Source organism: Gadus morhua, chromosome 2 (genome assembly GCF_902167405.1).
Source record: "Gadus morhua chromosome 2, gadMor3.0, whole genome shotgun sequence".
Taxonomy (NCBI): domain Eukaryota; kingdom Metazoa; phylum Chordata; class Actinopteri; order Gadiformes; family Gadidae; genus Gadus; species Gadus morhua.
Genome location: NC_044049.1, coordinates 17,249,359 through 17,321,447, shown reverse-complemented (window position 1 = coordinate 17,321,447; position 72,089 = coordinate 17,249,359). Strand labels below are relative to the sequence as shown.

At 45.5% G+C, this 72,089-nt stretch overlaps 2 protein-coding genes, 1 long non-coding RNA gene and 1 pseudogene across 3 annotated transcripts in view; 3 read left to right on the top strand and 1 right to left on the bottom strand.

Moving 5' to 3' along the window:
- Positions 1-3,401: 3,401 nt before the first annotated feature.
- LOC115533351 (NACHT, LRR and PYD domains-containing protein 3-like) lies at positions 3,402-13,782 on the bottom strand (annotated as a pseudogene).
- Positions 13,783-19,358: 5,576 nt separating this feature from the next.
- Positions 19,359-37,609, top strand: LOC115528841 (uncharacterized). Its single transcript, XR_003973385.1, has 3 exons — positions 19,359-19,534; positions 21,670-21,773; positions 37,568-37,609. It is a non-coding gene; the product is annotated as an uncharacterized LOC115528841 (long non-coding RNA).
- Positions 37,610-43,459: 5,850 nt separating this feature from the next.
- On the top strand, positions 43,460-48,354 carry LOC115538928 (uncharacterized). The gene is made up of 8 exons (XM_030350145.1): positions 43,460-43,564; positions 44,657-44,806; positions 44,933-45,235; positions 46,337-46,501; positions 46,680-46,821; positions 46,919-47,151; positions 47,266-47,564; positions 47,686-48,354. Exons 6-8 carry the CDS (start codon positions 46,965-46,967, stop codon positions 48,040-48,042), a joined length of 843 nt encoding a protein of 280 aa, XP_030206005.1. The 5' UTR covers positions 43,460-43,564; positions 44,657-44,806; positions 44,933-45,235; positions 46,337-46,501; positions 46,680-46,821; positions 46,919-46,964; the 3' UTR covers positions 48,043-48,354.
- Positions 48,355-71,638: 23,284 nt separating this feature from the next.
- The window catches only part of LOC115533343 (chromobox protein homolog 1), a gene marked incomplete at its 5' end in the record, with an annotated part of 27,008 nt that continues 26,557 nt past the window's right edge, over positions 71,639-72,089 (top strand). The window contains one exon of the mRNA XM_030343831.1: positions 71,639-71,729. Coding sequence (XP_030199691.1) covers positions 71,639-71,729 — 91 coding nt within the window. The remainder of the gene's footprint in view (positions 71,730-72,089) is intronic.

Below are 72,089 nucleotides of genomic sequence, written 5' to 3'. Positions count from 1 at the left end.
TGTGTGTGTGTGTGTGTGTGTGTGTGTGTGTGTGTGTGTGTGTGTGTGTATATTTCTGTATGTTTGTGTGTTTGTGTTTCTATATGTGTGTGTGTGTCTGTGTCTGTGTATGTGTGTGTGTCAGTCTGTTTGTGTTTGTGTGCATGTGTGTGTACAGACGGATTGCCTGGTCTAAAGATATGGCCATTAGAGCAGTCAGTTGTTATTGTGTGAGGACACATATCTACCCCATTGATTACTTGCTTTCATATCCGAGATTGACTTCATGGTATATTGCAGACGCTATAGTACTCAAAGTATCTGTGATGACTTTATTACACCCTGTATACTTTTTTTTTTCAGTTCGCTAAGCTTAGAAATACATTAAAGAAATGGTCACACAAGCCCTGAAAATCTTACCCAGGAGGAAAAAAAGTCCCACGACTCTTCATAAAAGAATTAAGTTAATTCTTGGCTGTACACCTAAACAAAGAAGCGCCATAAGAGACTTCAAATTTGAAGTGAGGAAAATAACTCATTTTCATTTGAATTGTGATTACCTTTGCAGCAAATGAAATTGGGTGCATGTGGCACCATGAGTTCAAACAGAGGGGAAACAAAGTTCCTGTGTGAATTGGTTTTGACAATCAAAAGGGAAACTTATATCGTCCCTTCTCTGTCCTAAAACTATTGTTCTTTCCTCATTCTTTCTTTTGGTAAAACATTGTTACAGCTTATTAAATGATGTATTACCCAAGGTTTTCCCTTACTCAATATGGAGCAAGTCTCATTCAAGCTTTTCACATTTGTCAGAGATGTGAATATCTCAATATCACAATTTAATAGGGGAAATAGCTGAACCAAAACTATGAAAATTAAAGCGATCTGATTCATTAGCTAGTTCATAATAAAGAAAGTATCAAAATATTGAAGAATTAATATATGTTTTTTAAAGAAATAACTTGAACTCATTGTTTATTTGTTGATACTTTATTTGTTGTTGTAAGACCCCAAAAATATGGTTTGAGTATAAATAAGATAATGTTTTGTCTGCATATTTTTTTATTGTGCATGACTAGTTCATTTAAAAATATATATTGTTTGAACAGTTGAACAGAATCAGTTATACAAATTTAAAATGTATATTTAATATTTGCTAGGGTTAACCCTATATATAATCAAGATATTATAGTGAATGACGGAGAGAATAATTAAAATTGTGTATATATTATTTCAGTGTATAATCAAACATCAATAAAAATGGTTAATGAAAACATGCTCCATTCACACATATACATTTTCTTTCCTTATTTCTTAATTTTATAAAATTCCTTTTAAATTATGTACTTTTACACATCGTTTAACTGAACCTTGAAATTAAATACATTAGGTAATAAATTATGAATAAATGTATGGCCATAGCATTTCAGCGGTTCTCTTCATTGTAAATAAATATAATTCCATGATTGAAACAAAACTGTGTGACGTTTAAACAATTACTGTTAAATTATCTAAGAAAATGTATATCACATATTTTGTGCAATGGATTGTATAACAATCCTCTATCATGGATTGTTATATTCCGACAGATTATTCAGTGGCAAACACCTAATGCTCTGGCCAGAGCTTACACTCATAGGAAAGGTAAATTCAGAATTGTAGAATTGAATAACAATTTAAACTCTGTTTAGTGCTTCTCACCTTAAAGACAGCGAGAGGCACTACACTATGGAATCATACGCTGGACTTCTGCATGTTAAAACAAAAATGGTCGGCGGAATGAAAATGCTCAAAGAAAAATGGAGATGGAGGAATAAAATGAGTGCATGAATGATTCATAAGACGTAAACTGTATGAGGGCCTTAATGTAGTACTGATGCTAGGGGAGGGAGGAAGGCAGGGAGGCAGGGAGGAAGGGAGGCAGGCAGGCAGGGAGGGAGGGAGGGAGGGAGAGGGAAAGGGAGGGTGAGGGAGGGAGAGGGGAGATCTAAGGGGTTCAACAGCAGGGCAACGACTCTCTTCTTACTCTCCATCACACAAACACACACACACAGACACTTACACACACACACACATATACGCAAACAACAACACACACAGACACACAGATACATACAGACACACACACACACTCACAAAATCGCATGCACAGACACACACACAGATGTATATGTGATAGCAGCATGCTGTGCAGTGTGCCCCCAGGGTCTGTGTGTGTTTGTGTGTGTGTGTGTGTGTGTGTGCGTGTGTGTGTGTGTGTGTGTGTGTGTGTTCGTGTGTGTGTGTGTGTGTGTGTGTGTGTGTGTGGGGGGGGGGGGGGGGGGGGGGGGACTGTGTGGCAACTGAACAGAAAAAAAATTCACATCATAGAAAAAAATATAACATGACAAATAGGAAATAGAGGAGAGGAGAACTATACACAAAATAGGCAGAGCAGAAGAAACAAATACGAGAGGAAAACGTTCCAGCAATAACGATGGAGAGATGGAGAGGTAGAGAGGGAAGAAGAGAAACGAGAGAGAGAGGAGAAGAGAGGGGTGACCCTTACGGAGAGGAGAGGGAGATTAGTCAAAGTGACAGAGTGGGAGATAAGTGGGATTACCTTGACATCAGCTACAATAAGCGTGCACATGCACACACAGACAGGCGTCCACGTACACACATACACACACAAAGTCAAACCCAAAAATGATTTCCAACATTCATGTGCACACGCATGTGGCTCAGCTCGGAAAGTGCCGTGGTTCAGTCCTGAAAGCGAGGTTTCCCGGCTCCAGTCCTTGGCCAGGGGTTTCAAGGTGGCCTTCAGTAAGACCTGCGAGGTGCTGCCTTGCCCATTGGCCACTGTCCGGTATAGATGTGTGAGTCTGTGTGTGCACCGCGTGATTTGTATTACCCAAAATGCGGTTTGAGCAGCTATTTAACATTTGCATGCACACACATATTTTAATCACATGCACTACACACACACACACACACACACACACACAAACACGCACGCACACGAACACATACACAAACGTGTGCACACCCACACACTCACACACATTAACCCTGTAGTAGCCTAATGCACAGCTGTGTAGTGTTCAATTATCCCAAGGACTCCACATGCATAATGTCGTGAGTGTTGTCATGGTAACCTGCAGGTCCTACCCCCCCCCTCCCTCCCCACCTCCTCTCTCACTCTAATTGAACTCAGCGTGGTTTATTATGGTGAATGTTACATGAACAGCAAAGCCAACATGCCGTTCTAAAGTACATATTCACAAAGATCGCCTTCTACCTGACTGTTGGTCAATCTTCTTAATCTTTTGTGTATTATCCATTATAGTTGTTACAGACAGCCTGTCCTTTTGGCCTGATGAAGTCCAGTGTGTGTGCTTGTGTGTGTGTGTGTGTGTGTGTGTGTGTGTGTGTGTGTGTGTGTGTGTGTGTGTGTGTGTGTGTTTGCGTGTTTGTGTGTGTGCGTGTGTGTGTGTTAATGGGAAACGGCCAAAATAGTATTTATTCTTTAATTTCATCATCTCATTTGCTCTCCTCCACAAAGTGATGGTATTGAGGAAGCAAAATTAATTCTTTAATTTAGTGTAGAATCTTCTCTCTCTCTCTCTCTCTCTCTCTCTCTCTCTCTCTCTCTCTCTCTCTCTCTCTCTCTCTCTCTCTCTCTCTCTCTCTCTCTCTCTCTCTCTCTCTCTCTCTCTCTCTCTCTCAACCAAAAATTAGCAATTGGTCTCTGTTGTGACGTGGTCATGATGATGGTTTTGATGGCAGAGCCATCATATTGATCACAATGTGGGATGCCGGTTTAATTAAATGTAGTGATAAGCAGTGGTGCGAGCCCACGCATGTGATCTCCTTTAAATAATAAATTGTCCTTTATCTCTGTACCTCTTTATCTTCGATCATTTAAATGAGGTTACCCCCCGTATAATGTTAAAGAGAAGATATTTACCGTGTTTTCAATTGAAATGTATTTTGGTTCATTAAAGCCGTTTATTGATTATGTGCTCCACTGCCCCCTCTGTTGTCAGAATCAGTAATTTCACCAACCAAAACATCTAACAAAGGGATGGAAATCTTGAATCTTCAAATTACAGAATTATTGCTTCAAGCCATGTCCCCAAAACGATATACAATGTAATATATCCGATAAAATGTTGCTTAGAAACACTTTCTGAAGTTAAGAAATGTTTAAAGCCAAATTACATCATAGGGTGGCTCCACTCAAGGTATATCGAATATCGACACCCTGGCACAGCCTCTTGGTTGGTAGCGGTACTGCCGCCAACTGAATCACTGCGCACCTAAAACTCCACAAATATCCACTTCGTTTTTCAAACTAAATTTCTAACTCCCTAATTGGTCATTATATTGTCTCTTTCTGTCTCTGTGAATTAATTATCCTTTAATATTTAGAATAGTCTATTGCACGTTGTTTGTTGTTTGTTTTTTATGCCACTGATACCTTCGATGCCTTTGACTACTCTATGTAATAGAGCTGTTGTATAAGCTACTTATAGAACTACAGATTTGGACTTATTCCAATGCTTTTCATTTGAATTGTCTCGAACCACTCCATTAAACTAACTGCACCTATTCTTTTCTACCACAAGATGGCAGCACTGTACTGTTCTTTTTATGTAGGTCGTAAGCAGGTCATAGCTCATTGTCGTTGCATTGGCTTCACTGAGATGTCTCATTCAACTATTCCAGGTTTCACGATATATGTATTATTCCTTGCTTCTTGCAACATGTTAAGCCTAGGATTGAAAGCAACGTATATAATTGAGAACATTTAGAAAAACAGAAGGTGCTAAGGGCAAGGCATCTTGGCTCATCAATCTCCCCCGAACCTGTAGGGGTGATGGTGGACTATGATATCACAAGCATTGTGCTAATCTTCACACTGGCATGATAAGATCAATCTTTGGATGTAAAAAATAAATAAACATTTCAACAGTCCTTTTCTCAAAATAGTCCAAATGATGTTTTATGCCTTGATGATTGATTTCCTCCGATAGTGAACTTGATATACAGGTGAAACCTTGCAGAACAATGCAGAGGAATTATGGCCCCCCCCAACCAAAACGCTGGGTAGAGGGGCTCTGTAAATGTGACGTGGAACGTGAAAATGTGACCCATTTTGAGCCTGCCGGGGTGGATGTTGTAGAAGGATAGAATTCCAGCCGGCCAGTCCTGGTGCACCCCCAATCTCTCGTACAGTTGGGGACAGCCAGCAACGCAAAGCCCTTGCCATTGTGCCAGGCCGTCGGTTTGCTGCAATTCAGGATCCAGGACTTGTTGTTCCACCCAAGGCGTGAGTGATCGTTCTGCTCTTCCCTCCTTATCTCTTTGTATGTCACACCAACATGAACCACTCTGCTCCATTGGACCTCCCAGTAGCATCGAACAGTCAAACCCTCGGTGCCCAACACCTGTCGCCACTGCTCAAATCTCTCGGGGTGAGGTCGGTACGGCTGTTCAGCCGGCACCAGGGTTGCTTTGCGGTTACACTCCGACAGGAGGATTCTTCTTTCGGCTGTATTCACGTCCATCTTCAGCTCACATGCATCTTCCAAGCGGAAAGGGGAAAATTGGCCGTGAAGTGTAGCATATTAGTGAGTATTAATTCAAAACGGCATTGATCCCTTATACATTTTATCGCAACTTCATGGTTTAGGCTACTATTTGTTTGTTATTTTTCCTTTTCATGTGATGATATTTGGCACTTAACAATAAATTACAGCCACACTAACAAACTCAATCAAATGGGATTTCAACCAACGAAAACTTACTTGAGTTAATAGCAGGAGGGTAATTGTATATAGGAAGCCATGTAGCAACCAATAACGTAAAAACAGCCAATGCATATAACTGCCAATAACCTAATAATTGAAATGTAATAAAGCAAATAACGTATCCAATAATGTAATAACTTTTTGCAAATAATGTAATAACTTATTACGTTATTGGCTGGTTAACACGTTATTGGCCTTGTCTTAAAAAAAACCTTTGAAAATGGAATAACTAGGACAATAATGTAATCTGAGGTATCACTTAATTTTATTTTCAATTTCTGGAGAGAAACTGTCACACTTAGCCTTAATATTGCACCTTGCAACGCATGCTTAAATATCTGACCTTACAGATGTGTGCCCACCTAGATGTGTGCTTGATGGATCAGTCTACCAGCCGACCCCGTGGACTGTAGCAAACGTTGCTACAGTTATTCGTCACACATCTAGGTGGACATGCCCACTTCTGATGTCATAAAAGCCAGATTTTCAGAACGGCTTGTAACGGCTAATCACACTCACACCTGGTGGCATGTCATGGGACCTTTTAAGGAGCAAAGAGTCCATTTAGATTTTTATGTAACTCTTAGGGTTCCATTAGCAATAATAATAATAATAAAAGTAATTTATATAGAGCTTAATATGGTACTCTAAGACTCCTTGTATCCAACTCCGGAGGGGGTAGGAGGGTGGAGGGGTATCTGTAAGTTCAGATATTTAAGTATATGTTGCAAGATGCAATATTAAGGTTAAGTGTGATAGATTCTTTCCAGAAATTAAAAATAAAATAAAATTCCTCAGTTAACATTATTTGCTCGGTTATTACATTTTCAAAGGATTTCTTTAATACCAGGCCAATAATGTAATAACCAGCCAATAATTGAATGGCAAAAAGATATTCCGTTATTGGCTCATCAACTTATTACTTTATTGGCAATTATTGGCTTTATTACATTAACATTATTATATTATGGGCAGTTATTACGTTATTGGCCGTTATAACGTTATTGGTTGCTACACGCCTGAACGAGACCATGATAGTATAGAGAAGGTAAATGGTGGTATGTGACTTGATGAGGCGATCAGGTCTACTTACATTTCGCAGGCCCAGGTTGGATCCTGGAATGGCCACAATAGTCCACGCTTGGGTAAAAAGCATGGATTATTATTGACAAAAAATAAGATTGATGTGTGTAATCAACAGAACCACTATTCCTGACTATCAGTCAAATGCTTTCTATTTGTTGGGTTGTAGAAAGAACCACAGGCTTACATATGAACAGTGTTGGGAACGTTACTTTAAAAAAGTAATTAGTTATAGTTACTCAATACTTGTTCCAAAAAGTAACTGAGTTAGTAACTGAATTACTCTATAATAAAAGTAACTAGTTACCAGGCAAAGTAACTATTTGCGTTACTTTAAAAAAAGAAAAAAGTTGCTATAGGTGAAAGATTTGGATTTTTCTGAGCAGTTTTCACTTGGCCTTAATGTGTTACATGGTTGAACTGCCCATTCAAGGCTCTGATATGTTTCCAACTGAGGCCCCGTCCACATACCCGGGTATATCTACAAATGCATGCATCAATATTCATCCATTTAGTCCTTCCGTCCAAACTAAAACGGAGAATTCCGACACTGAAAACGATGCTTTTCGAAAACGATCGCTGAGGTGGATAAATGTGAAAACGCTGGGTTCGCGTTGTAGTGCGGACACAGACGGAGGCTTTCAGAAACGATGATGTTCGATTGCCATGACACTGCCATGACACTGCCACAAGCTTGCGCTAGAGACCGAGAAGCTCATCAAAAGAATGGCAGGTGAAATGCAAATGAGGATCTCTCTGTTAGTGCCCTGTAGGACCCCTGCTGGGGTATAGGCCGTCGACAAGGGACCTCCAGAGTTCATGGTCACTGGCGTTCTTTTCTCTCTGCGACCAGGTGCCTCCCAGTCTCTTGGTGTCTGCCTGGAGGTCCCGGCGCCAGGTGTTTTTAAGACGTCCTCTGCTTCTCTTCCCTTGAGGGTTCCAGGTCAGAGCCTGTCTGGTGGTGTTTGACACTGGTTTGCGTAATGTGTGCCCGATCCATCTCCATCTTCTTCGTCCAATTTCGTCTGCTGCTGTCAAGGCCGGATTAACCATTAGGGCAACTGGGCACTTGCCCAGGGCCCGTGACATCAAAGGGGCCCTTGACAACGTTTTTTTTTTTTTTTTTTTTTCAAAGTGCAAACATACATCTTCAGACACCACATAACACGACAAAACCCAGATACGTGTGACAGACATGTAACATATACCAAAACATAAAGAATTATACGGGGACAAGGACAGATTACGAGAGGGTTTGGGGAGGTGTTTGTGATAGGGAGAGAGTGTGTGTGTGTGTGTGTGTGTGTGTGTGTGTGTGTGTGTGTGTGTGTGTGTGTGTGTGTGTGTGTGTGTGTGTGTGTGTGTGTGTGTGTGTGTGTGTGTGTGTGTGTGTGTGTGTGTGTGTGTGTGTGTGTGGCCAGATGCTTTCCTCCGGCATCTCCGACCCCCAACGCGATAGAGGTCACACCCGAAGCACCTTATCCCCCCTGATGAACCCCCCCCTCCCCAGGGCAGCCGGCCCTAACAGCCATTAACAGTGGTAATGGAGGTGAGGCCTATTAAGTTAAGTTAAGGCCTACCTAGCTGTTTGCTGTCAAGACAATTGAAACATTCAATAAGTACTCATCAAGCCACCAAGTTCTGATGATAGCGACTTTACGATTGTTTGGCGGCGGCGAGGGGGGGGGGGAGCCTTGTTGCCCAGGGCACAGAAAATTGTTAATCCGGCCCTGGCTGCTGTGGGTTGTTTTGTTCTTGTCCACAGATCGTTGTTGCTGATCTTGTTCGGCCAGTAGATTTTCACGATTCTTCTGAGACATTTGTTTATGAAGGTTTGCACTTTATTTATTGTGATCTTATTGATCTCTCTGTACATCGTACTAATTTATCTCCAGAAACAACTCGACATATTGAGTCAAACATATTCGTTGCTCCAACGCCGGAGGCGAGCGCTGTACTTAATGTTCTTAAGTGATAGTAAAGAAAACCGAAAGACGACAGTTCAAACCGTCGCCTACTTCGAGCGGCGTTTCTGGACAAGACCGGGTCGAAAATGATTAACCAGCTGATCAACTGTAAATATCATCTGATCGCGCGCCTGTAATCTAAACAGAGAGGCGTGGCGGAGTAACGTAACCATGACAACTGTTTATCAAAAGAATTTCAGTGTGGAACGTGGATGCAAAACATTCTGAAAACAATATGAAAACGATAGTGCGGACGGAGATCATTTTCATTGCGCATGTGCGTTTTTACATTTACCCGGGTTAGTGTGGATGGGGCCTGGATTTCAATTTGCTTGGTTGCAAAGGCTGTGGAACATCTGCCAGATACTACAGAAAATGCCAACTTTTCATCGGATTGCTCCAGACTCGCCATTTCTGCTGCTTCATCGAATCGGTTTGGTGTGTGCGTTTGCGTGTGTGTGGCGCGCGTGTCCTGGCTTGTGTGTAAAAACACTGGCTCCGATTGGCTAACATGAAACATGACTCTGCCTTAGCCAATCATAATCGCTTATCTCGTTGTTAATCCACCCGCTCTCCTTACTAGCAGTTTGTGTTAGGAGCCTGGGGTGCGTTGGGATTACGCAGTTTATTCAATCAATTCATAGTAACGCACTGCATTTTTCGTACAGTAACGGTAACGGCGTTGTAACGTCGGAAATAGTAATTAGTTAGATTACATCTGTTACTGAAAAAATAACGGCGTTACGTAACGCCGTTCTTTTAAACAGCGTTATTACACTGCATATGAAACAAGTACTCAGCTCAAAAGCACTTGATGCTTCTCCAAACACCAAATGAAAGAGAGTTCTGCCTAATTGGTATTATGATAAGGATCAGTTTGCTGAGGAGGAACATGCTGAGGTGGAGGATGCTGTGGAGAACTATGTTGAAGACAATTATGCTGCGTATGCCGCCTTATTCCTGCATTATGCAGGAAGACATTTCCAAAACTATTTCCTGCATACCTGCATACTCGTTCACTATACCCCGGTGGTCGATCAACTAGAAAATCTGAAGATTTGGGAAGCGAGAGTGAGTAGAACCACATAGAAACAAGTATTGAAATGCAGCCACATACCAGAGAGTTTCCAGCTTCCAGAGGGGGTCCTCCAGTCCAGCAGAGAGCGTTGCGATCCCTTCTTCTCCTGGGTGGTTGTAGCTCAGGTCCAGCTCTCTCAGATAGGAGGGGTTGGAGCTCAGAGCCGAGCACAGGGCAGCCCAGCCTTCCTCTAGGATCACACAGCCGGACAACCTGCATAACATCCCATATGACTATTACATATACTTTTCTATTCATATAATAACTCGGACTTACTGTACATGCACAGACTGACGATAAGACCAGGCCAGGCTATAATTAGGGTATTCAGATTGAGTGTCTGTGATGTTTGAATGGAATACTGTAGATAACTTCTCATTTTGTGAATAATAATATAATATAAAATAACAACACACTAAAAAAACTTGAAACGTTGAAAGGTTTTCACCAAACTTGGTGTATTGGGATTCATAAGCTATTAAACATATACTGACATGAGTGCCTCCAGCATGCAGTTTGGACTCGCTATTCCAGCAGAGAGCAACTTCACTCCTCGATCATGCAGGTCATTTCCACTGAGATCCAGTTCCGTCAGCCTACAGATGCCGGAGTTAAGCACTGAGACCACATTGCGAAATCCTCCGGTCAGCCCGCAGTTCTTCAGTCTGCAGGAGTTTTCATAATGATTCATTTTAAGAATACGGCGACAGTATTTTCATGTGATAATCATTTGAGCAGTATAGCACAAGGTTATTGTGGCAAAAGGATTTCTGGTGACCATTCTAATGTTCACCACGTAGGCCTACATGCAAATTTTAAGTTACACATATTAATGTGTAACTTAATGTGATCATTAAGGGGCTCATGTCATGCCACCAGGTGTGGGTGTGATAAGCTGGCACAAGCCGTTTGAAAATCATTCCTTCCCTGTGCCATAGTGACATCACAAGTGGATGTGTCCACCCAGATATATGAAGGATAGATGAGCAACGTTTGCTAAAGTCCACTGGGTAGGCTGGTAGACTGATCTATCCAGCGCACATCTAGGTGGACACGCCCGCTTGTGATGGCACAAAAACACAGGAAAAGGCAGATTTTCAAGCGGCTTGTACAAGCTAATCACACCCACACCTGGGGGCATAACATGAGCCCTTTAAGTATATCTAGTAGTAGATGTCCTTGGGTGACCTCAGTATCTTGAGATTTCTCAGTTGAGATAGTAGGTTCTCAAATCCTTCATCTTGTAGGTTGTTGTAGCTCAGGTCCAGTTCTCTCAGATGGGAGTGGTTGGAGTTGAGAGCTGATCCCAGAGAAACACAAGCCTCTTCTGTGAGTTGACAGCCTGACAGCCTGGGCATAGCATATTGGCAGAGGTTAGTATTTGTATTTATTGGTACCACAATAACTGGTACGCGTGGTGTTCGCACACTTTAGCAAATACAACCTACGGCGAATCCAGGCTTAAAGAATTGTATTTAACCTGTCCCTTATGAGGTACATATGGTGAGGGACAAGGTATTAGCTGGGCCACTAATGTAGTGATAGAAAAAGGTAAAAACGACATATAATGTAAAAATACTTATTTGCACTAGTAAACGAAAACACTGTAATCAAACAATCATAAAACATGTAATGTTTGTAAGCTTTCACATAAATTATTAAAGGTGGTCATAGGTTGAGTGAGCAACATTGACCTGAGGGTCTTCAGTCTGGGTTTCCTAGTCCGGTAGACAGCAGTTCTACCCCTGAATTCTGAAGGTTGTTGGCTCCCAGGTCGAGCTCTTTCAGAGTGTCAGAGCAGGTGACTGTGACGGCCAGAGCCTTACAACATTGGCCGGAGAGTTCACACCGACTAAGTCTGCATTAGAAATCAAACACATGCACATCAATATATCAATATATGCTAATTGCATTCGGGTTAGTTTGCTGTCTATCGTCTGTATAGCTGTATGTAAATTACAATTGCTCCAAAGTGTCTATCTAAATCCGAGGTGTACTTACATTGCTGTTGTGGATGCTTGGACCAATGACAGCATTTTCAAAAGGCCAACTTCTGACCCATTATATTTACTCAGGTCAAACACATCCAGCTTCTCCTCTGACATCAGCAACACAAAGGCCAGAGCGGACCACTCGGATGCAGTGAGTTTAATCTTTGAAAGAGTTCCTGTGCTGAGATACCGTTGAATCTCCTCAATCAGAGAATGGTCATTGAGCTCGATGAGACAATGGAATAGATTCATATTTCTCTCTGGACATAGAGTCTCCCTGATCTTCTTTTTGATGTAGTTGACTATGTCTTGCTTGCTCTGTAAGCTGCTGTCTGTCTGCCTCAGTAGACCCTGGAGAAGAATCTGATTGCTCTCGAGTGATAGTCACAAGAGGAAACGGAGGAACAAGTCCAAGTGTCCATTGGAGCTCTGCACAGCCTTGTCTACTGCGATGATGTGGATGTCTGTTGATGTTATCTTTTTAAAATGCATTCGCAGACGTTGGAAAGTTGTTTGGGGTTTCAATGCGTTCTTATTGTTGTTGATTTGTGTCAAGACCCCATGGACAGCAGCAAGATACTCCTGAATGGTCAAGTGGACAAAGCTGAACATGTTCTTCTCATGCAACCCACTCTCCTCTTTAAAGATCTGTGTGAACATCCCAGAAAAAAAGGAGGCTTTGTTGAAGCTAATGCTGCTGTTTTTTAGATCCTCTTCATAAAAGATCAGAGCACCCTTTTCCAACTGGTCAAAAGCCAGTTTTGCGAGCGCCTCAACGCTCTGGAGAGTGCTCTCTTCACCGTACCTCAGAGATGTCTGCTTGATGTGAAATACAAGGAAATGTGTGTACATTTCCGTCAGATTCTTGGGCTTAATTTCTCGTCCCTGGGCATTAAACTCTTTCTCGAGTACTGTGGCGCTGATCCAACAAAACACTGGGATGTGGCACATTATGTAGAGGCTGCGAGACTTCTTGATGTGTGAGATAATGCTGGTGCTCAAGTCCTCCTCTTTAAACCTCTTCCTGAAGTACTCCTCCTTTTGTTGGTCAGTTAACCCTCTCACCTCTGTCACCCTGTCGATGTAGTCAGCAGAAATCTGATTGGCTGCTGCGGGCCGCGAAGTGATCCAGAGGCGGGCAGAGGGAAGAAGCTTCCCTTTGAGGAGATTGGTCATCAGTTCATCCACAGTGGTTGGCTGAGTGATGTCAATCAAAAAGGCATCGTTGCCGGCAAAATTGAGCTTGAGGGAACTCTCGTCCAGGCCATCCAGCACAAGAAGGAGTTTATAGACACTCTTGTCATAGTTTGAGTTTCCTGACGTCTGTAGAGTCGCAAAAATGTCATTAAGGGCCTTCTCGTCGGTGCCTACAGTTTCTTTGATGCATGCATGAATTAACTGGGAAAGACAAAACGTTTTCCCCTTCAACAAATTCAGTTGGCGAAACGTGAAGGGAAACACCAGGTGCACATCTTGACTGGATTTTCCCTCAGCCCAGTCCAAAATAAACTTTCGAACAAGGAAGGTTTTGCCGATCCCTGCAATTCCAGTGGTTAGCACAGTTTTAATTGGGATGTATTTCCCCGAATGGTGATTGAATAGGTCCCCAAGCATGATGGGTTTGTCCATTCCCTGCAGTTTCCTCGAGGTCGTCTCAATGTGCCTGACCTCATGCATACAATTGATGCCCATGTCACTCCCCTCTGTGACGTAAAGCTCGGTGTAGATATCATCAAGGTGTCTCTTGTCTCTCTGCTTTGACAAGCCTTCTGGTACCAGGGATGGAAATTAACACCCGCCACCCGCCATTTGCGGGTGGATTTGTATGGTGGCGGGTGAATTGTGTCACTTCACCCGCCACTGTGTCGGGTAATACTTTTCAGTAAGGTCCGATCCAATTTGCATATTTAATATTCGTTATACGGCGCTGTGCAGTTCCACAACCATTACTGTCAACATCCCTTCTTCTTCTACGCCTCTTTTGCTGAACTGCAACTGTCCGGCATCCGGGATAATATACCAGTAACAGGCTTTCAAGTCTCACGCATTCGGCGTTTGACACACGCAATTCAACCCATGCACACGCTCACACGCCACACTTTGTATTTCTCACGCAGAGAAATTACCAGGATAGCGCCCACCAATTTGGGCCGCTATTAAACAGTGTTACAGGTAGGAATCAAATGGGTTTCCCGTACGTAGGGTAACCAGACGTCGTCTTTTGCCCGGACATGCCCTCCTTTTGAGACACTTTTAAAAAATGTGTGGCGGAATTTAAAAATCGTCGGGGATTTTATTAAAGCCTCATACATGTTCTCATTGTATTTGCGTTGCGTTTCTTTGGGTCGTTCGCAAACTAGTTGTATGTATGTATGTATCTAGTTGTATCTAGGCAACAAACGGAGAGGACGCTGGCACTGTCTGTTCGCCGCTTTTCCAAGCAATTTTTGGGCCAATTTTGGCCAATTTTACTTAAAAAGTGATTTTTTGTTGACATATTATCTCTACTTGGTTCCCTGCAAGCTACATCAGCGACGAAAAGCAAGCTTATGGACTGTCTTTAGTTGTTCCAGTGTTATTGTGTTATTGTGAAGAGCCGTGTAGCTCACTTGTTATGGATTCCCTAGTAACGGCTAAAAACAACGGCTAAAAACAAGTAGCCGATGTGACATTTTCCTGGTCACTGCTGGCGTTTCTTTTTTCGGCGATCCTGGTGAGGAATATGCCCTGGTCAACCTGCTAAGCTGTCTCTACGGTCTCGTGGATTTTCTGCACTGCCTCCCAGCTCTTCCCCAGATGCGTCGGGTCCGTATCTAGCTGCTAACAGGCAAACATCACTCAACATCAGGTTCGATGTTGACGTACTTCGCCCCACAGCTGCTGAAGTACAACAATCGCTCCATCCCACCCTGTATTTCCACCATTAAGCAGCTAGGACTATTGCGTAGACCTCGATATATCCACAGAGGCTCAGGGAGAAACTTTGTTTATGGTCAGCCTGCTGGCTTCATCACATCCATTAGGTCCGCAGAGACGGCTGAGGGCAAAAGACGTAACATCGCGAGATCCCCGCACTCCCGGCTGGATAGATTTCATGGAGTGGATTCCAACCTGCGCGGAGTGGATTTTAAGGCTCTGCGACCTGTACAGAGAATAACTCCAAAGTCACTGGTTAAATTTGAACTTTTCAACACTCAATCCTTGAATAATAAATCCAGCTTGATTGAAGAGCATATCAGGGAAAAAGGACTTGACTTCATGTGTCTAACAGAAACCTGGCACCAGCCAGAGGTTTACTCTGCCCTAAACGAAGCCTGTCCCCCAGGCTACAGTTACTTGGAGGCAGCCCGCAGAACTGGACGCGGTGGTGGCCTAGCTGTCATCCACAAACAGGACCTGGAGTTGTCCCCCATGGTGCTGCCTACAACTTCCTCCTTTGAATGTCTTGCATTCACATGCAAGCCCCCCCATCCCATGACTGTTCTACTCATATACAGGCCCCCTAAACCCAACTCTGCTTTCATCCCGGAAATGTCTGATCTCCTCACAACACTCTGTACTACCTCTGCCAATACCATCATTCTGGGTGATTTAAATATTCATGTTGACACCCCCTCATGCCAGCCCGCTGCTGATTTTCTTCAGCTGCTAGACTCCCTCAACCTACAACAACATGTTGATGCCCCCACACACTCCAGAGGACACACAATTGACCTGGTCATCTCAAACTCCGCCCCCATCAGCAACCTACAGGTCTATGATCTTGGCGTCTCGGATCACAGAGTTGTGTCAATGGAGCTCCCTTTTCCTTCCTCCCACACCAAACCAAAGCGGCAGATCCACTTCACGCTGTTGAAACTTCCTACAACTTAACAGCCATCAAACGGAAGCCATCCTTGTTGGCACGCCACATCAGCTCCGCTCCCCCACCATCACCAATATCACCTTCTCTGGCAAAAACATCCCCCTTTCCACATCCGTCACCAACCTCGGTGTTAAAATGGACCCACAACTTAATTTTGACACCCACATCAAACACCTCTGTAAGACAGCTTTATACCACCTCAGGAACATCGCCAAACTCCGCCAATCACTCACCCTGGCTGATGCAGAGAAGCTCGTCCATGCCTTTGTCTCCTCCAGGTTGGACTACTGCAATGCACTCCTCATTGGGATCCCTGGCAAGAGCATCCAGAGGCTCCAATACATTCAAAACAGTGCTGCCAGGGTCCTGATGAGGGTGCGCAAGCATGACCACATCACCCCCATCCTGAAATCACTGCACTGGCTCCCTGTCTCACTCAGAATTGAGTACAAGGTCTCCCTCCTCACCCACCAGTGCCTTCACGGACTTGCCCCCCTCTACCTTCAGGAACTCCTCACCCCCCCGACAAACTCACGTACACTCCGTTCAGGATCCACTCACACCCTCCAAACCCGACATACGAAGCTGTGCACCATGGGTGATCGGGCCTTTTCTGCTGCTGCCCCTAGACTATGGAACGCGCTCCCTGACCACCTGAGGGCTCCACAGACTACAGCTCTTTTTAAACGGAACCTCAAAACCCATCTCTTTAAAAGAGCATTTAGCTAAACTTTCTTTGAGGTTCCCCCTTTTTAATAGTTTTTTGATATTTTTTTCTCTGAAGCACTTTGAGATTCTTGAATATAAAGTGCATTATAAAAAAATTTATTATTATTATTATTATTATTAGTTATGCTACGCCCTCCCCTACTCAGTTCTGTTCGCTTTGCATTGGAGGAAGTGAGTAGGGGGCGTGGTTAAGTAGAGCCTTCAGATTGGACGGTTTGACTTACGCAGTTACCGTTGTGTATTTATTTTTTTATCATTATTGTTTTATAGGGACAAACATTAACAAATTTCTCCCACAGGGGATTGATAACGTTCTATATATTGAACAGAAAGAAACACTTGGTCATACTTTACATATTTTATCACAGCATTGGCCTACTGAATGCCACAGATATATTTCCAGCATTGGACTGAATGCCACATAAATATATAATTATGTTTTTGCACGTTTGCAACGTTTAAAAGTTCAGGGTATAAAGTTCAAGTATATGCCTCTACTAGCCAATAGGCCAATAGCCTTTTGAGGCAATGTTTTTTCTGAATATTAGTGTTAAGGGCCAATAATGCTTACTATCATACGTTAGTTACCATGTCTGTGGACACATTTGTATTCAGGCACTAATTAGATTGACTTATGATGGTGTAGCCATGCATGTTGTTTTATTGTTAACATGTCAATTTGTTTAAAATGTACGCATATATTAAAAAAATATATAGCGCATAAAAAGTGGCTGGTAAAAAAGATGAGTGGCTGGTAGATTTTTAAATCTACCTGCCACAGTGGCTGGTGGGCAAAAAAGTTAATTTCCATCTCTGTCTGGTACGCACATGTACCTACTCTGGAGGTTAGACTGGCTCTTGACTTGGCTTCAACAGAGCTGTTGAAACAAACACAAAAATAGTGACTTCATCGTCATCACTCATATTACATACTACTCGAGCCCTAAATGTTTGTTATTACAGGGATGGCTGCTTATGGGACTCATTGGGAGAGTCCATTTCATTGTGCTCATATGGGGGGAAATTCAACTTTATTATTTTTAAGGATGTATCTTTTATCCATAGACAGTTAATATGTATTTATTCTATACATAATAACTATAATAATAGATGCATATAACTTTCATTCATTGTTTATCGTCTACTTTGTGTTCATTGTCAAAGTCATGCTTGAGATTCATTTGTGGTGGTCTGTCATGTGGAAATAATTAATTGGTTTGCTAAGAGGTGAGGACAGAGGAACAATAATGGTCATTGGGAAAGCTTGTTTGTGAAAACCAAAACTGAGTCTCATTGTCATTTACTGATCTATTCATCAATTTCATCAAGGCTTCCAGCCAACCCCACCCCCATGACCATGAATTCTTATTGCTCATTTGTTCTGGATTTTGCCTGCCATAGTATCTCTTGGTAGAGTCTGCATGTTTTCAAGTTCTAAATGTAGATTATTAATCTGATACTTTTCAGGAGGCCAGGTCATCCTGACCTGTCTGGTTCTTTTTGCCCTTGGCACCGTGTACACCTGATCAGATATAGCTTCAAGCTCTGGTTTCCTGTTTAGCTTCGCCCTCACTACTGATTTTCCCCACCACCCCTCCCAAATTGGGCTAATTACACTCTTTCCATAATCTTTGTATACGTGTATATATGTTTGTCTGTGTGTACATATGTGTGTGTGTGTGTGTGTGTGTGTGTGTGTGTGTGTGTGTGTGTGTGTGTGTGTGTGTGTGTGTGTGTGTGTGTGTGTGTGTGTGTGTGTGTGTGTGTGTGTGTGTGTGTGTGTAAATATAGGCGTGTGTGTGTGTGTGTATGTGTGTGTGTGTGTGTGTGTGTGTGTGTGTGTGTGTGTGTGTGTGTGTGTGTGTGTGTGTGTGTGTGTGTGTGTGTGTGTGTGTGTGTGTGTGTGCGTGTGTGCGTGTGTGTGTGGTGAGTATCTGTATACATTTAAAACATCAAAACCACAATATCTGTCTTAGGTTGAGCCAAATCATCCATCCTAATGTTATTTTTACCTTTATTTGGTTATTTTCTTCCCAATAACTGTTTTGTACTTCATTTGTGTCAAATAAAAAAAAACTTTTGTTAAGACTGCCTGAGTTCCTGTTTTTACAGCACTCTGCCCTTCACTCTGACTCATCGGCTAAATGTAATAAACCGACATAACTTGTGTTTTAAGCCGTAGTTTAGATCCTTGTAACTTATCTTTGGAACCTAGAAACCTGGAGAAACTAACCTTGTTGTCTTGAGTGTGTGTTTAAAAGACATTGGGCTAGGTCGTTCCTCTTCATCTTTTCCAAAACCTTCCCTGTGATGAGCACAGCTCTTTGGTGGCCGTAGGTGTGTACCATCACATCCACCGTGCTCTCTCTGTCTGCCCTCTCCAGACAGCTCTTGGGGACGGCCAAGAATCCATGGAAAGGGTCTTCCTGATGCAAGTACCAGTGGAACTTCCTCAGCTCTTTTTCTTCGAGATCCTCCAGTGTTCTTAAGAGGAGCTCCACTTGGCTCGCCATTGTGTTCGCACATAACTGTAACAGAAAAAGATAAAATTCATTATGATGAACTCATCATCAACAAATCATCAACCCATCAGCGTCTTTAAAAGGGTTAGCGGTTCAAAACATGGGAAATATCTAATAGAATTAGCGACGTGATCAAATTATATTAATGATTAAAAAGGCTTTACGTTCAGTAAATACAATAAACATAACAGTAAATATAAGAAAATACCATACTTAAAGATAGATTTTTAGGTGTTAATCACACTCACCAGTGTTTTCTTCTGTTAATGTAATGGCCTTTTGTCACTGTTGAAAGACAGAAAATGCCCCAGAAGACGGGGAAGGGGAAGAGAAACCCATTGCTTTTTTGTTTCCTGTTGTTTCTACATGCCAGAACTTCGGTGAGGTTTCACCACCTTCTTGTGTAAACTATATTGGGGCGGGTTACGCTCAATCCCTACCCCTATAGTAGCGAAGTCACGCGCCTTCCGGTAGAGCGAGATCGACCGATAAAAAATATGAATAGGTTTCAATGGAGAGAAGGTAATTATTTTCTGGTCCCAGTCTTTATATGCCCTGGATTACACACATGTTGTTTGTTAATTTAAATGAAAAAATGTCATGTCAAGAGTTTGACCGTGTAATGTGCAATTGTTCAGTTAAAGGCTGTAGAGAAAACACAATGAGAAAGATTACATGTGTTGTATGCAAGGGCGTCAGTTTGTTTTTAGAAGTAGTGGGGACAATAACCATAAGCTTGAGTGTGGTTTGAAAAGTGCTGGGTACTCTTATGTAAGCTATTCATCCATTCAACGCTGCATTACAATATGCTCTACAGTGTAGAAAGTGTTGAAAATCCTATTTGAACAATAAAAGTTCAAAACCACAGTTTGTGTTTTGGCTTGTTTTGCAAAACGGTGTTGGAAACACCAGGGTATTGGCTCGGGATATGTAATACTAATACACACAGTACAAAGAACAGTGTTGGCAAGTTATCTAGACATCAACAAAGTTTACCAGACAAACAATGCTACACTGTAAAGGGGGTACGAAATGAAACGAGGTACTGAGCATCAGCCTTTTGAAGACGAGCAAGGGATATGTTATGCTGCATTAAAAAAAAAAAAAAAAAAGCGCCCAGAGGAGAATTGCATCTGCTAAATCCTGACCACCAGTAAATACTTGCGAAGGACCAATGTATACTTCACTCGTTACAACATCATAAGCAAATTGCCCGCAAATAAAATCCCCTACAGTTCAGGATAATCACACAGGTTATGCGAGAACATATTTATGTCAGGATAGGCCTACCAGGCTCCAAGTCGTCGCATATCTCAATCAAACAAAACAAATATAACCACATTGGCGTAGCAATCGCACCGTGTGTAGCTGCTACTAGCTGCAATCTATATATACAATGCATACTAGCTGGAGCACCAACCAGAATCAGATCACAATCGCTTAGGACCGTGGGTAACCTTTGGCCAGGTCATCACGAGCAAACAGAACCAGCAGCAAAGTTTACGTAAACTAAATTTCTTGCCTTATGTGGCCCTCCACATGCAGGCTAGATGATGTATCCATATCGTTATCCAGTGTCACAAACATGCTTTTTACAGGAAGCAAAATGACCGGCTATTTTCTGAATAAAAATTTCAATTTTGGCTGACTGTCTTGAAACTTCTCCAGTGCGTTGCTGTTCACATCAAACGCGACGGGGCAACAAGATCCCATACAAAGTGAACGTAGAGACGCGTATCGGGGGAATTTTTTTGATTTGTTTTGATTTGTCGCGCCACACTTTCGCCGCACAGTCGAGCGCGTTCACGAGGATTTGTGGCGCGACAAATTCGCTCGAGTTGAGATATTTCAACTTTGACGCGAATTTCGCGTGATGACAGCCAATAGTGGCCATTTGATGACAGCCATCAAATGGCCACTAAGTGACATGTGTAACGTAACAGCCAATCAGCGTTCAACCGTCAAACTCAGTGCAGTGCAGTCCGGGGTGAACTGCAGCATGGAGGAGAAAGTGATTGTTGCCGTTTTTCGACTCTCGGAGCTCTATATATAATAATATATAATAGTATATAATAGTATATAATATAATATAATTGTATATATAATATCACGGCCAAAAGATCTGTGCGCCTCTGGATGGCCGTAGCGCGGGGAGCTCTCATAGGGATTGGGCTTCTCAGGGTTTGTTTACCGGCGTTGCTATGGGTTCCAGTCTTGTGCGTTCCAACGGTTTATTAGGTAGGCCTATCTAATAAACGATGTCTTCGTGTGCGCCTATCGCATGATTTTAGACTTGACGATTTAGACTTGACGACCGTTTGATTGACGTACTTACTGTCCAATGCCACTCGGTGGGTCTGGAAATCATTGGCTGGAGTTTTTCGAGCCCTACCCGTCCCACAGATAATAATAATAATACATTTAATTTAGAGGCGCCTTTCAAGACACCCAAGGTCACCTTGATTGATGATTGACTTGTTTAATTTCCATGTCAGTACTTCTAACTCAGTGGCTGTAAGTGGGTTATGATAAGGATTTCAAGTAATTTTGCAAAAATGGCCAAAAAAGAGAATTTCATACCCAACCTTTAATCTTAAATACTGATTGAAAATGTTGACAATAATAATATATCTGGGTGCATTTCTCATTTTTTTTAGGTTTCCCAAAGCCAGAGCGATGAGGATAAAGTGGGAAATTGCCCTAAGAAGGGATGGTTTTGCTGCCTCTGACAGGACACTGCTCTGCAGTGACCACTTCAGGAGTGAGGACTTTTACACTTTTTACAGCCTCATGCCTTCATTGTGCATATTTTATATAGTTCTCTGCAAATCTATGGTAGCATCATGCCTTCAGTGTGCATATTGTAAATAGTTCTCTGCAAACCTATGGTGGCATCATGCCTTCAGTGTGCATATTGTCTATAGTTCTCTGCAAACCTATGGTGGCATCATGCCTACATATTATATTCATATTTTATCGTTTTTGTCTAAATGCATACTTGACTGTAGATAGATATGAGTGCAGTTACCAACACAATAGATTGCTGAGTTTTAGTAGCCCATATATTGATTTAACATAAATAACATGAATAACTTGTGCATGTGTGTATTTATTGCACCTATCTGTTCTGTTTAATGTTCATTTCATATGAAAACACATGGTTATAATTACATAAATGCATCTCTTTACAGGGTGGGGATTTCAACATGCAGCCTTTCTTGATGTATATTTGTAAAGGGAAATCTTGTACCTATTTTAGAACATTATTCTATTTTTCTAAGAACCTAACAATTATTCATAAATATGTAGGGTCATACCTAAATCTATGGCGTTTATAACGAAAAGAAACCGTTTGAAAATCGGTTGAAAATTGAGCAAGTTCTCATCTCATCTCATTTTCGTCCGCTTATCCGGGGTCGGGTCGCGGGGGGAGCAGCTCAAGCAGGGGGCTCCAGACTTCCCTTTCCCGGGCCACATTAACCAACTCTGACGGGGGGACCCCGTGTCAGGATCCTCGCATGGACTGTTGTTTTTGTCTCCCCCTACCTGTTGGAGTGTGATTGTTCTGGACTTTGTTTATGTTTGGAGCCATGTGTTGGTCATGTGTCCGGGGTGACACCCATGTCCTTATTTGGGCGACTTCCTGCCTTTTGTTTGTGCCCTCCATTTTCTCTGTCCACCTGTCCCTCATTTTGTATTGATTGGTGGAGTATTTAAACGCTGCCCTTTCTGCTCACTTTGTCAGATCGTCACGTTAGGTACTGTTTGCTACCCGACTGCCACGTGAGTGCGACTAGCGTGAAGCTCTTTAAGGAGAGACAATAGTTTCTGTTCTTCCCGGTTTTGAACCCTGCCTGTTTGGATTAAGCCTTCTGCCTATCAGTTTTTGGATCTCCTGCCTGTAGCTGTCCGTCAGTATCTGTCTGCCTGCCTGCCTGTTTACGAACCCTGCCTGTACCTGGAATCTGATTTGCCCGCTGGACTGTATGGAAATAAACCCCTTTTGATCTGCTATTGATTCCCGTTCTGTGTCGTGACAGTACGATCTGACCAAGATGGAATCAGCAGATCTGGATCAGGTGAAAGCTGTGCTGGAGAGGCAAGGAGCGCTTCTCGGTCGACATCAAGCCCAGCTTCAGACAGTTGAAGATTCTCTGGGGGCCATCGCAACCAGCATCACAGACTTGGCGGCCCAGCTGCAGCAGGTCCAACTGGCCCTGGTGCGGCCACCCCAGCCTCAACTGGCGACACCGCCCGACCCCCCCGGTCCACCTGGTAACCTGTTCCGAGAGCCCCGTCTGCCAGCTCCTGCACTTTATGCCGGGGAACCTGGAACCTGCAGATCGTTCCTTTCACAATGTTCGCTGGTGTTCCAGCTGCAGCCCGCCACCTTTCCGTCGGATCGGTCCCGGGTTGCTTATGTCATTACCCTCCTGGCGGGCCGTGCAAGAGAGTGGGGAACTGCGGTTTGGGACTCCAACTCCCCAGTCTGTCTCAGCTATCAGGCATTCATAGATGAGATGAAGAAGGTCTTTGATCGCTCGGTGCACGGGAGAGAGGCCGCCCGAGCGATGTTGCAGATCCGTCAAGGCAGGAGGTCTGCTTCTGACTATGCAATAGACTTCCGCACCCTCGCCACCACCAGTGGATGGAATCCAGAGGCCCAGTATGATGCCTTCCTCTATGGACTCTCTGAGGTCATCAAGGATGAGGTCGCCACCCGTGAGCTGCCTTCCACCTTTGATGACCTCGTTGAGCTTGCCATCCGAGTGGACAAACGCCTGAAGCAGCACACCGGGGAGCGAGAGTTCCGCCCTCCTCCGAGGTCACCCGCCTCGGAGGCCCCTCTCCCGTTCCTGCCAGCGCCGGCTTACCCCAGCCAACCAGAGCCCATGCAAGTGGACCGTACCCATCTGTCCCCAGCCGAGAGACAGAGAAGAAGGGACACCAATTCTTGCATGTATTGTGGTAAACCGGGCCATTACTCCGCCCAATGCCCGGCAAAAGGCAACGCTCACCCGTAGAAGGGGGATTACTGGTGAGCGTCACTCCTCTTCATCCCTCTTCTACCATCCGTACCCTTGTCCCTGCCACGCTCTTTACAGGAGCTCATTCCCACCCCGTGTCTGCACTTATTGACTCGGGAGCTGATGGCAATTTCATGAACACCTCCCTGGTCTCTGAACTACACCTCGTCCCAGCCCAGCTGAAGACGCCTCTGGAGGCAAGAGCACTAACCGGAGCAAGGTTCTCCCAGATAACCCATGTCACGCCCCCGGTGAGTCTACTCATTTCTGGCAATCATCAAGAGAACCTAGTGTTCCATATGTTAGACTCACCAACTGCTCCCATCGTCCTCGGCCGGCCCTGGCTGGTAAAGCACAATCCACACATTGATTGGGCTAATAACACCATCCTAGGCTGGAGCACATTCTGCCTGAATAACTGTCTTAAGAATGCCCTTACCCCCCCGCCTGCAGTCTCACCAGCCACAGATGATTCCATGGATCTGTCTGAAGTACCACCTGAGTACCTGGATCTCAAGGCTGTGTTCAGTAAAGCCCGTGCAACCTCCCTGCCACCGCACCGACCCTATGACCTGGCCATCGAGCTTCTACCTAGTACGTCACCTCCTAGGGGCCGTCTCTATTCCTTGTCTTCTCCCGAAACCGCAGCTATGAACAAGTACATCTGTGAGTCACTAGCTGCCGGTATTATCCGCCCCTCTTCCTCGCCTGCTGGTGCCGGGTTTTTCTTCGTAGGGAAGAAGGACGGCACCCTGCGTCCTTGTATAGACTATAGGGGCCTAAACAACATCACTGTGAAGAACCGCTACCCTCTGCCTTTGATGTCCTCAGCTTTTGAGTTGTTGCAGGGGGCCAAGATTTTCAGCAAGTTGGATCTCCGCAGTGCTTACCATCTGGTCCGAGTAAGGGAGGGGGATGAATGGAAGACTGCATTTAATACTCCTTCAGGTCACTATGAGTATTTAGTCATGCCTTTTGGTCTCTCCAACTGCCCAGCTGTGTTCCAGGGTATGATTAATGATGTCCTGAGGGATATGCTTAACAAGTTTGTTTTTGTTTACATTGATGACATTTTAATTTTTTCTCCGTCGGTTTCCCAGCACTCCCAACATGTCCGTAGTGTCCTGCAGCGCCTTTTGGAGAACCAACTGTTCGTTAAAGCGGAGAAATGTGAATTTCACAAAGAGACTGTTTCCTTCCTGGGGTATGTCATCACAGCTGGAGGGGTCCAGATGGATGGTCCGAAGGTAAAAGCAGTCACCGACTGGGAACGTCCAACATCTAGGCGGGAACTACAAAGATTCCTGGGATTTGCTAACTTCTACCGGCGGTTCATCCGCAACTACGGTTCTCTGGCTGCTCCCCTAACCGCTCTAACCTCCTCCAGGGTGAAGTTCACTTGGTCACCAGCTGCCGAGGCAGCGTTCAATGACCTGAAGAGTCGTTTCACATCGGCCCCGATCTTGAGCCAACCCGACCCTGACCGTCAGTTTATTGTTGAGGTGGATGCCTCAGACGTTGGGGTGGGGGCTATTCTTTCTCAGAAGTCTGGGGCAGATCGGAAGGTCCACCCCTGTGCATTCTACTCCCACAAACTCACTCCCACTGAGCGCAATTATGACATTGGCGACAGAGAGCTATTGGCAGTAAAATTGGCCCTAGAGGAATGGCGTCATTGGCTGGAGGGAGCTAAGGAGCCATTTTTAGTTTGGACGGATCATAAGAATCTGGAGTATCTACGTTCGGCTAAACGCTTAAATCCCAGGCAATCTCGTTGGTCTCTGTTTTTCACCCGTTTTGACTTTTGTCTGTCCTTCCGACCAGGATCCAAGAATGGTAAACCGGATGCCCTGTCTCGTCAGTTCCCAGATTCGGATCCTGCTCCTGTACCTAGCACCGTCCTGTCCCCACAGTGCCTCATAGGAGCTGCTAGATGGGATATTGAGACCATTGTCCGCACAGCCCTGTCTGGTGAGTCCGGCCCCAGCACTTGCCCTCCTAACTGTCTTTTTGTACCACAATCCGTCCGCTCCCAGGTCCTGCAATGGGGTCACTCATCCAAACTGGCCTGTCACCCGGGTGTCAGACGTACCACTGCGTTAATCAAGCAACGCTTCTGGTGGCCTGCTATGGAGCGGAGTGTGCGTAAGTTTGTGGAAGCCTGTTCTGTATGTGCCCAGAATAAACCATCAAACCTACCACCTGCTGGCTTTCTACAACCCCTACCAGTACCCAGGAGACCCTGGTCCCACATTGCCCTGGACTTTGTCACTGGTTTGCCACCTTCTCACGGTAACACTACAATCCTCACTATCGTGGATCGCTTTTCCAAATCTGTGCACTTGGTCCCCTTACCCAAGTTACCCTCTGCCAAGGAGACAGCGGACTTACTCGTGCAGCATGTCTTTAGGCTACACGGGCTCCCAGTGGATGTGGTCTCAGACAGAGGTCCCCAGTTCACCTCTAATTTTTGGCGTGCTTTTTGCAACCTTCTCGGTGCTAAGGTCAGTCTGTCCTCAGGCTTTCATCCCCAGTCAAATGGCCAGTCGGAGCGAGCCAACCAGCAGATGGAGACAGCGTTGCGGTGCCTGACGTCACAGGACCCTACAGCCTGGAGTCTTCAGCTGCCATGGGTGGAGTACTCCATGAACTCCTTGCCATCTGCGTCTACTGGTCTGTCTCCGTTCCAGTGCTGCCTCGGCTACCAGTCTCCATTGTTCCCGACCCAGGAGGAGGAGGTTGGGGTTCCCTCAGCACAGACATTCATCCGACGCTGTCGCAGAACGTGGAGGCGGACCCGGGCCGCCATTCTTCGCTCGCAGACCAGAATGAGGAGTCAGGCAGACCGTCGCCGCATCAAGGCTCCCCACTACACCCAGGGGCAGCGGCCGTGGCTTTCCACGCGTGACCTTCCTCTGAAGGTGATTCCCCAAAATTGAATCCACGCTTCATCGGCCCCTACACCATCTCCCAGGTGGTCAACCCCTCTGCGGTTCGCTTGAACCTCCCTCCTGCCCTCCGCCGCATCCACCCCACCTTCCATGTGTCCCGTGTCAAGCCCTTCCGGTGTTGCCGTCCGGGTCCCAACTCCGGCCCCAAACCACCACCACCCCCCAGACTCGTTGATGGGTCTGAGGTTTACACAGTTCGCCGCCTGCTCGACGTCCGCCGTCGGGGTCGGGGCCACCAGTATCTGGTGGACTGGGAGGGCTACGGCCCCGAGGAGAGGAGCTGGGTCCCTGCCCGGAACATTGTTGACCCCTCGCTCATCGAAGACTTTCACCGTCAGCATCCCGCTCCTACCTCGGTCAACGCCAGGAGGCGTTGGTAGAGGAGGGGGTACTGTCAGGATCCTCGCATGGACTGTTGTTTTTGTCTCACCCTACCTGTTGGAGTGTGATTGTTCTGGACTTTGTTTATGTTTGGAGCCATGTGTTGGTCATGTGTCCGGGGTGACACCCATGTCCTTATTTGGGCGACTTCCTGCCTTTTGTTTGTGCCCTCCATTTTCTCTGTCCACCTGTCCCTCATTTTGTATTGATTGGTGGAGTATTTAAACGCTGCCCTTTCTGCTCACTTTGTCAGATCGTCACGTTAGGTACTGTTTGCTACCCGACTGCCACGTGAGTGCGACTAGCGTGAAGCTCTTTAAGGAGAGACAATAGTTTCTGTTCTTCCCGGTTTTGAACCCTGCCTGTTTGGATTAAGCCTTCTGCCTATCAGTTTTTGGATCTCCTGCCTGTAGCTGTCCGTCAGTATCTGTCTGCCTGCCTGCCTGTTTACGAACCCTGCCTGTACCTGGAATCTGATTTGCCCGTTGGACTGTATGGAAATAAACCCCTTTTGATCTGCTATTGATTCCCGTTCTGTGTCGTGACACCCCGAGGCGTTCCCAGGCCAGTGTTGAGATATAATCTCTCCACCTAGTCCTGGGTCTTCCCCGAGGCCTCCTCCCCACTGGACGTGCCTGAAACACCTCCCAAGGAAGGCGCCCAGTGGGCATCCTTACCAGATGCCCGAACTACCTCAGCTGACTCCTTTCTAAGTAAAGGAGCAGTGGCTCTAATCCGAGTTCCTCACGGATGGCTGAGCTTCTCACCCTATCCCTGAGGGAGACGCCAGCCACCCTTCTGAGAAAACTCATCTCGGCCGCTTGTACCCGCGATCTCGTCCTTTCGGTCATCACCCAGCCCTCATGACCATAGGTGAGGATAGGAACGAAGATCGACCGGTAGATCGAGAGCTTTGCCTTGCGGCTCAGCTCTCTTTTCGTTACAACGGTGCGGTAAAGCGAACGCAATACCGCCCCCGCTGCTCCGATTCTCCGGCCAATCTCACGCTCCATAGTACCCTCACTCGCGAACAAGACCCCGAGGTACTTAAACTCCTTCACTTGGGCTAAGGACTCGTTTCCTACCCGGAGTAAGCAATCCATCGGTTTCCTGCTAAGAGTCATGGCCTCAGATTTAGCGGTGCTGATCCTCATCCCAGCCGCTTCACACTCGGCCGCCAGCCGATCCAGTGAGTGCTGAAGGTCACAGGCTGATGATCCCATGAGGACCACATCATCTGCAAAAAGCAGTGACGAGATCCTCAGACCACCGAACTGCAACCCCTCCCCACCACGACTACGCCTCGATATCCTGTCCATGTATATCACAAACAGGATTGGTGACAAGGCGCAGCCCTGGCGGAGACCAGCACCCACTGAGAACGAAACTGACTGGCTGCCGAGGACACGAACACAGCTCTCGCTTTGGAAGTACAGGGATTGGATGGCCCTGAGGATAGACCCCCTTACCCCATACTCCCGCAGCGCCTCCCACAGTTTCTCCCGGGGGACCCGGTCATACGCCTTCTCCAGATCCACAAAACACATGTAGACCGGATGGGCATACTCCCAGGCCCCCTCCAGGATCCTTGCGAGAGTGAAGAGCTGGTCCGTAGTTCCACGTCCGGGGCGAAAACCGCATTGTTCCTCTTCAATCTGAGGTTCGACGATCGGCCGAACCCTCCTTTCCAGCACCTTGGAGTAGACTTTACCAGGGAGGCTGAGAAGTGTGATACCCCAGTAATTGGCACACACTCTCTGGTCCCCCTTTTTGAACAGGGGAACCACCACCCCGGTTTGCCACTCCTTTGGCACTGTACCCGACTCCCACGCGATGTTGAATAGGCGTGTCAACCATGACAGCCCCTCAACACCCAGAGCCTTAAGCATTTCTGGCTGGATCTCATCAATCCCTGGGGCTTTGCCACTGCGGAGATGTTTGACTACCTCAGTGACCTCCACCAGGGAAATTGACGACGAAACACCATCAACCTCGAGCTCTGCCTCCAACATAGAGGGCGTGTTATTCGGATTCAGGAGTTCCTCAAAGTGTTCCTTCCAACGTCCGACGACCTCCTCAGTTGAGGTCAACAGAGTCCCAACCTTACTGTACACAGCTTGGATGGTTCCCCGTTTCCCCCTCCTGAGGTGCCGGATAGTCTTCCAGAAACACTTTGGTGCCGACCGAAAGTCCTTCTCCATGGCCTCTCCGAACTTCTCCCACACCCGCTGCTTAGCCTCCGACACGGCAGCAGCTGCAGCCCTTCGGGCCTGTCGGTACCCTGCAACCGAGTCAGGAGTCCTCCAGGATATCATATCCCGGAAGGCCTCCTTCTTCAATCGGACGGCTTCCCTGACCACCGGTGTCCACCACGGTGTCCGAGGGTTACCACCCCTTGAGGAGCCTAAGACCCTGAGGCCACAGCTAGCCGCCGCAGCTTCAGCAATGGAGGCTTTGAACACCGCCCACTCCGGCTCAATGCCCCCAACCTCCACAGGAATGCCAGAAAAACTCCGCCGGAGGTGTGAGTTGAAGATACCTAGGACGGGGGCCTCCTCCAGACGTTCCCAGTTCACCCGCACTACTCGTTTGGGCTTACCAGGTCTATCCGGAAATTTCCCCCATTCCCTGATCCAACTCACAACCAGATGGTGGTCGGTTGACAGTTCCGCCCCTCTCTTTACCCGAGTGTCCAAAACATGTGGCCTCAGATCAGATGACACAATCACAAAATCGATCATTGATCTTCGGCCTAGGGTACTCTGGTACCAGGTACACTTATGAGCACCCTTATGTTCGAACATGGTGTTTGTTATGGATAATCCATGACTAGCACAGAAGTCCAATAACAAACGACCGCTCGGGTTTAGATCAGGGAGGCCGTTCCTCCCCACCACGCCTCTCCAGGTGTCTCCATCGTTGCCCACGTGGGCGTTGAAGTCACCCAGCAGAACTACGGAGTTCCCTACTGAAGCCCCATACAGGACTCCATTCAGGGTCTCCAAGAAGGCCGAGTACTCTGAGCTGCTGTTTGGTGCATACGCACAAACAACAGTCAGAGTTTTCCCCCCTACAACCCTTAGGCGCAGGGAGGCGACCCTCTCGTCTACCGGGGTAAACTCCAACACCGCGGCGCTCAGCCGGGGATTTATGAGTATCCCCACACCCGCCCGGCGCCTCACGCCCTTGGCAACTCCGGAGAAGAATAGAGTCCAACCCTTATCCAGGAGTACGGTACCAGAGCTGAGACTGTGCTTGGAGGTAAGCCCCACCAGATCTATCTGATAGCGCTCCACCTCCCTCACAAGCTCCGGTTCCTTTCCCCACAGCGAGGTGACGTTCCACGTCCCCAGAGCCAGCTTCTGCCGCCCGGGTCTGGTCCGTCGAGACCCCTGACCTTCGCTGCCACCCATGTGGCTGCGCACCCGACCCCAACGGGTCTTCCCACAGGTGGTGGGCCCATGAGATGAAGAGAGGGGGGGTGCCACGTCGTTTGTTCGGGCTGTGCCCGACCGGGCTCCGTGGCAAACCCGGCCACCAGGCGCTCGCCATCGAGCCCTCCGTCTGGGCCTGGCTCCAGACGGGGGCCCCGGGCTTCCTCCGGGCCGGGTCACATCTCCTCTTATTCCGATGTTCATTGAGGATTTTTGAACCATTCTTAGTCTAGCCCCTCACCTGAGACCACTCTGCCATGAGAGACCCTACCAGGAGCACAAGGCTCCAGACAACACAGCCCTCAGGTTCACAGGGACACGCAAACCTCTCCACCACGATAAGGTGACGGTTCCAGGAGAGGTTGAGCAAGTTAAGGTTATTTAAAAAGTACACCAATCACTAGTACCAACACAATGTTATTGGTGAGCAGCTTACTGTGGTAAGATGGCCGCCAGTGGTGACGTTCGACTCCATTGGCCAGCACCGCGGACGATGCATCTAATTAAAGGTTGGGTATGGAATTCTCTTTTTTGGCCATTTTTGCAAAGTTACTTGAAATCCTTATCATAACCCACTTACAGCCACTGAGTTAGAAGTACTGACATGAAAATTAAACAAGTCAATCATCTGTGGAACGGGCAGGGCTCGAAAAACTCCAGCTGATGATTTCCAGAACCACCGAGTGGCATTGGACAGTAAGTACGTCAATCAAACAGTCATACTGCACTCCCCCACGCGTGACCCCCTTCGTTCACGTACTCAAAACTTGTGACCCAGAGCAAGCGTCTGTTTGTGGTTATCCTGCGGTAGCTACTGGAGCTAGCTAACTAGCTAATGGCTCACTCTCGAGCATCTATGTTTGCGCTCGTGCATGATTGCGCGTCCATGTACTTGGAATGGGTGGAGTCAGAGTCAGAGTTGAAGGAGAGGGGGTAGGACCATTTGAGTTGTTTATTTTCAAAATCTGCTGGCGTTTCGCCAATCCCATACCCAACCTTTAATAGATGCCTCGATGACGTCACCACCTCAGCTCGTCTGTTAACTGTGATACGGCCTCATGTAGGCATACTGAACAATATAAACAAATTATATCAAACAAAACACCAGCCTCCTATTGCTGTTTGTGCTTGTATTTTTGCTATTTGCACTGCTTTAATTTGCCCTTTATTTTGCACTATGGGTAGTGAGCACCACCCCAATTTCATTGTAGAAGTTTGCACAATGACAATGAAGTCTGAATCTGAATCTGCGTTTTATTATCCATCCGTCTCGGAGGTCCGAGCTGTTCGAGTATTCTCTGCGAACCGACTCGGATCTCGGATCTGACGCCACGCCCACACTTCAAGCGTTTTATTATTTCGCTCGGTCGTTGGAGGAAAACATGGACTCCACCCGGAAAGCTGTTGTCGCGGTAGCATTGGCAGAGGACCAGGCGCTCCAAAATAAGTAGGCAATAGGCCATAGGCAGAGATACGGACGCAATAAAGTATTGCAGTAATACGAGTGATTGAAATTGCCATTTAAACCACCAAAGTGGTCCAAGCACAATGAAAACAGATCATACTTGAAGTCACAATGGGCGCAGCCATCTTCAATTCTGTCTCGGAATTTTGCTCGGTCACCACTGAGTTCAACCGAGATGGCGAGATCGCCGTCCGAGGAAAAGGGGCGTGTTTGTGCGTGTCGCTAGGCAACGTCCTCGGACCTCGGACCATCCGTCTCGGAGGTTCAGTCATCGCGGCAGTATTCATGCCGCGGAACGGCGTGATGGGGGAGTAGTCTTTGCAGAGGCATTATTCAACTTCTTGACTGAGCCGAAGGCTCCAACGGAACGGACGGATCCACAATGCATTGCGCGTCCGTCCCCATTAAAGTCAATGGGGATCACGCAACGGACGCATGTAGTGGGCACGGGGCGTCACGGCAGCGTAGCGCTGCCTTGCGAGCCAGCCGTATTCACACGAGATCACGCGATAATCCTAAACCTAATGTACTCAACTTCCAGTCCCAAAACTATTGCAATTAAATGCCACGCTTTGTCCTTTCTGATATTTTCCTTATAAAAAGGATGATTTGGTACATATATGACTTCATGTTGCTGAACTTCGACAATGAGTCTCTCGTCGTCAATGTTGCCGACCCTCTGAGACCCACCGGTCATGACGTAATAATGTTGATGTGAAGTTACATGAGCTGAGTATTGTGTTTTATTTTGAAAATTGACCGGATGCTCTATGGCTTTTACTTTTCACTTCCTGCCCGGCTCGACCTGCTCTGTCGAAATTGACGCGGTTTAGCAGCGGCTCCCGGCAAAAATAGAATTGGACGGAAAGATAGCGCCGCGGGCCCGCGGCGCGACACGCCGCTCCTGGGACGCTGCTGAAACGTTCCGCGGCGCACCCGGTGGAAATGGTCTCATTGATTACGCCCCGTGCCCACTACATGCGTCCGTTGCGTTATCCCCATTGACTTTAATGGGGACGGACGCGCAATGCATTGTGGATCCGTCCGTTCCGTTGGAGCCTTTGGCTCCGTCAGAAAGTTGAAAAATTTTCAACTTTTTGGCAGCGACGGATCCGTCATCCAATCAGATCGCTGTACGGTTGCTGATATGAAGCTTGCCATATTGGGTCTTCGAATGGTTATTTGTTGGTTGATCGAGGTTCTTGTTAATTGCTACACGGGAACTTATCCCATGCTCTGGGCTAAATAAACAAATAAACAACTTCCAGTTAACCAAAGACATCTGGTTTTAAGGTGCGGCCACACCAGACGCGTATTTCGCGTACTTCGCGTATAAAATCGCCATTTTTTCCATAGGGAACCATTGGTTTACGCGCGTATTACGCGTTTCACGCGTAATACGCGTATAAGCAACATTTTACGCGCGTATAGCGCGTATGTGGCGCGTATATTTACGCGCAATACGCGCTATACGCGCGTATATAGCATACATTTCAAGAGTTCAAAAAATTTAACTTTTTACGCGAAGTACGCGAGATACGCGTCTGACGAGACACACGTTGCCCAATCAGCGTTGAGCTTGACCCGACGTCACTGGCAGAGAGTAGTGAGCTTGGACAGAAGCATACGGCCGACATCTTTCTTTATTCTGTGTGGAAATAGTAACATAGTTACGCCATTAAATGCTTTTATGGAAACATTTCTAGCGAGAAATGTGCATTTTACTTTCATAATGTTCGCTCGGTGAATGTGAAGGATGTTTGGTTTGATAGTTATGACGAAGAGGGAACGCTCCGTTCACTTGCATGGACAGAGTCTCTGGTTACTAAGCAACCTCAACGTCTTGGCGGACTATTTCTCTGCTGATCAACACTACGAATGCTGGAAACACACCAGACACACCATGTGAAGTTATTTAACCCGATTATTGTTATTTATATCCGAGATTATTTAATCTAACCCGATCTAAACTCTATCACCCAAACACGGCGGCGTTTGGGTTTCCTACCTCGGACTCCAGCGCAGCCACGGCCGACAACTTTCTTTATTCTGGGTGGAAATAGTAACATAGTTATGCCATTAAATGCGTTTATGGAAACATTTTTAGCGAGAAATGTGCATTTTACTTTCGTAATGTTCGCTCGGTGAATGTGAAGGATGTTTGGTTTGATAGTTATGACGAAGAGGGAACGCTCCGTTCACTTGCATGGACATGGACTCATCTAGGCGAGTGACGTAGGCGCGTATGGCGCGTATACCATTTTTGACACAAAATTGTCAAGCAACATTTTACGCGCGTATCGCGTAAAAATTACGCGAGATACGCGTCTGGTGTGGCCGCACCATTATGTTGCCACCCCTTCCCCTAGCGGGGGACGTAACAATCGCGTATGCAAATTTAAGCACTGTGACGCGACTTGGCCTCTGACGATACTGCATGGAAAGCGGGTCATCTTGCATCGCAACAAGCAGGAAGTAGCGGGAAGAACCCGGCGAAGCGATTTGATTGGCTGACGGATGCATCTGCAAAGACTACTCCCCCATCAGTCAGCCACGCCTTCCCACATCAGTCAACGGACGCATGTAGTGGGCACGGGGCGTTATAGTGGAAGCGATCAGCAGCGTGACCGCGGCGCAGCCGTCCCGCGGCGCGTACGCCTCCGGTGGAATCTAGTCTTTGAGGCCTCCACACACCGGCGCCGCAGCGGCGCGGCGCGCATTTTACGCGCGTCAAAAGCACGCCCCTAGCACCAACAGGAGGCGGCGCGACGGCCGCGCTGCAGTATAAAATCAGGAAGTCACCTGTCAATCAACCGCAGCAAAGAGACGAAACGCAATGGGTGAGTAGCCTATTGTAGCCTAGTTTATTTATTTTCCATCTTTTTGGCTGAATCATTTGAAAAATGTATAATCTGCGAAGTGAAAGTATGTTTTCAAGCATCAGATCAACTTAGTTTGTAGGGCACTTTATCGTTTTATTTACTGTCATTTCTTATTTATTTTATATTTTGCCATTATTCATCTACTGCATCAACAATCTCAATAACTGCAGGACCTTCTATTAAGCCTTTTTAGTATATAGTGCAGTCACCTTTTAAGGCCAATTGTTATTGTGTGTATTTATTGTATTGAGCTCCTGGATGGCTTTATTGATCCCCTTTGGGACCAATACAGTATCTATCTATCTATCCATCTATATAGCCTTAACATAGCCACACATTTACATGTATGCAGCCAGTAGTTATCCATTTTAATTGAGCAAGCTCTTTTACATTTTATTGAGTTTTTTTTATTTCAACAGAACAAATAACTGTTGCCAGACAGAGGGGGGCTGCCCTTCTTCTCCTGCAAGGAGAAGACGAAGGGTTTGGGTGCACCCCATCAATGAACGGAGACAAGAACAGGGGGTATGCCACATTCTGGTCCAGGAGCTCCGTGCAGATCCTGAGAGGCACGCCAATATTTCAATTCGCTACTAAGTGTGCAATGGCAGAACCATATGGTGCAGCCTATATGATGACCTATAATCTAGTTATTATCCCTCTCTGGTATACTCTTTTGCATATATATACTTTTTTTTTATCCCTCGGGATAAATACAGTGATGTTATTGCTGTGCTGGATTCAGTAGCCAGTGTATTTTATTTGAGTGCTCGAGACACTTAATGTTATTTTTCCTTAAATCCAGAGAGACAGTTAATATATGATCTGATACCAGAGAGACAGTTAATACATGACAATGCATTTTTTGAGCTTTGCCTGTGTTTTCTTTTACTTATCTATTTTATTGTATGAGAATGTTTCTATGTGAAGCACTTTGAGTCTGCTTCATGTATTAAAAGTGCTATATGAATGAAGTTGCCTTGCCTTAAATAAAAAAATATATATTACAAGTAATCTGCATGGTTTCTACCTACATGGTGTGATTATATGTGACTTGATTTCGTCTATTTCCCATTATGGTTAATGGTTTGGGTACTTACTCCACCATTGTTGATTTCTCACCTGAAGATCCAATCTCCAGAGCTATGGCTCGCCAGGCAATGACCTTTTTGGAGTTGTCTTTGTAATGACGGGTACTTTGGTCATACAATTCGACGTATTTTTCCACCTCGACGACCAGTCTCTCATCGTCCATTCTCGTAATTGTTTATCGCAAACGAAAGAGGGCGATATCCAGTGGTGAGGGGTAGATATGGAGGTGCCTACGGGACCCGGGATGTACAAACCAGCTTTTACAAAGCGCTTTTTCAGGGGCGGCGACGCTCGGGAATAGAACATTGTCTCGAAGAGTAGTTGGGCGGCGCGGCGCGGAACGCTGCCGCCTGGCTAGTCGGCGCCGGTGTGTGCTAGTACACCCGGAATAATGGGGGCAGACTTTTTGACGCGACGCTGCGGCGCCGGTGTGTGGAGGCCTTTAAGAGTTGCGACACTTCCATTGGACTCCGTTGTAGCGCCTACTTCCGGGGTATGGAGCCTCGAATAGTTCCAAACAACCATTTTACGGCGTAGGAGACCGTTCATTTCCATTGCTGGCCGCCGAGTAACTTCTGAGGTAAATTGATTAAATAGCTACCTCTTTTGAATTGTCAACTGCAAAGGCCCTTTGTGATGCATATACTGATCTTTATTTGTAAATGCACAGCGTAATTATATTTATCTTGGTAGACGACCGATTGCTTGCTAGTTTGTTAGCTCGATTTCACCATCTGTGAAGGTATCTCCAGGGGTAAATTGATTAAATAGCTACCTCTTTTGAATTGTCAACTGTCTATATTGTATCAGGACCTTTTATGATGCATATATTGATATTTATTTGTATATGCACGGCGTAATTATATATATTTTTATCTTGGTAGACGACCGATTGCCTGCTTGTTTGTTAGCTCGACTGCACCATGTGATGGTATCTACACCAACAATTACAAAGTTCAGTACTAGTGAATCTAAGTTTTATTTAGTTAGTTATTTATGTTGGATTACTATGATAATTTAGGTTGATTTAAGGACGGGTTCTATGATGCGATAGCTAGTAGAAATAACAGTGTTTGTTTAATTATATCCTGGAAAGGGTGATGTTCAGCACATGAAGCCCCACAGATGCCGCCGATTCAACAATGCTGATTATGATGGGCGGTCAATTTAACCTGTATGGCTTTTTCGTTTTAACTTCTTGTTGACTGAATTGTTTCTCTTTCTTAGTGCCAAATTGATTCTCTTTCTTAGTGCCAAATTGATTCTTTTTTGTTTTGCAATAGCCCTCTCTGCTCTCCTTCTCATTAATTTTTCCTTTTCTAGTTGCCTTATTAGGTCCTCCACAGTCGCCCCATCAGTCCCTGGCAGTATGGTCCCTGGAGCAGCTGGCCCTGGCAAAAGTTATTCCTTCACTGTTGACCCCTGACTGACTGGCCCTCGGCACACAAATCCCTGGATCACCCGCCACTGGATCACCTGCCCCTGAATCACCTACCCCTGGCAATGTGGCCTCTTGATTGCTCTCTCTGTCTCCTGTGATGTCCTTTTCAACGCTCTTGAAATCCACCTACATTTCTCCCTCAATCTCTCTAACAATTACAAGGTAATGTTGCTGTTATATGTATTTTGCCTTTGCAGCTACTGTCATCTCCAATGTAAGAAAATGAATTAAAGCAAAACATTTCTGTAATGTGAATTAAATCATCTGCCACAATCAGAAACCAATACAATTTATAAATGGATCTACCGGCAATTGTTAATTGGGTAGAAATGTGTCGATTATCTACATTGTGTGCAAATCCTCAGAGAATCCCTGCCTTCTGGTTGTTTTTTAAACTGAATGTACAAATATGAATTATGTAATCTCATTAGGAGTGTAGTCTATCCTTGAATTACATGAAATGGGGAACGTGGTTAGCTGCATGGATCATACCGAAGTTTAATTTGGCGCAATATGTGTGGTCCGTTGCACTTGGTTCCGGAGGCACCCTCACAGAAGGGGGTTTCCTCCTCTTCGGTTTAGGGCGATGGATGAAAACTGTTGGGCCTGCATCGGGCCTCAACTTCAACATCCTATCTACTTTTGTGGCTTTGAATTGGTCATTTTCAAAGTGTACCTGTAGGTAGGCTTGTAAGATCAGTTTCCATTGCACTTCAAATATCAATGGAAAGTCATAATTCTCTACACTTAGAATTATTATGCCCTTTGAAATGCTAGCAAGTGATCTGAACATTACGTTAAATCGTTTTTGACTGTTGCTGACTGTCAATAAGTTTTGACGGCTGACCATTGCCATCCATTTCTCCCTGCGCTCTTGGTCCTTGGGGTAGCCGTGATAACCCTTCTCGGACCGATTGGAGAATCCAAATACTGCACAGCCAACCATGGTATGACCATTGATCTATAAAATGTTAGTTGTAACCAATGAACCATGACACCATTGAAGATCACAGAGCGGGTAACAACTGTTCCTCAACCACTTATGCCCCGACTTTTGAGAATAGGTTAGAGGTCAGAGTTCATGACCAATCGAGGATCCTCCCTCCTAAACCCATTTCGAATTTGCTCAGCGCTATTCTAAGTATTGTAATGGCATAAAGTATAGTATATTTGCAACGTTATATGTTAATGGTTTGCCCTAAGTATATAGTGTTCCCTGCTGTGTCCATTGTTGAATCTGTTCACAATATCGCAATCACTTGTTCTTGTCACACTAATTGTTTAATAAAAAAAAATACAATTTCATTCATCCAAGCGTAATGAGTTGTTATTCTTTAATATATTTGATACTTTGTGTGGCTTATATCTTTAAATGATCATGGTAGAACATCTTGAATACTTTGATTTCAACACAGATGTAAGGTAAAAGTTAAGGTTAGGCCAGTATGCTAACCAACCCAGTCTCACCAATATGCGTACAGATCGCACGGTTCGACACTTTCAAAATGCGTGCAGTACATAGGCCAAATGACCATTTCGCGTGCATATTGTGGCGACTCCTACCCCCCGGGGAGTCTGGGTAATGGGGTATTCATAATGTTGTTTGGGGTAAAGGGGTTTTATTGTCTTTAGATAACTTGTTTATGTTATTAGGTTAAGTGGGGTTAACGGGTTTGGGGTTCTTTATTGTTTGTGTGTTAATTGTGATGTGTAGTGTGATCGGGACCATTAGTGAGAGTGTTGTGTGTGTTGGTCAGGTGTGCCGTGTTTTCTGTTGTGTGTTTGAATAAAGGCAGCTATCGGGGTCGTGCGGTGTATTGAGGCACTTTAGAAATCAAGACGTGTGGACCTGGTTATCGAGGTTTTGCGATGTCACCAATGGAATGGAGGTTACCGACATCGATGGAGTAAAAACAGGAACCAGACGCTTCCAGGTGCGTTTACGAAGGGCTGAGGGAGCAGTCCAACAAATCCCCAACACGATCCAGCTGGGAGCATTCCGTGGCTCTGCATTCTACCCTGGCCAACCCAAGCAGTGCAGGAGGTGTGGAAGCCTGGACCATCTTGCGGCCTCCTGTCCAAGCAACAACTGCAAAAGGTGCAAAGCATCAGACCACAACACAGACCAGTGCACAACCCCACTAGAATGCAGCCTGTGTTCTTCAACCAGCCACAGATTCAGGGACTGTCCCAAAGCCTACTCCAACCGAGTGAAGCTCAACACTATCACCAACAACCTCCCGATGAACCAAGGTCTTAACGAGGACCAACCAATACACCAGGTGCTGCTCGTTCCCGAAGAACCGGATGCAGCCCCAGATAATGGACCAATATTGGACTGGGCTGCAGACCCCATACCGGATGATAATGTAGGGTCCACTGCCATCGACGCCACCCTTGCCCCAGCGATCGACCACCGGCCTGCACAGCAAGCGGAATCCACCCCCAGGCCAGAACAGGGCATCCAGCGAAGGAAATCTCCGACAACTCTCCAGGAAGCAGGTGACATGTTAGAATTCCTGCTGGCTAACCTTCCTGATATAACAGATCCCGAAATGCCCGCTGAGAGGGGGAACCTGCTGTTGGAAGCACTAGAAACTCCTCCGGCTATACCATTGTTTGAAAGCCCACCCGACCAATCAGCACATTCCAAGAAACGTCAGATTAATTCTTCATCATCAGGTGAGCCATCTCTCCTGATGATTCCCACGTATCCCGGAACAAAATGGTCATCGTCCCTTGGAAAAAAACCCTCCTTTCTCGAAGACGAGCAGGTGGAGGCCTTTACTGCTGTCACGCACATCAGGGAAACCCACAATCCGGAGCCTCTAGCTAGACCCAAACGACCAAAAAAGATCAGGAAAGACCAAATATAGCTTTTGCCCCCCGGGCATATATATTGTTATATATTGTTATATATATATTGTTTAGAGTCCCCACGGAATCAGATGTCCTGTATGGGGTTATAAAGAGTGGTGACGGTAAGGGATGGGAAAGATGGTGGGCCTTGATTAATTGCACAAAAGAGTCGATGTGGAGGTGTCGTAACCTAATGGTGTACAAGAGCCTTTTGTTTTCAGCGGAATCAATCGTTAATTTGAGCATAACCCTGGTAAAGGATTATGTGTGGAGGGACAAGGAACGATATGGAATTGTGGTATGTAAGGAACTCTGGAAAATAGAGAACACTGAGTTATGTAGAATTTTGTGTTAACATTTGAATGCGTTGACCTTGCTGTAAAATGTAACTATTTTGCTTGTTAACCTTTGAATGTGTTTTGACCTTGAAACCATGTTGTAAAATGTAACTCTGTGCCTGACTTAAATAAATACGGAAGAGGATTAGGGCCACACATGTAAAAAAAAAAAAAAATCTGACTTTATTCTCAGAATTCTGAGAAAAAAGTCAGAATTCTGACTTTAATCTCAGAATTCTGAGAATAAAGTCAGAATTCTGACTTTAATCTCAGAATTCTGAGAATAAAGTCAGAATTCTGACATTAATCTCAGAATTCTGACATTAATCTCAGAATTCTGAGATAAAAAGTCAGAATTCTGACTTTAATCTCAGAATTCTGACTTTTTTCTAAGAATTCTGAGATAAAGTCTGAATTTTGACATTAATCTCAGAATTCTGAGAAAAAAGTCAGAATTCTGACTTTAAAGTCAGAACTACGGGTATCTGTAAGGACCAACCTCCGTGGGAGAGACACTTTGCTTTATGCAGTAGGAGGAAACCTATGGAAAGCCAAGAAGGCCACAATCCGGCCCTAGAATGGCGCGTTAAAAGTGCACGTCCCATAGCCAACTCACCAAGCTCACCAAGTCCAGTATTCAGTATTCAAAGCATGCACAACTTTGCCCCTCCCTGTTATAAAATAACGTGCATCCCAACAACTTAAGCCAATGCAGGCTCCTATTGCTTTACCAGTGTGTTTAACGTGTGTGTGTGTGTGTGTGTGTGTGTGTGTGTGTGTGTGTGTGTGTGTGTGTGTGTGTGTGTGTGTGTGTGTGTGTGTGTGTGTGTGTGTGTGTGTGTGTGTGTGTTTTGTCATGTAGGCTATAGATATAGATTGATTGTCTTGGCTTGCTTGCATCCATGAAATATTGTAATGTTATGGCCTAGCTGGCTACTGCATATCAGGGGATGAGGGCATCCCCGAATATTGACGGGTATTTCGCACACTGCCATCTCAATATGACTAATAGCCGCGGCTATTAGTTCCGTACGGATTCCGTACGGAATTCTTGCACTTTTACCGCGCCATTCTAGGGCCGGATTGTGGCCTTCTTGGCTTTCCATAGGTTTCCTCCTACTGCATAAAGCAAAGTGTCTCTCCCACGGAGGTTGGTCCTTACAGATACCCGTAGTTCTGACTTTAAAGTCAGAATTCTGACTTTTTTCTCAGAATACTGAGATTAAAGTCAGAATTCTGAGATTAATGTCAGAATTTCGACTTTTTTCTCGGAATTCTGAGATTAATGTCAGAATTCTGACTTTAATCTCAGAATTCTGAGAAAAAAGTCAGAATTCTGAGATTAAAGTCAGAATTCTGACTTTTTATCTCAGAATTCTGAGATTAATGTCAGAATTCTCAGATTAATGTCAGAATTCTGACTTTATTCTCAGAATTCTGAGATTAAAGTCAGAATTCTGACTTTTTTCTCCGAATTCTGAGAATAAAGTCAGAATTTTTTTTTTTTTTACATGTGTGGCCCTAATCCTCTTCCGTAAATAAACGCCTAAAAATTGAAATTGAATTGTATTGAGGCACGAGAGTTGCGCCGCCATTTCAACCTGGGCTCCCGTCTCGTCCTTCCCGCGCTGCTCGCCACAATATGATACGCAAAACCCAGCATTAACTACTGTGGAGGGCGGATACGTCCATTTCGCGTGCATATGATACGCAAAACCCAGCATTAACTGAATGGGAAATGCAATATTTTAGGACAGATTCACCACTAACGTGTTTCTAATGACATTTCTAGCGAGAAATGTACTTTTTCCTTGAATAATCTTCAGTCAGTGAATGTGTATGATCTTTATTAATCTTTATTATCTGAATGGGAAATGCAATATTTTAGGACCGATTCACCGTTAAACGTGTTTCTAATAACATTTCTAGCGAGAAATATACTTTTTACTTGCATAATCTTCAGTCAGAGTTTGTTGTCTATAAGGCTGAAGGCAGCTCTCCGACAGAAGGAAGTGTTAGAAATGGCATGTCCTTTTCTACGAGAGCCCGTGGACGTAGAGGCTGCGATCCTCAGAAGGATCGCAGCCTCCGTGAGGAACGATTATTAAGACCCCGGTTGGATATACTATATTTTCCTGATAATTTTCTTCACGATCGCTATCGTTTTTCAGCGCAATCTATCATTTATATAGACCACCTTCTCAGCCCCCATGTTAACTCTCAAACGCACCGGGGGCATGCTTTAAGTTACATTTTTTATTTTTTATCGCAATTAACGCATGTGCAGATTAGAATGATCCGCCCCGTGCATCCCACCCGCTCTGTACTACAGTCACTTCAACGTTGTGGCTTTCCCATGATCAGAGTAGCTGACTAACCACGGACCTATAACTGCTGCACACTCATAAAAATGATTCAAGCACTTCTTAGATATGACAAATTAATATTCTATTTGTCTAATGAAATATATATTAATTCAAATAAAAACCAAAATAGTTTAACTCGTACAACTTAAAATGTATTCATCGTCTCCGCTGACGCTGCTGACCTATCCGTTCAAGATTGAGGTCAATGACGGAAGCATGCGCACGTGAGTTGACCACGCCCCTATTTCCATGCCCTGAAGCAGCGCGCCATTTTGTTCATCTTCTGGCTGCAGCGAGCGGCTTCAACTTACTCTCGGTAAGTTTGCATTTTTTTCAGTAGTCCCAAAGTGGGAGCTATTGCATGCTGTTTTATAAATTGGCATCTGTAAAGTTGCCGTGATAATGTAAAGAACAGAAGAATTTCACATGTTTTTTTAAAGGTTGAGTTGGCAGGCTGTGGCTGTGTGAGGCCTCATTTCAGTTTTGAGCTAGCTTAATATAGTAGTAAAGAAGCGTTCAATCACGCGGGAATCGACATAAGCACACTGTCTTTTAATGATGATTTTTTTTTTTGTGATAGATTTACTTGTTTATAAGGGGCTCTCATTGATTTAAAGCTTTAAGGCCAATTTATGTATCCTGAATAATGGGCGCGAACGTCGCGGAGTCCGCAGACATGCCGGACATGCTCAGTGTCAGTCAGCACATGGCTCAGAGGGAAAATAAATCGAGTTACCTCTGCAGGAATATAACGGTTTAACGTATAGTCTACTTTCCGTTAGGCTAGGTGAGAATCTGCTCGTTTTTTCACTGCAGAGCAATTTTATTACAATTCCGGTATTTTGAACATTGAGGCTCGAGCCCCATTTCTGGTTGGTCTCAGTTGACACCGAAGTTTTCAGAAATGTGCAACTCACCGAGTGGTTAGTGGTGTTCGTTCGTTGTTCCAAATCAAGTATCGTAGCGAAATACAGTTTCTACCGGGCAATGATTCTTCCAACAGGAATCAATGGGATTTATAAAATGCGATACATGTGCAATAAAACATGTATTTCGCTACGATACTTCATTTGGAACATCAACGTACACAACAACTCGGTGAGTTGCACATTTCTGAAAACGAACGTTTAGGGTTGTTTTAAGGACAGGTTTGTGCATGCACGTAGCCAGCCATTGTGGTAGCCAATACCCGAGAAAGGACCAATAGTCAACATTTTGTGTGTGTGTGTGTGTGTGTGTGTGTGTGTGTGTGTGTGTGTGTGTGTGTGTGTGTGTGTGTGTGTGTGTGTGTGTGTGTGTGTGTGTGTGTGTGTGTGTGTGTGTGTGTGTGTGTGTGTGTGTGTCTAACAATATGTGATGCTCACCTAGTCCTCTTATTTTGAGTAATGAAATGCAGCCCTTTTTTCAGGAATGTATGGACAAACTGAACCTCAGGAACTTGGTGTCTATTTCAATGGATGGGCCCAATGTGAATTGGAAACTCTTCGACCTTTTCCAGAAAGATCAAGCTGAGCAGTACGGAAGTGAGGAGTTTATAATGCTATTACTGTGTGTGTGGGTGAGTGTGTTTCTGATCCATTAGTAATTCTAAAATGTATTTTATTTGTAGTGCACTTAACATTGAATAAACAATTTCAAAGTTCTAATTTGGTTTCTAATATCAAGTTTGCATTGAAACCTTTAGGTCTTCAGCTCGTTTGTGTGGGGAGCTGTGGCCTACACACGCTACACAACTCCTTCAAGTGTGGGTTCACTGTATGGCAGCTGGACAAATTGCTGAGAGCAATGCACACATTGTTTCACAATACGCCTGCCAGGAGAGAGGATTACATCACCGTAACCAAGTCCAGTGTGTTCCCTCTATCTTTCTGTGCCCATCGTTGGGTAGAAAACCTTCCGGTTGTGGAGAGAGCCCTGGCAGTCTGGCCATCATTTCTCCTGTACATGGAAGCTGTGAAAACAAAGAGACTCCCGAACCCTGGAACAGGTAGGCCCTTCTTAAATGATGTGAATAGGTCTGTGACTTAGGGCTGTCGCAATAATCGCAAAAATGAAATATCGCGATATTTAGAGCACACTGCGGTAGATAATGGGCCATCGCGATTACCGCATATGACCTGGTGCGGGTTGCGCGTTCATGAAACTGACCGTGGAATTCTAGAATGAAACGTGCGTTGCCATGATAACCATTCATTAACGTTCATTAATTTAGTAATGGTGAACTCGCGTTGGATAACGCGAGTAACTCGCCTAACCTGACGCTTGATCATTGTGTGGTGGTTCAACGCTTCCAGCGCGTCAACGCGCCAACGCAGCTAGATGAGTCCATGTCCATGCAAGTGAACGGAGCGTTCCCTCTTCGTCATAACTATCAAACCAAACATCCTTCACATTCACCGAGCGAACATTATGAAAGTAAAATGCACATTTCTCGCTAAAAATGTTTTACATAAACGCATTTAATGGCGTAACTATGTTACTATTTCCACCCAGAATAAAGATAGTTGTCGGCCGTGGCTGCGCTGGAGTCCGAGGTAGGAAACCCAAACACCGCCGTGTTTGGGTGATAGAGCTTAGATCGGGTTTGATTAAATAATCTCTGATATAAATAACAATAATCGGGTTAAATAACTTCACATGGTGTGTCTGGTGTGTTTCCAGCATTCGTATCAGCAGAGAAATAGTCCGCCAAGACGTTGAGGTTGCTTAGCATCCAGAGACTCTGTCCATGCAAGTGAACGGATCGTTCCCTCTTCGTCATAACTATCAAACCATTCTCCATGGCAACTGGTTCCACACAAACCTTCAGCTCCGTTGTGTCCGAAAAGTTCGCTGACAAAACTCCGGTTACGGGTGTGTTTTGAATTTAAATGTGCATTATCTCGCTTAAACGGCATTTTAAAAAATTGTGCAATAATATCGCATACCGCGATATTGCGCCCCCTGTTTTCACAGCGGTGAAAATTCCTCAACCGTGACAGCCCTACTGTGACTGTGTCCTAACCCTGGTGGTGGTGTGGCCTTGTCATAGTTTTTGTAATATATGTCTAAGTTGAAATGTCTGACTGTCTGTATGTCTTTTTCTCAGCATCATATGACACAGTTGCAGCAGCCATAAAGGATCCACTCGTCTTGGCCAAATTGCAGTTCTACGCAGCAATTGCCAGGACCTTCAATCCCTTCCTGAAAAAATATCAGACGGATGAGCCTGTGCTCCCATTCCTCCCCAAAGGACCTGACCGAGTTGATGATGGTAACAATTTACTTAACGTTATAACCACTGATTGGGCTCAATTGATCCATTATGACAAAATGGGGTTTGTGGTTAGGATGTGTAAAAAATAGTGGCTACATTGTGCATCATCATAAGATAATTTGATGTTGGTGATTAATGTGCCGCACCAGACATTTTTGTGTTTGTCTGTTGACAGTCTACTCAGACGCTTCATAAAGAGAGACGTACTACACGATATCACTGCCCTGCAGCTGACCAAACTGGATGTCACAGACAAGACCATCTGGCTCAGCCCACAAGACATCAGCATTGGTCTAGGTGCAGAGTCAGTCCTTAAGGTAGTGTGATGTTTTCAAAAGATAATTTTACAAATGGTTAGGGTGAACCAGGTGTCATTGAAGACATGTTCTATATTCATGGCTAATTTCTCTCTAGAGAATCAAAGGTGCAGAGCTCAGGGTGCTCGAGTTCAAGAGAGTGCATGCAGGGACTGAGTAACATGATCAAGAAAGTGCAGGACAAGAGCCCCCTCAAGTATCTGACTGTTAGGCAGATGGTGTGCCTGAATCCGTCAGTAATGTATAGAGAACCAGAAAGAGGCAGGAATCACATGAAAGGGCTGGTTCAAAGGTTTCTCCAGGACAAACAGCTTACTGATACTTCTTCGGGTAAGAATAAGGCAAATTATAGGCTACACATGAATTTATCCTCCATCTAATTAGCTGGTAATGCCCAAAGATTTATCAATGTTTTTCTCTATTTTCTCATTTGTTTTGTCGTAGGGGATGTCATACTGCAGCAGTTTGACAGTCTCCTTTCCTTGGAGAGCCGGAGTGAGGACTTCCTCTCCTTTCAAACCATGCAGACGAGGCTGGACATCTTCCTGAGCAGCGCCATGGAGCCTTATCCCGAGCTGTGGGCCTTCTGCAAGAAGCTGCTCATCCTCATCCACGGTCAAGCTACAGTTGAGCGTGGATTCTCAATCAATAAAGAGGTGGAGTCTGATAACTTGGCGGAGGATACTGTGGTCACACGGAGACTGGTGTGTGACTACATCATACAACATGGAGGTGTTACCAAGGTAAGATGACTCCTGTCTGGAGTAGTAATATGCTGTTGACTTAAAAGTTGATAGAATCAACATAGTTGGTCTCTTGAGTTTGTCACTGAATCTGGTTCTCTTTCCCCAACCCGATACCCAGGTTCCACTCAGTAAACCGCTACTGGAAAGTGTAGCAAGGGCAAGGACAAGGTATCGTACCCATCTGGAGACCAAAAGAAGGAACAGGGAGGCAAAAGACCAGGCTCTCAAGAGGAGGGAAGCAGAGGACTGTCTTGAGGAGCTGAAGGTTAAGAGGAGACGTGTACAGGAGGTATCTGAGGGTCTGGCTAGGGATGCGGACAAGATGGCTGAGGAGGCTGAAGCGAAGGCAGGGAGCAAGATGGCTGGCCTGATCACCAGGTCAAACATTCTGCGGAGAGGCCATAAGGAGAAGTTGGCAGAACTGGCTCTCCTTGATAAAGAGATCGCTGCTAAGAGTGCAGAGCTTAGGAGTTGACTGTGTGATCATAATTTTATTTATTGTTGAGTTGATTTTCATTGTTTATTGTTGAGGAGTCTGTGCTGTTGGCGTAAGTACTCACCACTATGCTGCAATGTTCCATCATTCCATAATGCTTTACAGTCCACATTTTCACATTTGTTGAAATAAATGAACAAATTTTGAACAAACGTTGTCGGTAGGTCTGTGAAATAGGCCGTGAAATAGGTATTAATTTTTATATAAGTGGTCTTAAAAGGGACTTAAAAAGACTTGAATTTGACTTGAACAAACCTGTAGGAACCCTGTAATAAAATAACCTCAAACAGCTAATGTCTCATGTGTTATATTGGGGTAGGGGGTAGAATGGGAGGGGGGGATTTTTGAATAATTCATTTCCAATGAACCATATATTTTTAGGTTCAACAAACACAATTTATTTTAACTACTTTAATATAATAACTTTTGTTTACCTCTCTTTGTTACAAATATGTAGTGGTAACTCAATCTAATTTCATTAGATAGATGAATTTAGTTTCAGCTGGACCAACTTAGAAAATAATTGGTAGATGAACTCAAATACGTTGTATTGAATCGATGAACTTGTTTTCGGTTGGGGTAACATATATTTATTGGATGGAAATCCTGCCCACAATTTAATTGAGTTCATCCAATGAGTTGTTTTTTTGAGTGCAAGTCAAGAAACTCATTTTAAGAATGCAAGGCAGAAAAGACCCTGGTACTGCTTTTAACCAGATGCTGTTCTTCTCTACATGCACATGCTCAGCATAATCGTCTGCATTGTTCACTGAAGTAAAACCCTTTGAGTAAACTGTTCAACAAAATATGTTGTCCCACCACAGCCCGTGTTCTAATAAAGACAATCTACTTATTATGAGGATTATTTTATTTCCTGAAAGCACAAAAAAAACAACTTTAACTTATGTTCCAAAATGTGGATCTCCAAAGCATCCTTTTGCATCTTTTGAATTGTTACAATTGCATGGAGGTTGGTGAGGGCATCTGGTTCAAGTAGGGCGATGACGCCATCAGTAACTGGAAGAAGATGATTAGACGGTGCAATTATTACTTGAGCCAGAATATTGCCCCATCTAATTTGCAACGCGCTGGGTTGCGTGTACATATTTTATTATTTTGAATAACCAACCTCTTATACTGTAAAGGCACTTCTATCCTGGGGGGTGGGGGGGATCAGAGGAGCTCCTCCCAGGGATGCCCTCAGCCACAGGACGCATACTCTGTTGGCTGAGGGCCATCTCCTCAGCCTCTGTGAGGGCTGCAGGTGGTGGACCCCCTCCAGTCTGCCGGGCCTCTGCATTTTTTCGATTTGCTAACATGGAGGAAAATGTTACCCTAATATTCAGTAAGCGCTATTTTGAAGACGTATATATATATATAATGCATTTTGCCTAGGTGTAGCCTTCCAATATATCTAAATCCTGCTTAAATATAGTATACAAATATATAATACATGTTGAACATAGCTGTTCAATTAGGTAGAGCAGGCAAAACAGCACAATTGATTTGATTTCAATTAAACATTAGTTTACCTGTTCAAACTATATTTTTGTACTTCATTTGCTGCCGAGTACTCGTGGGGCAACTCGGGTTTGCGTAAATTGACACACACACACACACACACACACACACAATTTACATATTGAATAAGTGGAAGATATTAAACTTTCCTCTTATTTTATTTTATTTTAGTAATTTATTTTACTCTCTCTCGCGCTCTCGCTGCCGCGGCGGAATTGCTTTTTTTTGTTAAAATGGGTAACTGCTCGGCATACGCGTTCATTAGAATTTCCAATTCCGTGGGGGAAAAGTAACGCCCCGTGCCCACTACCTCCTTCAGTCAACGGAGGTGGGAAGGCGTTGCTGACTGATGGGGGAGTAGTCTTTGCAGAGGCATCCGTAAGCCAATCAAATCGCTTCGCCGGGTTCTTCCCGCTACTTCCTGCTTGTTGCGATGCAAGATGACCCGCTTTCCCGCTTTCCAGTATCGTCAGAGCCCGAGTCGCATCACAGTGCTTACATTTGCATACGCGATCTGTTTGGATGACGGATCCGTCGCTGCCGAAAAAGTTGAACATTTTTCAACTTCTTGACTGAGCCGAAGGCTCCAACGGAACGTACGGATCCACAATGCATTGCGCGTCCGTCCCCATTAAAGTCAATGGGGATCACGCAACGGACGGAGGTAGTGGGCACGGGGCGTAAGATGATCTACGCTTTTGGTCCATGTTTGATCATGTTATCAGAGATCCATTGATGATGGCTCTTTATAGTCAACAGGCACGCCCCCAACCCAGAGTGAACATACTCAGAGTTGATTAACCCAACGCTGATCACCTGTTCTGAAACCGAAAACCCAGAGTTGCTTTTCAACCCTGAACTCTGAGTCAACCAACTCAGAGCGCAGGATTAAACTCAGAGTATGTTAAACCAGCTACCTGAAACAGGCCTCAGAGCAGGAGCCATGGTGAGGAACAAGAAGTCGGAGAGGAGGTGGAGATACAAGCCCCGTCTTCCCTCGGTCGTCATGGGGAATGTACGCTCACTGCCCAACAAGACGGACGAACTATCAGCCCTCATTACCGGACAGCGCGAATACCGGGAATGCAGTGTGTTGTGCCTGACGGAGACATGGCTGAACGGGAAGATACCAGATTGCTCTGTGGAACTAGCCGGCTTCACGCTAGTTCGGGCGGACAGAGACAAACAGAGCGGTAAGAAGTCGGGTGGTGGACTGGCCGTCTTTGTTAACTCCAAATGGTGCAACCCTGGACATGTTACTACGAAGGAAATCACGTGCTCGCCTGATGTTGAGCTGTTGGCTGTGGGACTGAGACCTTACTATCTGCCCCGTGAGTTCTCGGCTGTCATTATTGTTGTGGTTTACACTTCACCATCAGCTGTTGCGTGGCGGGCTTGTGACGTCATTCACTCCACCGTCGCAGACCTGCAAACTCGGCATACCAACGCTCTCATTATAGTGAATGGAGACTTCAACCATGTTAACATCTCAAAGACACTGACTGACTTCACTCAGTATGTGACCTGCAGCACCAGAGGGGATAAGACATTGGACTTACTGTATGCCAATGTTAAGGAGGCATACAGTGCAACAGCTCTCCCCCCCTGGGCAAATGAGACCACTGCTTGATACAACTGTCTCCTATATACAAACCTCTTGTGAGGAGACAGCCAATCACCACCAGGACTGTACACCAGTGGTCTGTGGAGGCTGAGGAGGCCCTGATGGAGTGCTACAGGACAACAGACTGGGAGATGTTTCAGGAAGACTACGGCGACGATATTGAGGGTCTCACTCAATGCGTCACAGACTATATCAAGTTCTGTGAGGAGTGTTGTCCCCACCAAGAAGGTTCGCTGCTTCCCCAACAGCAAACCCTGGATCAACAGGGACATCAAAGTCCTGTTGAACCGGAAGAGGAGAGCCTTCATGGCAGGAGACAATAAGGACACACAGAGGGAAATACAGAGAGAGCTGAGGAGGGAACTGAGGAGGGCTAAAGACTGCTACAAGAACAGAATAGAGGGGAAGCTGCAGCAGAACAACCCCCGAGAGGTGTGGGCGGGGTTGAGAACCATCACTGGCATGAAAAATGCTGGAGGATCACAGGAAGGGACAAAGGAACGGGCCGACGAGCTAAACCTGTTTTTTAACAGATTTGACTCACCAACTGGGGCCAGACCAACACCCCCCTCCCCCTCCTGCACTACTCATCTCTCTGCTATACCAGAACCCGGGGATGGCAGCTTTTGCACCTCCCCTCCCAGCACCACCCTCTCTCTCTCTCCCTTTCCACAATTCTAAGGTGGCTGGACCAATGTCAAGCCCAGGGATCAGTCATTCCCTCATCACACCCCCAACTATCCCAGTGACCCCAGCAACAACAAACCCCTTCATCAACACCAGCTACGTGAGACGGCAGCTCACCAGGATCAGGACATACAAGGCCAGAGGACCGGACGACATCAGCCCGAGGGTGCTCAAGATTTGTGCAGAGCAGCTGGCAGGAGTGTTCACGCATCTTTTCGGCCTCTCCCTGAGGTTGAAAAAGGTGCCAACACTCTGGAAGACATCCTGCGTAGTCCCTGTCCCGAAGAAGGGACGACCCAGTGCTCCAAAAGACTTCAGACCTGTGGCTCTAACGTCACACGTCATGAAAATCTTCGAAAGGATGGTCCTGGAGCACCTCAGGCCCTTGGTGCGTGACTGCCTGGACCCACTGCAGTTTGTGTACCAGACCGACATCGGCGTGGAGGACGCCATCATCTGCCTGCTTCACAGAGCTTACACACACTTGGAGAGGCCGCAGAGCATGGTTAGGATCATGTTCTTCGACTTCTCCAGTGCTTTCGACACCGTCCAGCCAGTCCGGCTGGTGGAGAAGCTCCAAGTGATGAAGGTGGATCCTGACATGGTGGCATGGATTTCAAACTACCTCACGGACAGGCCGCAGTATGTCAGGCTGCGACACTGCTTGTCAAACGTGGTACACCCCAGGGAACTGTACTTTCACCGTTTTTGTTCTCCCTCTACACCTCGGATTTCTGCTACAACTCCCGAGCATGCCATCTGCAGAAGTTCTCTGATGACTCCTCCATTGTTGGATGCATCACAGACAATAGGGAGGAAGAGTATAGGGAACTAGTTGAGAACTTTGTGGGATGGTGTGACGGGAACCACCTTCAGCTCAACACCGGGAAAACCAAGGAGCTGGTGGTGGACTTCCGGCGCAGAAAGAGCACCCCAATACCTGTTTCCATAAACGGGGAGGAGGTGGAGATGGTGGACACCTACAAGTTCCTTGGGGTGCACCTGAACAATAAATTAGACTGGTCAGACAACACTGAGGCCCTCTACAGGAAGGGACAGAGTAGGCTGTTCTTCCTGAGGAGGCTCAGGTCTTTCAAGGTGTGCACTAGGCTACTACAGATGTTCTACCAGTCTGTGGTAGCCAGTGCCACCTTCTTTGCTGTAGTGTGCTGGGGAGGAGGCATCGGGAGCGGTGGTGCCAGCAAGATGAATAAGCTGGTGAGGAAGGCGAGCTCTGTGGTGGGGATGAAGCTGGACTGTGTGGAGGCTGTGACAGAGAGGAGGATGAGGGGGAAGCTGCAGCCGATCATGGACAATCCCTCTCACCCTCTCTACGCTGAGCTGAGGCAACTCAGGAGCACATTCAGCCACAGACTCTCTCAGCCACGTGCCTCAAAGGGCTTGGGGGGCTCTTTCATCCCATCAGCTATCAGACTTTATAACACCTCAACCCCCCGCTCCCAACGTCCCCAAAGTCCCAACAGCTGCTTTATCCAGACCTGTTTAAGGACTAAACCGCACACCTAAGGACTGCACCTATTGTTAACCTTGTTATTTGTTATTTATTTACTAAATTTTTAGATTACTTCAGGGTCCCTGCACATTTGGCACATTTGGCACATTTATATTTATACTTATATTTATATTATACCTCATATTTCATCGTACTTATTTATTTACTTAACACACAGGTCACCTACAAACGGAGAGTTACATGTATATAGTATGTTTGTTTTATCTTAACTTTATCTTATTAAAATAGTTTTGTACTATAATTTTATTTTCAATTAGTAAATGTATTGTATATATACTGTTTTTTTCGCACTTCTCTTTTCCCACTGTACTGCTGGTCACCTGTGAATTTCTCCCAAGGGGGATTAATAAAGGACTATCTTATCTTATCTTATCTTATCATGTGTTATTACAGTATAGTGGTGGAGGGATGACGTATGTTGGCCAATCCGGAAGTGAGCGTCGCCCTGGGTTCCCTTGACAAAAAGCCAACGGGTTTTTCCATTTGATTTTGGATTAGTGCAGAAAAATTAGCATCTTTGAAGCACCTCCTCAAAAATTGAAAATAAATAAAAATAACTCTGCTCCAAAGAAAGAAATGTAAACCAATGCATTCCGAATGGGAGTGTTTCTCAGATTTTTCCATGCTACACAGAACGAAATGTAAACCCATGCAAATAAAGACTTCATGGTCATAATCATTTAAATATCATTAATCTCCTGAGGGTGGTATTCTATTTTTTTCAACGGGGCTGCATCCAGTCACTTGACCGTCATGGTTGCTATGGTGGTTGCTATTGACCAGCCCCTCTAATCCTTACATGGCTCTAAAAAACACACGGCAAAGGAGCTGCCGTAAACTGTGTTGTTTTTGTCGTAAACTAGGGTCCGATGGTTAAAAAATAGACAGATATTCCAAGGTATCCTTAAAAGGCAGCTTGGATGTTTTTATTTTCTGCAGTTTAGACTTCTTCTGTAACCTATTTTTGAAAGCAAAACGCCAAGCTCAATGATTTAACGAGGCAGGGTTATTTGAAACAATTTATTAAATAAGTATTTGTGAGAGGTCATTCCTTCTCCTGAGTTTGCTTCCTATTTATGGGGTTGTACACTAGATGTACAACCCTACTGTCCACAAGCATCGCCCCCCCCCTCCCCATATGGATTTGGAGAATTGTTGCCATGTCCCAGTGGGGGAGGTATCATATATATGAAAGAGGGCATTCAATTACTACAATGATCAATTAGGAGGCCGAAGCCCTAAAGGAAGTGATGCAATAGGTGACAACATTTGAGTAAGCTTTACTTTGAGGTCTCTTATATATATCAAAGGGGGTCTCAAAGGACGCATACGCTTCAACCTGTGGCTCCAGCCCTACAGGAAATGAATCAGCAAGTGCTCCATCTCGTTGCACCTGCACCCAGCGGCTCGCTTGCAAGATTTTGGACTGAAGTTCTTCCCAGACCTACACCCTAGCCATCCAACACGCATATCTGAGAATCAGGCTTCTCTTTAATAATGACAAAAAGTTATTAGAGAAATACACATTAACTTTTTGTTATCTCATAAGCGGAGTGGTGCCGGCTCCTTTTGACCTTTTGACCCCAGACTTCAAAAACGTGGCCACAGGCCAGCTGTGTCTACACACCTTAAGCCACAAATGTACACCTCCATCCCACAAAAAATGGGGACTAGAAACTAACCTCTGTCTTATGTACATTTACTGTACTGTTGGAGGTCACGCCCCTTTTCCGGCCTTTTCGAGATAGCTAGGGATGCTAAAATGTTTACACACATTTCCCGGGGCCCCGAGAACGACATATCCGAGATTTGGAGTTCTAGCCCTCAGAGAAAAAAAGTTTTCCCAAATGGACTGTCATTTGGACAAAGCCCCTCAGTAGTGTTACCTGCAAGACCTAATGGTTCAGAATGTGGTGGAAAAAAAGTTTTTGAGATAGGAAGGTCCTACCGCCCTGAAATTTGAATACCTTATTCCAGGGCTATTCAACCTCCTTATCAAGTGGGCCGAAAAGGAAAATCACTGGGGGTTCATGGGCCACACAGAGTAAAACTACGTGAATGAATCGCTACAAATAAATCATACTTAAAGTAGTGTTAACTTAATATATAGTACTACTACATGGAATAAACTTGTCAGACGCATTCCTTCCTTCTTCACTTTTAATCGTATCATTATAAAAGATTTTGTTCTCACATATTTTGGACACGTATTTAGAATTAAACAATGTTGTTTGAATCATCACAAAACAGAACTACTGTACATATGAGACATTTTGAGCCAGTGAGTCAGTGAGAAAGATTGCACTGACTCACTGGCTTGTTTGCCTAGTTTGGCTCATCCTGAGACACTCATGCAGCTTCTCATAGGTCATGGAGCAACGTGCCCTTGTTCTGATGGCATTCATATGAGAAAAGCAAGACTCACACGTATCGGTTGAGCCAAACATTGTCGGAATAAGTGATGCCAGTTCCTGATTGTGGGATACTGATACTGGCTAGTATCACCGGCTACTAACAGAAACCTGGTTTGCATTCAACTATGTTTCTCCTTTATTTTATTTATTTTTTGCATGCAACCTCTTGCGGGCCAGAAAAAAATTGAGAGGGGCCGCATTTGGCCCACGGGCCGCTAGTTGAATAGGCCTGCCTTATTCTAAGGCCTAACTGGGACCCCTGCACCGAAACTTGGCCCGGTCGGACCCCGAGGGCAGGAAGGGGGTGCCCTTCCTGCCCGAAACTTGGCCCAGTCGGACCCCGAGTGCAGGAAGGGGGGGCCTGGACTTTCATAATCCTCGCTCGGTGACTGTAAAGGATGTTTGGTCGGATGTTTTGACGAAGAATCATAATGTGAATGTGAATATTCTATAAATGTCTTGATATCATCTTTCGTCTCAACACTTCTGCTGCAGCCGCTTAAAGCCTCACTCCGAGAACCTTAAAATATGAATCAATCCATTAGAAGTATGAAAATATATTCCCGGTGGCGTAACGGAGCAAACAAGGTGTCCTTTGACATCTACGTTTCGAGGCGATTGCAACAGTGCCACACATGATCATATTTGAATATGTTTCGGGGTAGTAATTAGCTGTCGATTTTGGAGGCCTTTATCAATAATGACCAGCTATAGATTTGCTTCCCGATGGAGATTTTTGACAAATTAAATGTTATTTAGCATCTACATGTTAAGCTGAGTCCAATGAGATCAAGCTCGCCCTCTTGCTACACCGAGATCATGTCCTAGACCTAGGTGTACCATGTAAAATACATGTTACCATTTTCTAGAGTGTCATGCTTGGTGTCATTGGACTCAGCTCAACGTGTAGATGCTAAATAACATGTCATTTGTCACAAATTTCTATCGGGAAGCAAATCAATAGCTGCTCATTATTGATTAAGGCCTCCAATTTCGACAGCTAATTACTACCATTAAACATGTTCGAATATGCTCATGTGGGGCACCGTTGCAATCGCCTGGAAGCGTAGATGTTGAAGGACACCTTGTTCGCCCTCTTACCCCACCGGGAAGATATTTACATGCTTCTGATTGACTAATGAATTGATTCAGCTATTCCCCCAGAAGTCTGGGGTCAAAAGGTTAAAAGGAGCCGGCACCACGCCGCTTATGAGACAAAAGTTAATGTGTATTTCTCTCATACATTTTTGTCATTATTAAAGAGAGGCCTGATTCTCAGATATGCAGGTTGGATGGCTACGGTGTAGGTCTGGGAATAACTTCAGGCCAAAATCTTGCAAGCGAGCACTTGCTGAGTCATTTCCTGAAGGGCAGGAGCCACAGGTTGAAGCGTATGCTTCCTTTGAGACCCCCTTTGATATATAAGAGACCTCAAAGTAAAGCTTACTTAAATGTTGTCGACCCAGTCACCTATTGCATCACTTCCTTTAGGGCTTCGGCCTCCTAATTGATCATTGTAGCATAATTGAATGCCCTCTTTCATATATATGATACCTCCACCACTGGGACGTGGCAACAATTCTCCAAATCCATATGGGGAGGGGGGGGGTGATGCTTGTGGACAGTAGGGTTGTACACTAGACATAAATAGGAAGAAAACTCAGGAGAAGGAATGACCTCTCATAAATATTTATTCAATCAATTGTTTCAAATAACCCTGCCTCGTTAAATCAATGAGCTTGGTGTTTTGCTTTCAAAAATAGGTTATAGAAGAAGTCTAAACTGCAACACAATTTACGGCAGCTCATTTGCCGCGTGGTTTTTAGAGCCATGTAAGGATTAGAGGGGCTGGTCAATAGCAACCACCATAGCAACCATGATGGTCAAGTGACTGGATGCAGCCCCGTTGAAAAAAATAGAATACCACCCTCAGGAGATTAATGATATTTAAATTATTATGACCATGAAGTCTTAATTTGCATGGGTTTACATTTCGTTCTGTGTAGCATGGAAAAATCAGAGAAACACTCCCATTCGGAATGCATTGGTTTACTTTCTTTGGAGCAGAGTTATTTTTATTTATTTTCAGTTTTTGAGGAGGTGCTTCAAAGATGCTAATTTTTCTGCAATAATCCAAAATCAAATGGAAAAACCCGTTGGCTTTTTGTCAAGGGAACCCAGGGCGACGCTCACTTCCGGGTTGGCCAGCATACGTCATCCCTCCACCACTATACTGTAATAACACATGTTGAAGTTGAATGATAATGAATGAATTTATTCTTTATTCTGCCTTAGTATTTATTTATTTATTTATTTAGCAGCGAAATGCAGTGTGTGTGTGTGTGTGTGTGTGTGTGTGTGTGTGTGTGTGTGTGTGTGTGTGTGTGTGTGTGTGTGTGTGTGTGTGTAAAACCCGCTATTTTATGTTGAAATGCGACGTAATCCAGTGTTCACGAAAACGTACACTGTCAACGTATGCTTTTGGCGACTGGGTTGGCTCTCAGATATACGTGTTTCTAACAAGATGATATCATTAAAAGTTACATAAAGTAACGGTTTCATAACACAAACGCAGGAAACACGTGAGTTGCTAGTTTAGCGAAAGCAGCGTCCCTAACAACCTGACGTCATTGAAACATGCGAGCGAGCCGATAAAATCTTCCTAATAACTATAAAACTAAAGATCAGACGCAATCACTGACTGAAGATTATGCAAGCAAAAAGTATATTTCTCGCTAGAATTGTTATTAGAAACACGTTTAACAGTGAATCGGTCCTAAAATATAGCATTTCCCATTCAGATAATAAAGATTAATAAAGATCATACATATTCCATCTTTGTACTCCCAAAGCGAGAGCTGTGTTCGTGTTCTCGGCAGCCAGTCAGTTTCGTTCTCAGTGGGTGCTGGTCTCCGCCAGGGCTGCGCCTTGTCACCAATCCTGTTTGTGATATACATGGACAGGATATCGAGGCGTAGTCGTGGTGGGGAGGGGTTGCAGTTCGGTGGTCTGAGGATCTCATCACTGCTTTTTGCAGATGATCTGGTCCTCATTGGATCATCGGCCTGTGACCTTCAGCACTCACTGGATCGGCTGGCGGCCGAGTGTGAAGCGGCTGGGATGAGGATCAGCACCGCTAAATCTGAGGCCATGACTCTTAGCAGGAAACCGGTTGATTGCTTACTCCGGGTAGGAAATGAGTCCTTAGCCCAAGTGAAGGAGTTCAAGTACCTCGGGGTCTTGTTCGCGAGTGAGGGTACTATGGAGCGTGAGATTGGCCGGAGAATCGGAGCAGCGGGGGCGGTATTGCGTTCGCTTTACCGCACCGTTGTAACGAAAAGAGAGCTGAGCCGCAAGGCAAAGCTCTCGATCTACCGGTCGATCTTCGTTCCTATCCTCACCTATGGTCATGAGGGCTGGGTGATGACCGAAAGGACGAGATCGCGGGTACAAGCGGCCGAGATGAGTTTTCTCAGAAGGGTGGCTGGCGTCTCCCTTAGGGATAGGGTGAGAAGCTCAGCCATCCGTGAGGAACTCGGATTAGAGCCGCTGCTCCTTTACTTAGAAAGGAGTCAGTTGAGGTGGTTCGGGCATCTGGTAAGGATGCCCACTGGGCGCCTTCCTTGGGAGGTGTTTCAGGCACGTCCAGTGGGGAGGAGACCTCGGGGAAGACCCAGGACTAGGTGGAGAGATTATATCTCAACACTGGCCTGGGAACGCCTCGGGATCCCCCCGTCAGAGCTGGGCAATGTGGCCCGGGAAAGGGAAGTCTGGGGCCCCCTGCTTGAGCTGCTCCCCCCGCGACCCGACCCCGGATAAGCGGATGACGATGAGGATGAGGATGAGGATACATATTCACTGACTGAAGATTATTCAAGGAAAAAGTACATTTCTCGCTAGAAATGTCATTAGAAACACGTTTAATGGTGATCTGTCCTAAAATATTGCATTTCCCATTCAGTTAATGCTGGGTTTTGCGTATCATATGCACGCGAAATGGACGTATCCGCCCTCCACAGTAGTTAATGCTGGGTTTTGCGTATCATATGCACGCAAAATGGTCATTTGGCGTATGTACTGTGTGACCGTTCTGCGTTGTGTTTCTTTCTAATTATGAATGACGTGACCCACGATGTGTCTGGACTCGGGCACTCCGACGTCCATTTATTCGATCTGAATACACACATATACAAATAGCTTCCTTAGCCCTTGTGCCCTTACTCCAACTCTCTTCCCAAGGGGATCAGAACAAAGGGCCCACTACATACAATATTACAACAGAAATGATTGAAATAAAAGGAATAAAAGACATACCTCAATACACACATATACAAATAGCTTCCTTAGCCCTTGTGCCCTTACTCCAACTCTACGAAACACACAGGGGGGGAAGGGGAACTAGCATGACTACACAAGGGTCAGTTATATGCTAGTACATCGCAACAAAACACAAAGTTCCCCATAACACAGAAATCTATCTAATAACTATGGAAAGATTATAAACCCCAGACTTCCAATTAAACAATATATAATCAAAATAACTAATATAAATAATGATAAATTATAAGATGGTCAAAGATTTGATTACAATATAAATGTACACACCTCTTCCCAAGGGGATCAGAACAAAGGGAAGAGGGCAGGGGGCGCGGGAAACTTATCGGGTTCTCTGGAATGTGGGCGGGAGTATAGAAGGAGGTGGGGCCAAATCAAAAAAATGAATAAAATAGAGCTTAAGGCGGCATGGAAAGCTAAACTTCAGGTAATACAGAAAAACAAAGGCAATTGTGTAATTATAATTTAAAGGATATAACACACCCTGTTACACTCACCCCCCAGAATTACACAAACATTCGAACCATAAATAAAACTTGCCCAGACCGGACTGTAAACCGACCACAAGAAAACCACGACTTCGGCAATAGGTGCCACCCAATAAAGAGTTAAGAGCACCCAGAGGTTAGCTAAGCCCCTGGGAACACTATAGACAACGTGAAGTGCCATTTACATCACACATACATAGGCCATACTCGGACCGGGCAAATAACAACAAATAAAAACAAATAAACAAATAAATAAAAACACTAATAATTCACTCGCCATGAGTAATACCAGGAGACACCTGCAACATAAGCTCAAACATGGATCACAGTGGATACTGGCCGAACACCCAGAATCGTTTCCAGTTGTGCCATGGACTCTATAAACCTAAAGACCGGCTTGATAACTCTCCCAAATCTTGAAGTGAGGCGATCGCTTGTCTGAGAACCCTGAGGATGAGCATCAATTACCGGAGACACATGGGGCTCAGAGGAGGGGGATGACAACGGGGTAACACCAACAGCACCAGCAAGCCCATCCAATGCAGGAGGGACCATCAGAATGGTTAAGTCACGACTGCCATTGTCATCCTCATCCCTGACTGGGGACTGTTCACGGACCCACGAAGCTGTACGGTCATCACTACCGTCACTGACCCAGGAGAGCGAATCAGCCATAGTGGGATCAGCTGCACCACAATCCGTCTCAATTGCTGATTCCTCACACTTAGGTAAGTCTGACTTGGGGCAGCCATCATTCAGACTGCTGACGCCCAGGGCATCCAGACTCTCATCCAAGGGGAGGAAGCTGACCTGGAGCAGGAGATTCCGGTGCACCACCCTCTCATGTCCGACTCGATCCCTGATCTTATAGACGTGGAGAGAAGGCTTGGAGGCCACAACCGTGTGAACAACCGGCTCCCATTTGTCAGCAAGCTTACGCTTCCCTCTGCCACCCTTGTTTGCTACAAGAACCTGGTCACCGACGGAGAGAGGCAGACCCTTAACCTTTTTGTTATACTGGTCAGACTGGTGTTTCTGCTCAATAGCAGAGTTCTTCTGAGCCAGGAGTATAGCATAGTGGAGGTCGCTCGCCAGAGACTTCACATAGGCATCATAGTCACAGACTGTCTCGTCATGGAGGACATTCTTGAACAGGAGGTCAACCGGCAGCCGAGGGACCCTCCCAAACATCAAATAGAATGGCGCAAAGCCAGTTGTCTCATGTGCTGTGCAATTATAGACAAACGTCATCGTCTGAACCATTTGGGGCCACTTCTGTTTGGATCTGGGAGGGAGAGACCGTAGCATGTTGCCCAGAGTGCGGTTGAACCTCTCTGTGCCGCCGTTCCCCATGGGATGGTATGGGGAGGTCCGAGACTTGTTGACACCAGCCAGCTCCAGAAGCTCAGCGATGAGCTCGCTCTCAAAGTTCGCACCCTGGTCAGAGTGGAGACGCTGAGGGAAGCCGTAGACACAGAAGAAGTTGTCCCAGAGCTTCTTCGCCACTTTCCTCGCCGTCTGGTCCTTGCAGGGGAAAGCATGTGCTAATTTGGTGAAATGGTCAGTGACCACTAGCACATCCACAGACTTGTTGTTACTGTCCTCGGCTGACCAGAAGTCAATGCAAACAAGCTCTAGAGGGGCAGTGGTCTTAATGCTCTCCAGAGGGGCTCTTGCTGCGGGCTCCGGGGTTTTGCTGAGAACACATCTGTGGCAGTTACGGACATGATCGCGTACATCCTTCTCCATATCACCCCAGAAGAACCTTTGACGGGCGAGAGAGAGAGAACGAGGCTGACCCTGGTGACCAGCCAGGTCATGAACACCAGACAATGCCTGTGACTTCAGGGACTCAGGCAGGATGTATTGGAACCTCTTGTGTCTTGTCAGTGGATCCCTGGTAACCCTGTAGAGGACTCCATGCAGTATAGTGAGCTTTTCCCACTGTTTCAGAACCCTCAGAGTACACTGGCTCTCGTTGCAGCGCTCACGCCTGGAGGGTCTCTGCTTCCTATCTACATAGCTGAATACTCTCGAAACGACCGAATCGTGCTGCTGATGGTCTTGCAGGTCTGCCAGTGAGAGAGAGGAGAACAAATCCTGGCCAGGAGGGATCAATGAGCTCAAGCGGTCACTCATAGAAGCAGCCCTCTGCCTCGGTGCTGAGTCCCAGTCATCACAAGAGGAGAGGAGAGAGGAGACGTCATCCTCTGACATGGACACATCGACGGCCGCACAAGGAGCAACGCTCCCTAATGATTGAGGCTGACATGTCAGGCGGAATGAGTCCTGCACACATCCCTCCTCCACTTCACACACCTGTTCCAGCAGCCCGGAGTATGGCTCAGACAGAAGACGTTGGTTCAGAGGCTTCACAAAGGGGTCCCTGCTGAGGGCATCAGCCACCACATTCAGTCTCCCTGGAATATGTTTGATCTCGAAAAAGTATGGTGCAAGCTTAGAGACCCAGCGCTGCTCGCAGGCGTCTAGCTTCGGTTTGGTCATGATGTACGTGAGAGGATTGTTATCAGTCCAGACAGTGAACTTGTGACCTTTGAGCCAGTGGCTGAACTTGTCACACACAGACCACTTCAGAGCCAAGAATTCTAGTCGATGGGCAGGATAATTTGCTTGGCTGCGACTGAGGGACTTGCTGGCAAATGCTATGGGCCTGGCCTTCTCCTCGCCAGCAGGAACTTGCAAAAGGACTGCACCTAGGCCATCCAATGAAGCATCGGTGGAGAGGATGAATGGCCTATCGAAATCTGGGTGAGCCAACACCACACAATCGAGGAGCACCCTCTTCAAATCATCAAACGCCTTCTCACAGACAGGGGTCCAGTCCTGTGGAGTCAGCTCACGGAAGGTGCCAGCTCTCCTGGTACCACCAGTGCCTCTCCCCTTGCGTTTCTGGCCCGCTGTCAGGGCAAAGAGGGGCTTTGCGATGGAGGAACACCCAGGGATGAAGTGTTGGTAGTACAAGACCATTCCGAGGAAAGATCTCACCCTCTTCTGTGATGGTGTGCAGCCATCAGCTTTCATCAGATCTTCCCTACTGAAACCAGAGATATCTCTGACTTTCTCCTGGTCAACTGAGACGCCACTGCTGTCCACCATATGGCCAAGAAATTTCACAGACTTCCTTAGAAAGTGGAACTTCTTTTGAGCCAGCTTCAGATTGTTGGCCCTCAGCCGGGAGAAGACCTCCCCCAGACGACCCAGGGCCTCGCCTTCAGAGGGAGCAACGACTAACAGGTCATCCAGGTAACAAAGGAGGCTGGAGAAGTTCAGGTCCCCGAAGATGCTAAGCATCATCCGCATGAAGGACGCTGGACTGTTGCACAGGCCCTGGGGGAGCCTATTGTATTCATACAAGCCCAGAGGTGTCGTAAAGGCTGTGAATCTCCTGTCAGACTCATGGAGAGGGACGTTATAGAACCCTGATGTCAGATCCATGGTACTGAAAAAGGCATTTCCCCCAAGGGCGGCAAGGCAGTCACCCTGATGGGGCAGTGGGTGGGCGTCCTTGACGGTCTTTGCATTGAGCAAGCGAAAGTCAGTGCAGATTCTCAGGTCCCCGTTCTTCTTCCACACCATGACCAGTGGAGAGGCGTACTCACTCAGAGACTTGCTGATGATACCTTTCATCTCCATCTCAGACAGTACTTCTCTCAGGTGGTGGTAATGAGCAGGAGAGACTCTACGGTAGGGCAGTCGGAAGGGACGGTCGTCAGAAAGGTGGATACGGTGGACGAAGTCTTTTGCCTCCCCACAGTCTAGCTTGCCCTTGGAAAAGACATCCTGAAATTTTAACAACAGCTCAGCCAGCTCCTTCTTCCAATCAGCAGACACTTCACAGCCACCAATGTCTATGTCTGCTAACCCATGATCCTTCAGCAGCTGCACAGGATCAAGCATGGACTTCGAAGGAGTAGGAGAACCAGAAACATCAGACTGTGTCTCGCACAAACCTTGAGTGATGGGCAGGTCCTCAACAGCCAGACAGGGAGAGACGTCAGCCAGCTTGGCATTGCGGCGGAGCGTCACAGGGCTGTGTGTGGGGTTCAGGACCTTGACAGGAATCCAACGATCCCCCCACATGGGTGTCACGAGACGCCCCACCAGAATATTCTTTGGGGTTGACCGCGCCGAGGTGGGCTCCACGATCACAGTGCTCCCTGGGGACACAGGAGCGTTGCTCGGCAACTTCCCCCAGACCACATATTCCTGCTGAGGAAGGAGAGTGACGGCCTGCCTCAGCCTCACTGTGCCTATCTTACTCGGCAGCTCAGGGCCCGACCACCGTGAAACGCAGCTCAGGAGCTGGAGGAATTGCTCACACTCTGGGTCACTGCTACTGGAGGAGATGAGCTCCCAGTACCTCTCAGTGGACTTCATTTCCTGTATGATAGGTCTGATTACATTGCTCCCAAGTATGAACTCATCTCTCTGTCCAGGAACAACGAATGTCGGCACAATGAACTTAAATCCATAGACATCAACATTCAGATCGTAGATACACTTTGGCCGTGTAGTGAGGCCACCACAACCGATCAGCACCACATTACCAGGCACAGGATGAGGACAAGGGAGAACACCGGCAGCTCTCAATTTGGATTCTGCCTCCTCACTAAGCGTGCATGACATGCTGCCCGAATCTAACATTCCTTTCAATATAGACTGGCCACCGACACTGGAGCATAAAACAACTCACTAGCTCTGTCCACTCTCTGCGACCCCACCATTATGACCGTCTTGTCTTCAGAAAGCTGGCTGCAACTATTTACATAGACAGATTGCAAATCTTGTTCTCCAATGAGGGTTACTCCATCACTGCCCACGCTATCCCTCTCTCTACGTGGGCTGGCTAGTTTAAAGGTGCGCTGGAAGGACGGCTTGTCGACACAGCTGGAGATTGGGAGGCATTGGGGCATTCATGCCTGAAGTGACCCGGTCTGAAGCAGTTGAGACACAGCCTATGAAACCTGCAGTGCGCATTGGTTGTGTGATCCCCAGAGCTACATACTCTACACAGAGAACTCTGCTGATTCTGTGGCCGGGCGTTCTGACGAGGACCCCTCTGACCAGTGGCAAGAGAAGCAGTACACATAGAGAGGACTCTGTCAAACATAGCGACCACCTGCTGAGGACCAAGCTCAACACCAGAAGAACTGGCAGTGACGGGAACAGGGACAGTAGCTGGAGCAGGATAGAGGGGGGACACAGGAGGGGCCTGGGGCGGGTTCATTATCATGTGGGCTGACTGAGGCCGGCAATGGGCAGAGACAGGAGCGATAGAGACAGGATGAGGCAGTGATTGTTGTATCACCGAAGGGGCCTGATGTGGTTCACTATGCTGGGGACGATGAGAAGACACAGCCACAGGACTCTGGCTGCACACCGACACATTCACTGCATTTTGGGCATGAGCTGTACTTCTTCTCAGACTCGTCATGTGATCATCTAGTCTCTCCTGAACCTCCGCTGCAGTCCACAGTTCAGGGGACTTCAACTTAAACGACATGGCGAGACCGGGGTCAGAGCAGTGGGTAATGAACATCATGACCACCTCAGTACTAGGGTCCTCAACGCCCTTTCCACGCCTACGGAGGCACTCATCAGCGACATCAACAGCCTTGTTAAGGCGGATCCAGTAATCCATCATGTCCTCACCAGCCCTCGGGGCAGTGCTGTAAAAGTCTTTCATAGGGAGGCTTGAGAACGTAAGCTCACTGAAGTTGCGCTTTAGAATGTCAAATACAGCTGTTGGGAATTCACTAGAATCTAACTCAGGGTGGCTGCGAAGAGATACCTTCACCACGTCTCTCGCTTTACCAGTCAGTCTCGCCATAATCAAATCAACCACCTCAGTGCGCGTATTGCACTTCATCCTACCCAGATAACACTTCATCATGTCTTCCCATTCATGAATGGGATGTTTCCGTGTGGTCACCCCTGAATGTATGGTGGAGCTCTAGGGTCTGACTGAACAATCACCTTCAGCTGTGATGGATCAGTAATGCCAAGGGATTGGTGGCCCGGGGACTGGGGCAGAGTACTACTGGGCTGGTGCATGGTGTTGAGGCTGGCTATAATGCTATCGCCTATCTGTTTGGCCAAATCAGCTACTAGGCCACCCAATGACTCTACGGTAACAACCTGGGTAGGCTGAGGGGCTATGGGTGCCATGGGTGTAGAGCTGGCGGCGGGACCTACTGGTAAACTAAACTCTGACTGGTCAACAGAGTACTCCTGATTACCAGGGGCTACCGGCCTACCCCTCCCAAACCCAAATGGAGTGACCCTCTGGCCCCTCCCCAACCCAAAAGTGACGTTACGCCCAACAGGGCCCTGACCAGCCAAAATATCTGCACTGAAAGAATCCCCACTGGACATCTTACAAAACGAGATATTTGACCCTCTGACAAAAAAAATCAATAAAATAAATCGAACAGAAAATAATAGTCTTGGTGACTAAAACAACTGCACAAAACACATAACAAAATAAAAAATAAATAAAAACCTCTACAATCAACACCCTTCCCCAATACACACAGTAAGAGAGACTAAACACGACAATACACTTCCAAAGAATAACCCCAATGTAAAACAGAAGACAGAAAAAGAATATATATACATAAAAAAAAAAAAAATATATATATATATATATATATATATAATTATTTATTTCTTACGCACCCAACTATAGCAAAATAGCGCAGTATTTACTTCCCCTTTAAGCACTCTTAACGACTACCGTGTACCTCACGCGCACTCAGCGCTTATAATACCAGGGGCAGGAGCAGGGCAGACAGCTGGGGATAGGGTGGGGATGGGGATAGGGCCGAGCAGCAGAGCAGGGCAGGCAGCGGCGGGCGCACCCCGACGACCAGGCAGGCGATGATGGTCGGCGATCCGACGGGTCAAACGGCACCAAGTGTGACCGGTTCGTTCTGCGTTGTGTTTCTTTCTAATTATGAATGACGTGACCCACGATGTGTCTGGACTCGGGCACTCCGACGTCCATTTATTCGATCTGAATACACACATATACAAATAGCTTCCTTAGCCCTTGTGCCCTTACTCCAACTCTCTTCCCAAGGGGATCAGAACAAAGGGCCCACTACATACAATATTACAACAGAAATGATTGAAATAAAAGGAATAAAAGACATACCTCAATACACACATATACAAATAGCTTCCTTAGCCCTTGTGCCCTTACTCCAACTCTACGAAACACACAGGAGGGGAAGGGGAACTAGCATGACTACACGAGGGTCAGTTATATGCTAGTACATCGCAACAAAACACAAAGTTCCCCATAACACAGAAATCTATCTAATAACTATGGATAGATTATAAACCCCAGACTTCCAATTAAACAATATATAATCAAAATAACTAATATAAATAATGATAAATTATAAGATGGTCAAAGATTTGATTACAATATAAATGTACACACCTCTTCCCAAGGGGATCAGAACAAAGGGAAGAGGGCAGGGGGCGTGGGAAACTTACCGGGTTCTCTGGAATGTGGGCGTGAGTATAGAAGGAGGTGGAGCCAAATCAAAAAAATAAATAAAATAGAGCTTAAGGCGGCATGGAAAGCTAAACTTCAGGTAATACAGAAAAACAAAGGCAATTGTGTAATTATAATTTAAAGGATATAACACACCCTGTTACACTGAAGATTATGCAAGTAAAAAGAATATTTCTCGCTAGAAATGTTATTAGAAACACGTTTAACGGTGAATCGGTCCTAAAATATAGCATTTCCCATTCAGATAATAAAGATTAATAAAGATCGTACATATTCACTGACTGAAGATTATTCAAGGAAAAAGTACATTTCTCGCTAGAAATGTCATTAGAAACACGTTTAATGGTGACTCTGTCCTAAAATATTGCATTTCCCATTCAGTTAATGCTGGGTTTTGCGTATCATATGCACGCGAAATGGACGTATCCGCCCTCCACAGTAGTTAATGCTGGGTTTTGCGTATCATATGCACGCGAAATGGTCATTTGGCGTATGTACTGCACGCATTTTGAAAGTGCCAAACCGTGCGATCTGTACGCATATTGGTGAGACTGGGTTGATGCTAACACGAACGTGAAGCTTTCCCTCCAAAACTTAAAAACGTATCTAAGTAATAGTACTTATAGATAGCTTTCAGTTGCCCCCCTACCGCTCTAAATGTAAAACCGACATTTACAAATATGCAATAATGCAATAACACAGACAAATACTTGTATGTGATTTTTTCATTCATATTTACCATTTAATATTGAAATCTCTGCTGTCGTCCCATAGAATAACATTGAAAGCGCGGCGTGTTTGGAACTATTGAGGCTTACATGAACCACGTGACAACCACGTGACCACCCTGTCGGCGAGATCATAGCGTGTCGCAACTCTACGTCACATACGACTTCGCCACTCTGTAGTGCGGCGAAGTCACGCCCCTTCCGGTGGAGCCCATGGGACCTATGAGATCTAAAAATATGAATGGGTTTCAGCGGAGAGAAAGTTATTATTTTCTGGTCCCGGTCTTTATATGCCCTGGATTACACATATGTTTTTTGTGGATTTAAATGATAATTTTTCATGCAAAGAGTTCAACCGTTTATTGTGCAATTGTTCAGATAAAGGCTGTAGAGAAAACACAACGAGAAAGACTACACGGCTCGTATGTGACGTCACGCTCCCTGCGACTGGCGTGGAGAAGACCGACAATCTTCCCATCGGCATAACTGAAACTCTGCACGTGCCCCGATTTATGATGGTTTTCACCTCTTTCGATGCTTTTATCCTCCCCTTGGAAACAGCGGTGAAGTGGGGCAGAGAGATCGCCATCTCTGTGCCGAGTTCCAAGTGCGGGTGTTGTGACGTATATCATATGCGTCGAGAGCAGCGAAGAGCTGTAGTTCACAAAGCGGCCTCACATAAAACCTAAAATTATCAATCTTCTCCACGAACATTTTTAGTTTTCTTTGCATGAAATATTATCATTCAAATCCACAAACAACATATGTGTAATCCAGGTCAAATAAAGACTGGGACCAGAAAATAATTATTTTCTCTCCATTGACACCCATTCATATTTTTCGATCTCATAGGTCCCATGAGCTCTACCGGAAGAGGCGTGACTTCGCCACTCTATTCAGGCCTACTGTTTGCCCATAATCTGCCACAAAAATATTAGCCAACGAATTGCCATTGTTAAATTACAATAACAATTCTATGTTATACAATTTTGTTAAAATAGCCTATATAGATTTGTAAGTGATTGGATCTCAAATATGTATAATTCACGTACATTTTGAGTATTTACACAATGCACACATTCAAGATTACAGCAGCTGTCGCTGGCTGCTTCAACAATGCGGTATAAAAATAAAAAGTGTAAGAGAGACACAAACTGGACATGAAATAATTTGAATAAAAGAAAATATATTAATAATTTCTGTAAACGAAGAAGAATACTGGGCATTATAAAAATATATACAAATACAATACCCAAATCTATGTTAACACGCACACACACGTGCGCGCGCACATTCACACACACACACACACACACACGCACACATTTCTCAGGGGATACAAAGGGACCAACCCTTCCCCGGTTTCATCGTCATCGCGTAACATCCTGAGGGCGGTCTTGGCGGGCGCAGTTGCATCACACTCTGTATGCAACACTCGTTATAGCTATCTGCAAGAAGAAATTCAGCCAGCACCAATTCGACATTGTGCAATCTTCGATACATCTCTCGAATAGTACAAGCGTTCTAGTGTGGGAGTCTGTACCAGCAGCAAGCGCACTAAAAACCCATTCTCTCAGGTGAGGCTCACGTTAGCAGCTATGCTACCACCAAACCGCCATTTTGCTTCCACAGGCTATCGTGCACACAGTGGCACCATTGTGGTTTTATTCAAAAAACGAAAACGGGCCAGCATGCACGAGTTTGGATTAATGCATTCACTATACATTTGGCGTTTGAATAGTATACAGACCATGTATAGATTTGGCATTCGTGTATGCCAAAGTAAAGAAAAGCAGCGTTACGCAAAGTAAATTTAATCTTCATTCATCCAAACTCATTTGTTTCGACTTTATGACACTCGTGCATGCGTTTTATTTTAGCTCGATGTAGATTGAATTAAGTTACATATAATAGAACAGCAGGCTAGACGCCATCACACCGAGGCAGTACAGTAAGAGGATGCAATTCGTTCGGATAATGGCACAAAGCATTGCAAATACATGGCATCTTAATAATGTCCATTACATCTCATTTTAAGACGTTTGAAGCGCGCATACATATTAGTCATTTGCTTATATTCTAAGCACGTATGGCTAAGACAACATTACAAACAAACTTTTTGTAAACGTCCCCTTCATGGTGACTATAAACATTTGATTGTTTATAGTTCCCATTTTTTGAGCTCGTGTGAAATAAATCAAAGAATGTGCGGTTATGTACTTTTTAATCTGTAATCATAATCGCTATGTAACTCAAAGAAGGAAAGTGGGTTGGGGGGGTATTCAGTTGGTGGCCACTTGCCCCCCAACTGAAAACCCCCCACTGCTAGATGTCACTAAATCCTACACATTCCGCCTTTTTAAATGAGACCTCAGGGAAAGCCCGAATTGTCGGTTACTCGTCTGTAAGCATTGCCAACCAGGTGCTGTAAGCTTCTGCAGCAGGCCCGTTTTGGTAATTTGTCTAGAATCTACACAATTCGCAATTGTTTGTTACTCTAACCTACACTGTATATAATGGAAACAACTTTGTATGGCTATATCCTGAACTATTTTTATTCCAAGGATTTTCCCTCATAAGAATTTTAACCACTAAATGACATGTCTACATTTAGGTATTGGGCAATTTTCATGTGCACACTTTTGTTAATCGATGCCTACATTACGTTTTTCTTTTTCTCTTCAAAAGCTGACCTTTATCTCAGAAGCCATTGTCCAATGCAAACATATGTTTGTATACCTGCAGGTTTTACTCTTGCCGTGTGCAAGAGGAATTCAGAATACCGGCTGGTAGGAAGTCATTTTCTCTAACGCAGGCGTAGTACGTACGTGCTAGTTGGCCGTTGCCTGTAGTCTATGCAACGTTTTGTCAAAGATACAGGCGAAGTGAGGAAACGCAAGAGACAGGATTCTTTGACCTTGGTTTGTAAGGGCCGTACAACAGTCCACAGGAAGGCTCCCTTGTGTTAGTCTTGGTTTAAGTTTGAACATATCAATAGTTGCATCTGGAAAGCGGGTCCAGGGCATGGAAGGTTTTATTTGTCCTAATTTACTGGGAAACTCCTTTTTTTTTATATAAAGCCTTAAATAGATCCTTAATAAACTGCTTCACTACCCTTCCACCCCCCCAATTTATTTTTGGATTATTTC

Excerpts from the sequence above, each read along its gene's own strand:
- LOC115538928 (XM_030350145.1), top strand. The coding sequence starts at position 46,965 with ATGCAGGGACTGAGTAACATGATCAAGAAAGTGCAGGACAAGAGCCCC. Across the intron at positions 47,152-47,265 it reads GCTTACTGATACTTCTTCGG|GGGATGTCATACTGCAGCAG; the intron begins GTAAGAATAAGG and ends GTTTTGTCGTAG. Across the intron at positions 47,565-47,685 it reads AACATGGAGGTGTTACCAAG|GTTCCACTCAGTAAACCGCT; the intron begins GTAAGATGACTC and ends CCCGATACCCAG.